The sequence below is a fragment of the Martes martes genome (genome assembly GCF_963455335.1).
Source record: "Martes martes genome assembly, chromosome: 7".
Classification (NCBI taxonomy): Eukaryota; Metazoa; Chordata; class Mammalia; order Carnivora; family Mustelidae; genus Martes; species Martes martes.
The window spans coordinates 138,145,069-138,217,157 of record NC_137894.1 but is presented as its reverse complement, the minus strand read 5'-3'; positions in this window follow the sequence as shown (position 1 = coordinate 138,217,157).

Below are 72,089 nucleotides of genomic sequence, written 5' to 3'. Positions count from 1 at the left end.
TTTTACCCATAAACCTAAACCTAATCTCAGTCAACCCCCCCAACCTTAGTTCTCACCTCACCATTCCAACCTCTAACCATAAATCTTACCTCACCTTACTCACTCCTAACCCTAAACTGAACCACCACCTTATAGTGTGAAAGGTGGATGGGTGAATGTATGGATGGAGGTACTGATAGATGAGTGGATATATGTATGGATGGATGTATAGACACTCGCGTAGCTGGATGGTTGGATGGCTGGATGGACAGATGGATGGCTGGATGGATGGACTAATAGATGAGTGCATATACATAGGTATGGATGGATCGATACTTACATGAGTGAGTGGATGGACAGGTGGATGGATGGACAGACTGAGTAATAGATGGGTGTATCTACACCCACCCATGTATAGATGAATGAATATTTACATGGATGGATGGATGCATGGACTGATAGATGGGTGAATGGGTGGATGCGGGATAAGACAGTGAACTGTATGTGTGTCTGTGCATAAGGGTGTGGGGTGTGGATGTATGATGAGTGATGAGGATGACAAAATGTCTTACTGGATGTGAGGAGACCTATAAGAAAAAATGTCATGTGAGAGGCTTACACCAGGGTGGTGGCAGAAGAAATGAGGATGCAAACAGAAATTCAAGGATTATTTTTTTGGAAGTCTGTGATGTCATCATTGAAGATGTTAACACTGATGTGGCCTCATGGATGTCAGTATATCTGTGTCACTCTGTGATTCATAGACTCTAAATGCATTTCCTTAACACCTGCTGCATGTCTCATGCAAAGTGGGGCACTTGGGTGCCTGTAAATGTTTGGGTGGCACAAGGGCTGGCTTCAGGGTGATAACACTGTGACTCAATCCAAAGAGAACTGAGGGTGTACTACTCTAGAAAGGTGCCGTTTTATCATGTAACTCATTAAGCCAGTGATTATGGTCTTCTTGGTACATCAGGATAATGACCTGTTTTTGTTTGTTTTGTTTGTTTGTCTGTTTTTTGTTTGTTTGTTGTTTGTTTTAAACAGACACATGCAGAACTTACAAATGGATGGTCTGAAGTGGGCCTGGGCATTGCCCAAGTGATTCTAATGTGTATCCAGGAAGGAGGACGACTTCATTCACGTATTAATTAATAAAATTCAACCAGAAAAACTCTTGCTTATCTTTCCAAGTGGATTTCACCTATTTGGTGACACTTTCTTTGCTTACAAAGCCAGCTAGCCACACTCCTCCTGACCCCCGTAACACCTTGTTCATACCTTTATTGAACCACTTACGGAATCATGAAGTGTACTTGTGTCGGGGTCTGTCTCGCCTCGCCTCACAGCTGCCATAGCCAGAAATCAGGTGGCTGCAGAGGACAGAAGCATGAGGAATCTCAGGGAATCCTGTTACCAGAAATATGGCATAGCATCCTAGGAATTAAAAGATTCCTCTGTCCTTGGAGGTACACAACATCTCATCTCTTCATGCTGCTATTTTGTTCTGTCTGCAAGCCCTCTCGGGGCACATGACTAATAAGACTGTTAAACAGTGGCTTCCCTCCCCCCAAGTTGTTGTGGCTCCACCTCTCTGTCTCCAGAAAAGAGCATCTGATTGGCTGGTTGTCCATTCCTGACTCAAGCAGCTGAGAGCGGGGAGGTAAAGTCATGAACTGCTTAAACTCACTCTTCCCTAGAAAGCTGCAAGGGGACTCTCTCCAAAGGAGGGCTTATGGTCAGGGAGAAAGGGACCCATACCCAATCCCATGCATGGCTCTAAAAGTCACCATACATCTCCTAGTCAACCCAGAGCTGAGTTCAGGGCCTGGCACCTCACAGGTGCTCAGGAAAGGTCCTGCTTAATGAATAAATAGAACAAAATGGAGTTGAGGGTCTGACTGATGAGGAATGATTTTCTCCCAAGGTCCAGAAATGTATGGAGAAGATTTCACAGATATGAGTCACCCGAAGTGGATACAAGGGAAAGACCTCATAGGAATCCCCCTTTGCTCTATGCCCTATATGCCTCCTAGATGAGCCATTTTTGCTGCCTCATGGTTTCTAATTGTGTACTGTAGAGGGTACTACAGTGGGTTGAATGGTGCCCCCCCAAAGATATATCCACCTGGAACCTGTGAATGTGACCTTGTTTTGAAGTAGGTCCTTTGGAAATGTAATTAAAAATTCTTTTTTTTTTTTTTTAAGATTCATCTATACAATATAATGATCCCACAATTTTATGCATTACTAAGTGCTCAGCACATCAAATGCACTCCTTAATCCCCTTCACCTATTTCACCCATCACCTTCCCACCTCACCTTTGGCAACCATCAGTTTGTTCTCCATAGTTAAGAGACTGGTTTTGTGTTTCTCTCTCTCTCTCTCTCTTTTTTTTTTTTTTTTCCTTGTCTATTGTGTTTCTTAAATTCCACAGATGGGATCATCCTGAACTTAGGGTGGGTCTTTAATCAAACGTCAGGTGTCCTTATAAGACAAGGACAGAAAGGCAGAGGGAGATTTGAGACAGACACAGAGAGAGAGAACAAAATTGGAGTGATGTTCCCCCAAGCCAAGGACTGCATGTGATACCAGAATGTGGAAGACACAAGGAAGCATTCTTCCCTAGAGCTTTCAGAATGAGTGTGGCCCTGCTTAAACCTCGATTTTGGACTCAGGGTCCTAAAAACCATTAGAGAATGAATATTTCTTGCTTTAAGCTGCCCAGTTTGTGGTCATTTGTTAGGGCAGCTCCAGGAAATTAGGATGGGGATGCAGAGGAATCTATTCCTCTAGGAACTTGGGTCTATTTTTCCATCACATTTGAGTTTCAGTTTACTGATAACGGCTTATCTTGAACAAAGACAGCATAGGGTAGGACTTTTCCTTGAATGTAGGATTCATACCGAGTTATTTTAGGAGACCAAAGAAGGGGTCTTATGTTTTGATTTTGGGTGGCCAAAAAATGTGTGCACTATCTCCTTTACGTTTCAAAAGCACTCACTAATCAGAGACTTGAAGGAAGGAGATACAGAGGCACCATAGTATGCCCTGACTTAAACCTCTCTTCTGAACATGACAAGATTTTATGGTTTTGTTTCCTGAGACTTATGGATCCGTTCAGCAAGTTCCCAAGAGCAGGCTGATTTTACATATGGTTTTGCCTCCTCCGAGCTTTCCTAGATGATCAAAATCCACACTATTTTAGTAGGAAATAAATAAATACATAAGGAGAGGATTATTTTTCTCAGGCAATCACCTTTTCTTCATTATAGCATTCCGGGTGCTGCTTCTACTGATGGATCTACATTTTTATCTCTCTCTTTCATTCCCACCATGAGGAAGCAGTGTAACTGCCCCCGTCCTCCCTGGGAGCCTCATTTTCCATCAAAGGAGAAATGACTGTGTCTTGAGTGTCTGTCTTCACCCTCCTACATCCCTGCCTTGACCATCCACACCTTGTCTTCCCTCATTTTTTTTTTTTTTTTGTTCACGTGAAAGAAGTTTCTCCATATCCCCAGCTATTCTGCTGGAAGGAAAACGAATAAACCCCCCTTTAAGTTTATCATCATATTGTCATTATTTGCCATGAGGATTGTTGCTCTGGAAGTTGTAGAGTTGGGTCTGGTCACTGGAAAAAGACTCTTTTCACACCTCGGTACAGCAAGCTAAGGGATTAAAATAGACCTGGGCTGATGATGTTGTCAGACATCCTGAAACTGCCTTATTTCTCCTGACCTTTCCCAGCTCCTGTCCTACTGCTGCCCTGGTGTTTGTCACTATTTGAGGAAGGAGGAAGCCCAGGCTATGAGAGGAGCATTAGAAAAAATGTTTGCCTCAGCTAACGGTGATGAAACAGACTCGCTATTAAGACGGAGTCATTTGGGGGGTGCCTGGGTGGCTCAGTGGGTTAAGCCGCTGCCTTCGGCTCAGGTCATGATCTCAGGATCCTGTGATCGAGTCCCGCATCAGACTCTCTGCTCAGCAGAGAGCCTGCTCCCCTCTCCCTCTCTCTGCCTGCCTCTCTGCCTACTTGTGATCTCTGTCTGTCAAATAAATAAATAAATAAAATCTTTAAAAAAAAAAAAGACGGAGTCATTTGGGTCGCCTGTGAGCATGGAAGCAGGATCCTCATCAGAACTTCTCTCCAAATAGCCCATTCCTTCCCTGCTGGTCATTAAAAATAATTGCAATTTTTAAATATTCAAATGGACCCATGATATAATGGAACACCCATAATTTCTCTTGACCAGTGAGTTTGGGCAGAGGTTTCAGACACTACTTCCAGGCTGGCATGTATGATTGGAGAGATGGTCCCTTCGCTTATGTGGTGGGGCCTGGAGAACTCCATGTGGTGGCCACTCAGCCTTTCTAGATTGGTAGGGAGAACCACTCCAACACGAAGGAGTCCCAGGCACATAGGGTGACGTCTTTGCTGCCTTAAGTCATTGAATGTCAGGGACTATTTGTTACTGTGGCATAACCTGACTTAGCACCTGGACAGAGCATCATAAAAGGAGTGAGGAAGAGAAAGGACCATTTTCTGGATTGGACTCCACCTCTTTGTGACTATGAATTCATATAGACATGCTGATTCGTGCATTCGTACATGTAACCCAAGTTACAACTCAAGTGAAGACAGTAACTTCTGATCCCTTCAAACTGAGAATAATAAACATTACACAGCTTTAAATAACATGCAAACTCTTAATGGTTATTATGGTTAGACTAATTTGTGACCTTAGTTATCTAATGGTTTTGTAAATACTCTTCTACTATATATGTTAGATTATCATCTCTCTCCTACTTATTATCTTTTCAATTATAATGTATTTCTGGTGAAATAAAAAAAAAACAGGATAAGCAATAGCTGATTAAAACAGACTACACTGAGGTATGAATGAATAAAATTGCTTTTCAGCTTTTCTTAAAGAATAACAGCAAAAGTCGTGACTATCTTCCTTCCTTCCTTCCCTGCAGAGAGAATCAAGAGTCCAAAAATGTTACTTTTTATTGTTAATGCTTATTAGAGCAATCCGTGAACAAAGTTTAATGAGTCAAATGGTGTATAGTCCTTTACTCAGGTCATATCAGTTTCCAAATCCCCTCCTCAGACCCATCACTAAGATCTCATTTACGTATTTACTTCTTCATTATATTTTTAAATGACGTGCCCGTGCTGCACCTTCTTGTTTTCCTTTCTAAGTATTATTTATGGCCTTTCTTCCATGGAAAATGGCATGCTAAAAGGTTGAGTACCTTTCTGTGAATGCCTGGGACCCCCTGGAAACAGGTTGAATCACGCGCCCAGTGATGCATTTCCCAGACAAGTTAGCTCCATGCCAGGCGTGGGGTCACAAGGGGTGACAAGAAACTAGGGAAGCGCTCTGTCCCAAATAGCAAGGCCTCAGATCTGCTGGTGGCTGGTGGGAAGGCATCACAGAGAGGAGACGTGATATAACAGATAAGTAGTTCTGCCATTTGACAGCAAGTATGGAATTGGATTGAAGAGATGATGAGATAATGATAGATGAGATAATGATAAATGAGATAAACCCATTTTTTGAAGGAGGCTTGGGCTTCTTACACTCACCCCTCATTGTTCCTTTTTTCTGCCTTATTTGTAAACCAAATGACACTGGTTTCTGAGTCCATAGGAGAAAGGATGCTGCCATGGCCTTATGGCAAAGACTGGGTCCAGTCCAGGTGGTCACGATAAAGAGACCATCTATTATTTTATGTTTCTGTCTCCTCAGTTGGCTTTATCTTGATGAGAGTGAGGTAGAAGATCCACTATCTGTGTTCAAGGACTTGTTTTAAGGGACCAAGAACATTGCCAACAGGTGGAATCTGTTTTGTTGGAATCCCTCAGTTTTGTTCCCTCCTGGAGTAAAACAGATGAATCCGTGGCCTGATAAATACTCTGTGGTCAAGTGCACTCTTGGAGATCGAGAAGCAATAAGGAGGGTGAGGAGAAAGTCAGAGAAGAGAAACCGCTCTGCAGTTGACACATCATTTTCTCATATTACATTTCATATTTGTAACACACCTATGAGGTAGCTATAGCAAGCATAATAACTTACCCAGTCCAGGTGAAGAAACAGTCTAAGGAACTTTCCAGAGGATTCTTGGAATAATGACAGGTGCACCGACTTAGAAGTCATACCAGGTGTCTGTCTGTCTGTCTCTCTTTCTTTCTTTCTTTTTTTTTTTTCTTTCTTACTTTCTTTCTTTTTAAGGATTTTATTTATTCATTTGAAAGGGAGAGAGAGTGACAGAGAGAAAGACTGAGAGAGAGAGAGTGTGTGTGTGTCTGTGTCTGTGTACCCATGAGCAGGGGGAGGGAGAAGTAGACTCCCTCCTGAGCAGGGAGCCCAATGTGAGGCTCGATCCCAGAACCCTGGGATCATGACCTGAGCTGAAGGCAAACGGTTAACCAACTGACTACCCAGGCACACCCCCGGTCTTTGTTTATATTTCAGCTCTCCTAGTCACTAGATAAGGCAATAAATATTAAACAACCTGAACGATAAATAGACCTTAAGTATTATTATGCTTACACTGGTCTTAGATCTTAGTTATCTGATGTCTTAGGCAAACTACTTAGCTTGTCAGAGCATCCATTTCCTTAAGTATGAATTGGAGGTAATAATAGTTGCTTCAAGCTATTTGTTGAACATTTGGGACAATGCTCTCTAATGCACATCGTTCACATGAGCCTGAGCTGTTGAAGTGTTTTGTGCATATTGGCTGATTTACAGCAAGCTTGTGACATAGGTTCTATAATGACTGCATTCTCCATCTTGCAGGTGGGCAGGTAGCCTCCCTATGAGGCAGAGTGATGTGCCTAAGATCACAAGTGCATCAGGCAGAGGAGCTGAGGTCCAGCCCTCAACATTGTGATGCCCAAGCCTAAAACTATAACCCTTATGTAGTACCATTTCACACCTCCGAAATGTGTATAGGGCTGCATAGATTCTAGATTCTCAGTACATGCTGGTGGCTTTGAGAAACATCCCCCAGGATCAAAAAGGTGCTAAAAATCTCTAGTCAATTAATCTCTGGGTATTTCTTCTAATGCATCAGCCTTCTCATACCTTCACTTTCGTCTTTGCTCAGCTGAAATTATTTCAGGAATATTTTTGTCAACACCCCGAAATCCCTAAACCTCTGCTTTTCACATCTATTTGAGTAAAAACCAAATCCCAGATGAACTCAGTAATTCACTTGTCTTCACTCAAGAAGCACATGCTACCAGAGATCACCTAGTAAGGCAGAATGCATTGATGTTTACCTTCCAAAGCAGGATCACCACTACCACAAAGTTGTCCTATGTTTTCTTGGCCCATCAAGATCCTGTTTTCACAGCAAATATTTCAAACCCTTACTACTTCTCTCACATCCCTGTAAACACCTCCAGAACACATAGAAGAGGACAAAAACTCCAAGTTCTGAGATAAAAAGGAAAGAGTGGGGTAAGAACTCCCGCAACTAACTCTAAATACTTAACCTTCAACATACCTGCATCCTGTCCTTCTCTTCTGGTAACATCAAGGAAATAACCTCCTTTCATTTGAGGTTATTTCCATCCCCTCATCCTGAGGCTGCCTTCCCTGTTTCAGGAATTATAAAATCTCAATCATTCCTTGTCTGTCTCTCTGGACATTTCACTAGATTCTTCACATCGATACTTGTTCATTTAATCATGATCTTCCCATTTGCAGAGAAAAAAAAATGCTTTATTTCTCTCAATCTTCCCCTAATTAACACCTTATCTAACTTCTCCTTTTTGTTGACACTTTAAGAAAAGAGCCTCTTTCCTCTGTACTCTGGACCCTCACTTCTTCCATAACATCTGTCTGTCCTCTGCCCACATCTGGTCTCTAGATATGTTTTTTTCTTAGGTTATAAGGCATTCAGTCCTCTACAGAGTCTTTCCTACACTTCCAGGACAAAAGGACTTCCAGGTTTTTCCCCTCTGTCTCTGGGTTCCTTCTTCCCAGCCACTACTATCTTTGAATGTTGGAGTTCATTCATCCTAGACCCCGTATTTTTATTCTATACATCTTCTCAAGACAAGAACAACAGAATCTGTGGCTACAGCAATCATTGCTAGGGTAAGGACTCCCAAACTGATGGACAGAACAAAGCTTCTTGCTCTGAGTTGCTCCTACTCATCACCTCCATGTTGAATGCTGAAAATTATATTAAACTCAAAATGTCCAAGACCAAATTCTTGAGCGTCCCTGTCTTTTTTTTTTTTTTAATTCAAATTCTATTAGTCAACATATAGTATGCCATTAGTTTTTGGTGTAGTGTTCAATGATTCAATACTTGCGTGCTCACCACACATGTGCTCTCTTTAAGGCCCATCACCCAGGTACCTCATCCCCTACTCTCCTCCCTTCTCTAACCCTCAGTTTGGTTCCTGGAGTCGAGTCTCTCATGGTTTGGCTTCTTCTCTGATTTCTTCCCAATCAGTTTTCCCTCCCTTCTCCTATGATCTTCTATGTTATTTTTTATATTCCATATATGAGTGAAATAATATGATAATTGTCTTTTTCTGATTGACTTATTTCACTTAGCATAATACCGTCTAGTTCCACCCATGTCGATGTAAATTGTAGGTATTCATCTTTTCTGGTGACTGAGTAATATTCCTTTGTATACATGAACCATATCTTCTTTATCCATTCATCTGTTGAAGGACATCTCAGCTCCTTCCACAGTTTGGCTATTATGGACATTGCTGCTATGAACAATGGGGTTCAGGTGTTCCTTCTTTTCACTACATCTGTATCTTTGGGATACAATTGTGCAATTGTACAAAAGTGCAATTGTACAATAGTCCAATTGCTGGGTCATAGGGTAGTTCTATTTTTAACATCATGAGGAAACTCCATATCATTTTCCAGAGTGGCAGAACCAGCTTGCATTCCCACTAAAAGTGTAAGAGGGTTCCCCTTTCTCCACATCCTTGCCAGCATGTGTTGTTCCCTGTCTTGTTAATTTTAGGCATTCTAACTGGGGTAAGATGGTATCTCATTGTGCTTTTTATTTGTATTTTCCTGATGGCAAGTGATGTGGAGCCTTTTTTCATGTTTCTCTTGGCCATCTGTATGTCTTCTTCAGAGAAGTGTCTGTACATGTCTTCTACCCATTTCTTGATCTTCCCTGTCTTAATAAATGGCATCAGCCATCAATAACACAACATGGCCCCCTTAGAATCAATGGGACTCCTGCCAGAGCCACATCCCCATGATCAAACCATGGCCAACACAATATAATTTTATCCTCTAAAGATCCATCTGCTCTCTTCACTTCTATCAATATCCATCACCACCATGTTAGTTTAAGAGTCCATCATTTCCTGCCCAGACACTACAGTGACCTCTGATTCCAAATCCAGACTGGGCCCCTTTCAAGCCGTCACTGAAGCCCTTGGACTTTCAATACACAAACCTGGTTTTATTTCTCCCACATTAAAACCTCCCAATATATCACCCATTCTCCAGGGATAGTGATCACAGTCTTTAATAAGCTTCCAGGGTCAGGCATGGTCTGGAGCAGGTGTCTCCCTACCTCATTTCATGTCATGCCTGGCCCCACCAGCTGTGCTCTGCACAAACTACTTGTTCTTGTTGTCTATTGCTATAAAACAAATTAAGTCCACATTTAGAAGAGTCAACAGCCAGCATTTTCATAGATCAGGAATTCTAGGCATGGAGAATCCAGAAAGAGATCCGTGGGCATATCTGAGAGTAGGGACTAGGGCAAGAAGAGTTAGGACTGCAGGCTCCACTTCTCAAGATGACATCTTCCTTGCAAACCTATGGCTTGGGCCAGGGTGGCTGAGAACAGGCTCAGCTGAGGCCATCAACCCCAGCACCAGCCCATAACAACTGCTTGGGATCCATGACCGGTATCTGAAAGGGAGTAAGCAGAGTCCCCCAGAGCTAACATTCCCTGACAAGCTTCCAGAAACCATGGCCTTGCACAGTCTAGCCTCAGAAATCACAGGGCATCCTGTCTAGCACATTCTGTTCACCCAGGAGGCCACAAACATCTACTCATTTCACAGAACATAGACCTCACCCTTTGATGAAAGACATGTCAGATAATTCAGGGACCATGCGTGAAAAGTGCTGCACTTTTTCTGCCATTTCTCAAAAGCATCACTTCAGGCTTGTGCCACCCTCTGCCCTTTCCTTCCCCACAACCTGATTAGTCCTACCCATCCTACAGATTCTAGCTACTTCTCTGCTTCTCTCTAAGACTGCAAGCTTGAACTGATTCCCTCTCTATCCCTGCTTCCCCCCACACACTTCTTTGTCACGCTTAACTCTATCGTCATTCTAACTTCAAGTTGCTGATTGATGACTGCCTCCTTATTACATAACGAACTCCCCAAAAGCAAGACCTTAGAGTAAGTGAAGGAATGAAACGGGAGGAGAGAGAACTGGAGCATGTTCTCTCCAACTACACATACAGAGCTCTTTGTCCACATTTTGCTCCCACTCTGTGAAAGGAAGAACATTCTGGCAGATGAGGCAGGAAAGACCTGTCTTTAGAGAAATGTGTTGGGAGGTCCTCCAAAAGGGAGAGATACATGAGAAGAACTCTCTTTCCCTGTTTTCTTGATCATCCTAAATGAATGAACAAACACTTTATAGCCTCCTCTGGCAACCTCTGGCCTCTGCACATGGCAGAACATGAATGTATGATTGCAATGTTTGCCCAGGACCGCTCAGGTGTAGGCAGGAGGGCACAGGCTGGGAGCAACAAGAAGCAGAAGTTGCAGCTACACCTGGATATTCAGCTCCTTTGAGCCCTGGAGGCACTTGAATACTTTCCAGAAGGGGAACACCTGGGTCCCCCATGACCTGGATGGCTGCCATGCACCTTCGCTTCCTGCTGAAACATTGGGCAGAGCAGTCCGCAGCGTGAACACACAGACCCCATATCCAAGGTGGGGGCCAGTGAGGATGGCTGGGGGTGGGCATCTCAGGAGGTAGGCCACTTCCCAAACCCATGCGCTGTCATTTTTCCTGCTTCTTACTGAGGTGATTTTCCTGAGGCTGCTGTTCATTACATAAGAGCGACTCAAACTTCTAAGTCCCAGTAGCAGGGTCTGGGTGATTTGTGTAGCGAAATGTTCAGACAACAAACTATACTGAACTGAGAGACGCAAGGAAACAAGGGCTTTTTTTTTTCTACTCTGATTCAATCATTTACCAAGTCGAAAAGCACAATATTGAAAGAATGTAGGAAAAAGGCTCAGCTTTATTTTGGATCGATCTATCTATCTATCTATCTATATACACACACAAATGCACATAAATACGGCCACACGTGTGTACAGTATATGCCTTCCTATATGTAAATGTATGCACACATAAAATCAAGTCCCCAGCAACCCAGTCATGTTTTGAATTCACTTTTTAAAATAATTTTTTTCCCTTGCCTTTTTTTTTTTTTTTCTTTCGATTAAGCTCCATAGGGGCCAACTGATTCAGGAAAGCTAGCTATACCATGTGTAGTTCTTAGAATCAACATCACAATCATCGTTATGAAAGGTAATGGTAACGATTCCCTGAGGCTCAGACTACTTCACAAAATGCTTGGATGCCCCGTGCAGGGCAGGATGTTACCAGTTTGCGTCTGCAGCCCAGCATCCAGACTCTGGGGTGGAGATGAGGTTGCTGTGGTCGTAGGCTCATCATTTCTTTTACTAGAAAATAGCCTCCATTGATTTACCTAAAAACAGAACAAACAAAACCATTGTTATGAACTGCTAGCCTGGGCTGCCTTTCCTGAAACAAGGGGTAGAACATGAGTATCCTGAAATGAATTAAATGTATCTTCAAGTCCAGCTGTTGTGGGGGAAGGATGATTCTATATGCATGTCTGAACCTATTCCCCCTAGGGACTTGGAGCCGTACTTTTATTTAAGAAATATGACTACTACCCCTTTAAATAAGAATAAAAACTTTTACTTCGTTCTTTCAACTCTACCTCCAGGCTCACCGGGACTGTGGATCTTTGTCTCCAATCAGTGCCTATTCTACTCTGTGTAAGAATCACCGATGTTGATAGAAATAGCCATGGGGTGTGCTAAGAACCCATTTCGTGTGTCAGAGGAGCTGGATCTCGGCTAGATGAAATGTCAGAGGAAGGCAGATATCTCTATGTGAAAGGACCTTGAGAAAACCCCGACCTCGCCAAAGATGACCTTTTTCCAGCAAGAAACATTAAAATTACAACCATATTCATGTTTCAGTTTCAAAAACAATATGTATCTCTCCTCCACACTCTCTGACTTGGCACCCTACATATCTTAAATAAAGATATACCAGGGTCCTATTTCCACGCGGCAGTGTGGACTTGATTTATTTCTGTCTGAACACACCCGCGGAATGAAGCTGCTCTTTTTAATTCCTCAAGAGGCCCATCGGAGGTCCATTTTATTGCTATTTTAGCTGAATGTTTTACTACTGTATCTGTATTTAATATTTCCAGTGTGGCCTCATTTTTGGAATTTTCCCCCCAAATCCCACAGGCATCCTTGTTTTAAGGAAAATACATGCCTTATCAATGTGTTCATCAAACTGAAAATTCTGGGCCTTAAAATGCAGCTGTAGAGAAAGGTCCACATCTGCTTGCCTTTGAGTCTTCAGGTGCCAAAGTGCAAAATGACAGATCAGGGGTGGAAACGTATTTTATATCAGTGGCTGGAGGAACATGGCTGGCCCGAGAGCCACATTGAGAAACGGGCTTCAAAAGCACTTGCATTATTCCGTGTCACTACTAGTCCTTTGTTTTTGCCTATCTGCTTGACAGGGCCTTGCCTTGCAAATTAAATCCAATTTTTGATCAGCATGAATTCCAAGGGAACACGGAAAGCCTTTCTCCTCGATACCTAACTGCCAAAGTAAAACATAGGATTTCAAAGCACCTGTCATTGTCAGAATGGGAGAATGACTTCAGAACCTTCCAAGCTTCGTGTGTGTGTTTTTCCCCCATTAATGGTGTTTAAGGTGCTGTGACACACATGCACCCCATTTGCAACATAAATGGGAAATCACTTGAGTTAGGATCCTTTCTGAAACAGTGTGTTGGGACATCTGGGTGGCTCAGTGGGTTAAAGCCTCTGCCTTCGGCTCAGGTCATGATCCCAGGGTCCTGGGATCGAGCCCTGCATTGGGCTCTGCTCAGCGGGGAGCCTGCTTCCTCCTCTCTCTCTCTCTCTCTCTCTCTCTCTCTCTGCCTACTTGTGATCTCTGTCTGTCAAATAAATAAATAAAATTAAAAAAAAAAAACAAAGAAAGAAACAGTGTGCTGACTGCAGCTACAATCTACTCTGGGCACAAGACAAGGGCAAACACAGGTGCAAGCAACACACAGAGGAGTGGGCCAGGGAAAGGATGTTGCCACATATTAGCTGGATCACCTTGGCTATTCACCAACTCCTCACCTTTAAGTTACAACAACAGTGTCTATGTCACACATGTGTTGTGAAGAATGAAGGGAATGAGGTGGGAGAAACATTTGGGAAAATGCCTGGTGGAGAGTTTCAGGTAGGACTTTGGGTCAGAGTATCATAAAACACACAGCACAAAGGTGAGAGAGGGTTGTTCGCTCTTCTACCAGGTTAGAATAAAATTCCAGGGAAGAATTCTGATTGGCCTGGTGTCTATCATGTGACCACTTTGTATTACAATCCACTATTTAGGGAACTTCAATAGAAAGCTGTAGTTTGAAGGAGCATATCTGAGAAGGAAAGTCTATCCTGAGTTGACAAATTATTAAATATTTACTTTAATTCATTATTGGTGCCATGGAGATTTCAGCATCCCACTCTCTGCCCAAATACCTCCAGAAAGGCCTCATACTTCCTCACAAATCAAACCTGAACTATGCTGATGATATTCAAAGCAGTCTTTCCTCTGAGGAGATTTTTATCTGTCAACCTTATTATCACTCTTTCCTTAAAATATATTTCACAAATGAGTCAGGATCATCTGTGCGCATATCTTCCATACTCTTGAGGATGACAAATTTTTCCACTTGCAACCTGCTTTTGGAATTTCTGATATGATTGTACGTGCATTATCCCATTCGATGTGTGGGACATAGGTAAGCAACCTGGGGACATAGATAAGGATCATAACCTATGGTTTATCTACTTGGTTAAGGCAAGACTTTTCACAGAGTTTCTAAAGAATAGAGTCAGGACTTGAACTCAAGCCATCAGTCTCAAAATCAAATTCTCTTTTAGAAGCTATGCCATCCATGCATGAACATTTTATCCCTAGTCTTAAAATTACTGCTTTGTTGCTGATGAGTCATGGTCTATAAATTTAAAGGTGGGTGCTAGAATGCTGAGACCATACCCCCTCTATGAAGGTTATAAGCACCCTCCATTCACAACAGCATTCCTCTTAGGACCCTTATATTTCTCAACAAAAAGCTGCTGAATGGGCTTTTAAAACTAAATGCTCTTTCCTTAATTGAGAATCTGTACACTTTCTGGGAATTCAGTGAAGGCACCCTCAGACTGTCTTGCTTCTCCATTCTTGTCAAAAGCCTGTCCAAGATTTATGAAAGCTCTTTGGCCATAACTCTGTTACCTCCTTATAGCCTGGCTAGCCTTGGAGGGCTGCATGCTGACCCACATGTTCTACTCTTTCCCAGAGCTTCCTATCTTTGACAAGGTTTTAATTTCATGTCATCATCTTCAGTTTAATCCTAGCAAAAATGATCATAAGCATTTAGGATGTTGGTGTTTGATAAATATTTGCCAAGTGATTGTGTATGTGACTGAATTTGCCAAAATAATTTTGAAATATCTTGCTGTAAAGATGAACTTGTCAGTTCTTCCTTGTATTTCTATCATTTTGCTGTAATATTTTGAAAATATGCTAAATGTTGACATCATGTTGAGAATAGTTATAGCTTCCAGATGAACTGACAGTTATTGTCATTTTATGGACAATCTCTATACATAATAATATTTTTGTCTTAAATTCTACTTGTCTAATTTCAATATGGTTAGAATTTGCTTTATGTTTTCCTACCTTTCTTTTGTTGCCTTTCCATGTTGTCATGAGCTAAGTATAATTTTGTAAATACCATATACCTTTTTTTTTTTAACCTGGTCATACATTTAATAATTTTTAACTAATGACATTTAGTCCATTTATATTTATTGTGATTATTCATATCACTAAACCTCTTCCTAGCATTTCGGATTGCATCTCTCATTTAACACCCTTAATAATAATGCCATTTCTTTGATTCTTTATTCACTTTTCTAGAATTTTACTTTTGGAGTAAAATGAAGCAGGCAGGGGAATTGATTGTGGAATTTTGTTGTTAATTTAATTGTGTTTTTTCTCTATTGCTTTAGAACGTATACATATTGCTTCTTTATTTTCAGTGGTCACACTTGAAATTTTTGTCTTATATATTTAACAAGGTTTAAAGCTAATAATTTTTTAAATCTTTTTTCCACAAAAGAAATGTAAGAATCTTAGATTTTTTTTTCTTTCTAAAATTTTTATTTATTTAAGTAATACATCCAGTGTGAGCCTCAAACTCAGGACCCCAAGATCAAGAGTCCCATCCTCTTCTGACTGAGCCAGACAGGTGTCTCAGATATTTTTTTCCTTCTAAAACATTATCTGTCTGAGGAATGTCTTTTTAAAAATTCCTTTAGAGCAGTCTATTGGTCATAATTTTCTCATTTTGAGCTATCATAAAAGATCTTTATCTTACTTTTAATGATAGTTTTGCAGTGTATGCAATTCCTTGTTGAAAGTTAAAATCTTTCAAAATGTGAAAGATGTTATTCTGTCTTCTTGCTTCTGCTATTTCAACTAAAAATCTGTTAGCTTGTTGATCTTTTTCTCTCCAGCTACTGTTGTATTCTTATTGAAGTTCTTCAGTTTTACAACAATGTGTCTAAGTGTGAAATTCCTTGTTTTGTTTAATTTGGATTGATACACACTGTACTTTATTTTCTATATTCTATATTTTTGTATTCTATAACAACTTTCCTCATTTCTCTCCTAAACTGTTGGGTATTTCTTCTAATTAGTATTTCTTCCTGATTCCCAATTTTTAGTTATTTTAATTTTATTTAAGGTTTAGTCCATTCATTGGATTTTGAAACTTAATAATTTTATTTCTAAAAGGACTATCTCGGTTTTTTTTTTCTTCAAATTTGTATAAACACAATTATGTTTTGTTCTTTTCTAATTTTGTTTTATTTCCTTAAATACTTCAAATGTACTTACTTTGTATCATATGTATAACTGTGTGTGTATGTCTGTGTGTGCATCTATGGGTACCTCTGTGTGTGTTCGTGTGTGTGTGTGTAGGAGTTACATTTGGCACATGATCTACAGAGGGGAGTTTCATTTGCTTTTTTTGAGGGCAAAGGGGCCTGCAGATATGACACTATTTCTGGATCCTTACAAGGTTCCTATGCTAAAGTCTAGATCTCAGGTTGAGGTCCTCCATTGTATTAGGGTCTAAGCTTAGTTTTTTTGTTGTTGTTGTTGTTGTTGTTGTTTTGTTTTTGTTTCTGTTTTCGTTTTTTTACACAGACTTATTTATTGCTCACCCCTCATTCTCTAGTTTTAGCTTAGGCATTTTTTTTTTTTTTTTGTCTACTTATTTTTATTTCTTGAAGGTCTCCTTTACATTCTCTTAAGCCATTAAAAAACACATTAAAATTATTTTCATTTATATTTGTGTTGTTAATTTCTCTTTAATCCAAATCTGGTTGTATTTCAGCCAAGATATTCTTCTGATGACCTTGCCTGCCATACAATCAGAAACCCATTTCTGGAATTATTTTGGAGAGGAATTGTCTAATTGATCATTCAGTGTCCCTGAACTTCCAAATAATGATAATAAAGAATAGTAATAATAACAAGCAGTGTATGCTGAAAATTTTCATGGCACAAGAGACCATGCTACCCATGTATAAATAATGTCTTCTCAACATAGTGAAAAAGCTGTGTTTCTGAGAATAAAACAGAATGGTGTTTACTTATCAAAAACCTAATTGAGGGATGCCTGGGTGGCTCAGTTGGTTAAGTGTCTGCCTTTGGCTCTCGTTTTGATCCCAGGGTCCTAGGATCGAGTCCCACATTGGGCTCCTTGCTCCGTGAGAAGCCTTTTTCTCCCTCTGCCTGCTGATCCCCCTGCTTGTACTCTCTATGTCTCTGACAAATTAGTAAATCAAACCTTAAAAAACAAAAACAAAAACAAAACTAGTTTCTAGTGGTCAGGGGTTGAAAGGAGCTGGAATTATATTCTGCATATTTAACACTATGCCATTACATATGTATATCAATTTGAAAAATTGATATTTGATGTATATATATCAATTTGAAAAATATAAAATTATATAATTTTCATGGAAAACTGCTTTTTGAATTCACAGCTAGAACATATATTAATTTACCTGAAGAGACTGGCCTAACCCCTCTTTCCAACAATGAGCATTGCAGGACTGAGCGTACCTCCACTTTGCTCAGGAATCTGGAAAAGCTCTGGAATGAACCAGAAGTTCAGCTTCATCAACTTAGGGAGACACCCTTATTTGCATTCTCCTCCCTAATCATCACATTCTGGTTAGTATGTCTATTTTATTGTTGTATCCATTGTATGATTTCTTATTGCAACCATTTCAAAAATGAACAAATAGTTAAAGAGATGCATGCTGAGCACACACATATGTGATTGCTTTATGGAAGAAGCTTAAGTCACTCATCTCGTGTTTTCAGAACACATAAAAGATTCTAGCAACTCAAAGGTCCACGTCATGTAATATTTTAGCTTTATTTTCAGAGGGGGATGCTCCTCTCCTGTACCAGGCAACAACAAGAAATGAATGACAGTGAATACAATTGGATTAATATTAGAAATGTTGCAGAAGGATTTCCCTCAGTTTGGTCTTCACTTAAAACGATCCTCTGGGTCCCTTTGATTCTATACATTGTAGAGTTGAGAAGACTGAGGCACGGAGGCTCTGTGGCTTGTTAATGCCACAAGACCAGTAATAGTCAGGGTTCTTTGGAGAAACAGAACCCATATGACATATACCCATTACACACACACACACACATGATTTACTATATTGGGTCACATGTGATTATGGGAACTGAGGAGACCTGGCAAGCTGGAGACCCAGGGAAGCCAAAGGTCTTGTTCTGAGAACCAGCAGGCCAGTGATGTAAGTCCCAGTCAAGGGCAAGAGAAGACTGATGCCCCAGCTGAAGTGTCAGGCAGAGAGCAAATCCCCATTCCTCTGTCTTTTGTTCTCTCTGGCCCTCAGCCTATTCGATGGTGCCCACCCTCCCTGGGAGAATAATCTGCTTTACTCAGTCCACCGATTCAAATGCTGATCTCTTCTGGAAACACAATCACAGGCACCCCCAGAAGTAATGTTTAATCCGGGCACCCCATGTTCCAGTCAAGGTGGCACATGAAATCAACCATGGTGGCCAGCAAGTGGGAGAGGCAGGGAGGACCACCTCATCGGACCAGACCATTTCTTTATCCCTTGTGCTGCCTGTGTTAAAACAAATACAGTTCAGTTCCTCTTTCCCAACCCTCTAGAGGAAAAATTGATAATAAATAAAAATAATAGCAAGACCTTTCATCCACTTTCCTCTGTCATATTGCTTTCTCCATCCTTCTGTTCCACTTAGAGAAAATTATCTATTACCCATTCTCTTTAAAGTTAAGTATTTCCTAACAGTCATTCTGTTTGTTCCTGGGGCTCCGAGAGTCAGTGAGAGGGTCGAGATACCGACCTGGAAGGCCCCAGAGTCCACCAGGGTTTCCCTCATGTCGGATGTCAAATCTCTCTTAATGTGTCTCCCCAGCAATCTGCTTATCCTCCATGAAAATGGGCCCCTGCCCTTGGAGGAGCCCTGTGTTTTCCGACCAAATAACTTAACATCTCTGCTCTGTGAGATACTATTCAAAGCATAATATTTTCATTCTGACCTGTCAAGTGAATCCTGCAAAAATACGATTTTATTAAAAGTGATTTGCCTTTTAGGATTTCTTGCCCTTCTTGGGTATAAATGTTGCAACTCTCCAAATTCATGTGGAACATTGGCTACTTCAGGCTAAAAAAGGTCCATTCTTCCTTGAAAGCTGGAATCCTGAGCAGGAAGGATACCTACATGATTATCTTGTTCCACATTTTGCTTTTACATGTGAGGGCACTGAGAAACAGATAACCAGTCACTTGCTCAAGAACACACTGGTCATTCTGACAGGAGTATTCAAGGGCTGGTTGTTTTGTGGTTCAATATTCCAATTAGCAAGTTCACATAGTCACGGTGGAATGCAAATCCTAGAAGGGCAGTGATAATGTCTTCATAATTCTATTCTCTATTGACTATTTTAATGATATACCCAGACACTCAAAACATAACTTCCACATCCAAAGATCATAGCATTTTCAGACATTCAGAAAACTTATGACAGAAAAAAAAAAAAGTATTTCAAAACTGATGGAATCTTACTTATCTGTTAGGAGCTAGACTGTGTGCTTTTCAGTGCATTATCTCATTAGTCCTCCTAACTATTTGGGAAGGTAGGTACAGCTACTGTTTTACAAACGGAGAAACTAATACTTAGAAAGATGACATGTTCTGCTCAGAATTACCAGACTGTCAGGGGTAGAAGGAAGCATTGCATCTTGGTTTCGCCATCTTGGAAGTCCCAGCTTCGAACCATCTTGTTTCTGCCTCTCAAGAGCTACGAGACCATTGGGGACCACCCTGGGGCACTGAGGACCTGCCATGCCAGACCTCAATGGTTCTATGATGGAGCAGATCCGTAAAGGCTGCCTCTGCTGGGAGGAAGTCCAGGAAGAGGGGAGGGAGGCCCTGCTGGGGGGCCGTTGATGCTGAGGAGCCTGGACTTGGTAACAGTCCCCACTGGGGTCAGAGAATCTGTAGAATGTTGTGGGGAACTGAGAACCTGGAAGCTGGGTGGTAAGGCTGACTGATAGTCATGCTCACAATTCTGTCACCTGAGGTGTAGTATAAGGGTTGATACGGGGTGAACAAAGCAGGGATATGGGCATTCAAGTTCTGGGGAGGAGAGGGGGTGACAAGGACAGATGAGGGCTGATGACCTGGCAGTCACGACACTGAATTAGGAAGGCAGGTGGTGCGGTGTGGTAAGAGAGCTGTGGGTTAAGAGTGCATTACTACAGCATTCCAACATCACTGTCCCATGCTCTTGCTGTGTGACCTTTGCTAAACCCTTAACCTTCCTGAGCATCAGATGTTTCATCTATAAAAGGAGGAGAAATAGAATTACCTCAACGAAATGTTTTAGATAAACTAAAACAAAAACAAAAACAAAAAAAAACATAATTTGCATAACTGCCCAGTACAGTATTTGTCATGCAGTAGGAGATTTTTATTATTTTATTCTTGTCCAGCTTTACTGAGACAGAGGTGACATACAACACTGTGTCAATTCAAGGTGCACAACAGGTTGACTTGACAGATCTATATATTGCAAAATGATGACCACCCTAGCATGAGAGAACACCTCCATCATGTCACATAATTACTTTTTCTTTTTGCAGAGAGAACATTTAAGATCTACTCTCTTAGAAATTTTCAAGTGTATAATACAGTGCTATTATCTATAATCACCATGTTGTACAGTAGATCTTCAGAACTGGTATGTGTTATAACTGGGAATTTGTGCCCTTTGATCAACATGTCTCCATTTCCCCACCCCCTAGTAACCACCATTTTGCTCTCTGTCTAGGAGTTCCACATTTTTCGACTTCACATATAAGTGATATCATATAGTACGTATCTTTCTCTGTCTGACTTATTTCACTTAGAATAACTAAAAATCTTTGCACAGCAGAAGAAATGATTAGCAAAATTAAAAGGCAACTTAAGAAATGGGAGAAAAGATGTACAAACACTGAATCTGATAAGGGGCTAATCTTCAAAAAACATAAAGGACTCCTACAACTCAGTATCACAAGCAACAACAGCAACAATGTGATTAAAAACGAACAGAAAACTAAGTAGACGTTTTTGGAAAGAAGACAAGCCATGACCAACGGATCCATGAAAAGGTGCCCCACATCACGCTCATCCTCAAGGAAATTCAAATCAAAACCACAATGGCTATCACCTCACACCTGCTGGAATGGCCATCATCAAAAAAATTAGAGACAAGTATTGGTGAGAATGTGGAGAAGAAGGAATTCTGATGCACTATTGGTGGGAACGCAAACTGATGCGGCCACTGTGGAAAACTGCATGGAGGATCCCCCCAAAAACAAAACAAAACAAAAAACAAACAAACAAAAAAAATCACTGCCATACGACCAGCAATCCCAACTCTGGGCATATTTCCAAAGTAAATGAAATCAGTATATTGAAAAGACAGTTGCATTCCCACGTTCATTGCAGCATTATTTGCAAGAGCCAAAATGCAGAAACAAGTAAGCTGTCTGTCTGTGGTTGAACGGATGAAGTGAACGTGGTGTGTATGTTCAGTGGACTATCATTTAGCTACGAGAAAGAAAAAAATCCTGCCATTTACAACAACAGGGATGAACCTTGAGGGCAGCGGGTCTGATTCTGTGAGTATGTATTATTGCTTCCAAGACTTTCTCTACGTTAATTTCCTGTGGATTCTATAACAAATGACTACAGACTTACTGTTATAAAACAACACAAATTTATTAAAATTGTAGAGGTCGGGGCACATGGGTGGCTCAGTGAGTTAATCTTAAACTTCATCATGTCTGCGAAGTCCCCTCTGCCGTGTAAAGTAACTTATCCACAGGTTCCTAGAGATTTGCAAGGGAGGGTCTCTTTTCTACTGGCTACATTGTGTAAGGATCTAATGATGCCAGAGATACCTATGGAACCTGCTCTCCAGACAGGGCTGGGCGGGAACCAGCTGCAGATGGAGGGGACCGGGTGTGGGTGGGGGTGGTGACTGTTACCGCAGTGCGTAGGCAGTCCTGACCAGCTCTTCCTTTCTACAGCCGAGATCACCAAGACCAGCAAGGGAAAGTCTCTCCTTCACAAGTATAGGGAGTGAGTTTGGGGTGACTTTCTTCATATTTAACACAAACGTGATAAAGCAGCAAATGCCCCTACTCCTTATTCATCGGTAAAGGTCACCTATGGCTCCTGCATACATTTCTCCTGATTTCTTCTTTTCAGAGCCTCAAGGCTCAATTGCACATTATCCTGTGACTGTGTTTATTTGTGTTTTATCTTAGCACTTGTCATTTTCTGAAATGATACAGTTTTTATTTGTTTGCATTCTAAATTGCCTGCATTTTTTCAAACATTGCCTAGTTCGACGACTACGTGTTGGATGGTTGGATGGATGGATGGCTGGATGGCTGGATGGATAGCCAGCTGGCTGGCTGGGTGGGTAGAGGGGTGGATAGAGGGGTGGGTGGATGGATGGGTAAATGGAGACTGCATGTGAGACAGAATGCTAGGCATTTCATGCACCTTACCTTGCGTACTCCTCAGGCCTCCGCAGGTAAGCGCTGTTATAGATGAGGAATGGAGATTTTAAGAGATGATGTGATGTGGCCAGGGTCATAATCAGGTGCAGAGTTGGGATTAGAACTCAGACCTTCTATTCCAGAGCTATGAAGAACTTCACCTCCTGAAAAGTGCTGGGCACATCCTGGGTTCAGAGCCAGCATTTCCACAGGCAATGAATGTGTACAGTTACCTTCTGAAAGGGAGTGTGCTTGAGACTTTCACTCTCCTGTCTGCTGTGCTTTCCTCACAGGCTTTCAATTTCAGTGTAATTCAACTTAGCAGCACAGAGTGGCTCCTGGGAAATTGGTTTATCTGTGTGGATGGGCCCCTGTAGCCCAGAGCTAACCTACTCACTGCCCCTGACCACTGAGGAGCAGATAAGTAGCCGAAGTGTGTGTGGATGAGTGTTGGAGGAGGTCGTGGTGAGTGTGCTGAGCGCAGCTGGAAAATAATCTGAAATTGTCATACAGGAAAAAAGGATGGAAAAATGTTCTGGATGTGAATTTGCTATCAACACTAACACATATTAAAAATCTCCCCTTACACTGAGCTGTAAATTTATACTTTACAGTAGCTTTTGAACTCATCTTACTAAATCACCCTGGAAAAACTTAGGCAATAGAAGTTAACAACCCCACTTCACAGAAAATAAAACCAAGTCTTGGGAAACCAGAGTAACATGCCTATGACCATGCATCTAGTAAATACTATTCTTTTTTAAAAATTGTTATTTTAGGGGCACCTGGGTGGCTCAGTGGGTTAAGCCTCTACCTTCAGCTCAGGTCATGATCCCAGGGTCCTGGGATCAAGCCCCGCATCGGGCTCTCTGCTCAGCAGGGAGCCTGCTTCCTCCTCTGTCTCTGCCTGCCTCTCTGCCTACTTGCGAGATCTGTCAAATAAATAAATAAAATCTTTAAAAAAAATTGTTATTTTAAATGCTGGTGTAGTTAACATAGAGTGTTGTATTCGTTTCAGGTATACAATATAGTGATTCAGCAATTCCATGATCAGCTCTCATCGGGATAAGTGATCACGATAAGTGCACTCTCAATCCCCATCGCCTATTTCACCCATCCCCTCACCCACCACCCCTCTAGCAACCATCTGTTTGTTCTCTATAGTTATGAGTCTGTTCTTTGTTTGTTTGTTTGTTTTGTTTTGTTTTAATTTAGATTAAATTACCCAACATAGAGTACATGATTGGGTTCAGATGTAGAGTTCAATAATTCATCGGTTGCATATAACACCCAGTGCTTATCCCATCACATGCCCTCCGTAATGCCTTAAAGCCCATTTGGGTTTGTTTTGTTTTGTTTTGTTTTTTTTGGTTTGTCTCTCCTTTTTATCCCTCTATGATGTTTTGTTTCTTAAATTCCACATGTGAGTGAAATCATATGGTATTTGTCTTTTTCTAACTGAATATTTCACTCAGTATTACACTCTCTAGATCCACCTCTGTTGTTGCAAATGGCAAGACTCATTCTTTTTTTTTAATGGCTGAATAATATTCCATTGTACAATTTTACTACATCTTTTTTGCCCATTCATCAGTTAATGGACACTTGGGTTGCTTCCATAATCTGGCTATTGTGAGCAATGCTGCTGTAAACAAAGGGGAACATATATCCCTTCAAATTGGTGTTTTTGTATTCTTCAGTTAGATACCCAGGAGAGTGATTACTGGATCATACGGTAATTCTATTTTTAACTTCTTGAGGAATCTCCATACAATTCTCCAGAGTGGCTACCCCAGTTTGCATTCCCACTAAGAGTGCAAGAGTGTTCCTTTTTCTCCACATCTTTGCCAACATGTGTTGTCTCTTGTGTTACTGATTTTAGCCATTCTGACAGGCGCAAGGTGACTAATTTGAATCCTGTTATAACTTGTCACCAAGTATGTCACATCATATGACATAGTATATTACCCCATGTCATGGGCTGAATGGAGACCCCCATAAACATATTTCTATGACCTAATACCCAGAACCCTTAAATATTACCTTATATGGCAAAGTTAGGATTTGAGTGAAGGAGGGTCTCCTGGATTACCCAGGTGGGCCCTAAATGCCATCACATACATCCTTATACAAGAGAGGCAGAAGGGAGTTTGAGACAGAAGAGGAGGAGACCACATGATGGGGGCAGAGATGGGAGAGATGTGGCCACAAGCCAAGGAAAGCCTTGAGCCACAGAAGCTGGTAGAGGCCAGGAAGGAATTTTTCCCTGGAGCCTTTGGAGGGAGCACTGTCCTACTGTACCTTGACTGCAGATTTCTGGCCTCCAGAACTGTGAGGAAATATTTTCTGTTGGTTTAAACCCCCAACTGGTAGTAATTTGTTACAGCCATCTCAGGATACTAACACGCCCCAAGATAGCTTTAGTTTTAGCTAAACTGATAACTTAGAATATGTCTTGGCTTTCTCAATTAAAAATGATACATTTTAACAAAGACATGTGCAAATATTTACTAAACATTAAAAAAAGACTGTCACACATTAAAAAAGTTACAGAAAATGCATATATAACTATGTATTTGTAAGACGTATGCTTTTCACTAGTGTGGATTGCCAGTAACAAGACCTTTCTGACATGCTAACAGAGTAAATGGCTTCTGTAAAACTCACCTCCAAAGCTTACTTTCAGACAGGTTATCTCAATTTGTTTGGGTTCAGACTTGCTTTTTAGTAAGGGGGATTTTGCTAATTACTGAGAGTACCACGTTATTCCCTGAGGACTTTGAGGGTCCTTTTATGGAGAAACAATTCCCCAAAAACCCAGAATAAAAGCCATAGCTACTCATCACCCCAAACTGAAACACATGTAAGGATTTACGCTCCAGGTGGGGAGCACTAGACCCGTTCCATCTTCCCAGAATTTAACCCACCATCAAACTTAATATGGTAAGTGTCACAGTGGTGGCAGAGTCTGGGAAGAAATCAGGCAGGTGCAGACATGGGAGTGACAGCTCTCTGAAGTCCTGCGCAGGGGAAGTGCCTAAACACAGAGAACTCAAAGCCAACCTTCCAGCTTCGTTATTCAGTTCACCCATAGAACAGTTTGCAACCCAGTGGACTGGACACAAATAATGATTCCTCTGGGACACCCGGGCAGCTCAGTCAGTCCAGGGTCTGACTCTAGATTTTAGCTCAACTCATGATCATGAGGTGTTGAGATCGAGTCCCGCATAGGGTTGCGTATTCATTGTGGCGTCCGCTTGTCCCTCTCCTTCGGCTCCTCCTTGCTCTCTTGCTCTCTCTCTAAAATAAATAAATAAAATCTTTAAAATAATAATAACAATAATGACTCCTCCAAATAAATAAAACCCAGACCACTTCGGAAGACCTTGTCAAAAAGAAACTTTGACATGCTCCTCAACATTTGCCAAGTGCTCGGAGCCCCCGGGAACTTAAAGAAGGATGACCTCAGTGACATAGAGGTGACAGTGGTGGTGACGGTATGACTATGATGAAGGTGTTGAAGGCAGCAATATAAAGATGATGGGGGGTGATTTTCATGCAGTCTGCAACAACTATCACTCCAGGGACTTTGCAGTTCTGAAATCCTCCTCGTGGGCTGCTTGGCAGCTCAGTCCCTTGAGCGTCTGACTCTTAATTTCAGCTCAGGTCTCAGGGTCATGAGATCAAGTCCCACATCAAGTTCCATGCTCAGCAGGAAGTCTGGTCCAGATTTTCTTTCTCTGCCCCTCCCCTGCTTTCTCACACAAGTAAATAAACAAATATTTAAAAATAAATAGATAAATAAAATCCTACTCTTTGTGATGACAGGATTCTAGGAGGTCTTGGGTTCACTTGAGACAAGCCTCTGCTGAACTATGTCCAAATTTCAAATCAATGATTTCATCCAAGGAGCGCTTACCAAGTGCCAGCAATATCCATGCTGTTGTCCTAAGCTTTGCACAGCAAATTTTAATAAAATACTGTCTCAAGGAATTCTAGGAGCCTAGGGGTGAAGATTCAGGAGTAACATGGGGTTGTGCCAGACTTTAGGAAGTGCTGCGGGGTGACCTGATAAAGGGACAGAAAGTAGTATGGAAGCATGAAGGGAAACATAACTGAGCCTGGATATTGAAGGAATCCAGCCTGGAGGAGGTGCCGTATGCCCTCTGCTCCAGGCAGCTGGAAAGAGTTGCCCTGGCCCTAGAGAAGCACAGAGTGGGACATGGAATGGAGGATGAAAATGCCCCTGCCTGTCCCTGTGGGTAGCAGAGCCGGAATGGGATGGGGTGTGTGTGTGTGTGTGCATGCACCTGCCAAGTGCCAGGTCCGGTACTGAGCCTGATGCATAGAGAATCTCCTTTAACCCTTGGGACAGTCTTACAAAATTGTGATTATTATTATCCCCATTTTACAGATAAGAAAACTGAGGCACAGAGAGATGAACACCTCGCTCCAGATTCCACAGTAACCCAGCCAGATTTCGTTCTAGACACCAAGTCTGAAGCTCCAGAGCTCTTTACCCCTGTTCAATGCTCAATGATGCCTTTGTGGTTGCATGAGTGTGCAGACCAAGGGGTCTGGGCCCCCGGGGGCCTTGGATGTATAGATGCATCTGTGTTAAATTGGGCTTGTCTCCATCCCAGAGGGAAAATTCACTCTGCATGTTTGTTAGCTTTTTCCTTTTAATACTATGGTGTCCTCTGCTGTTTAAGAACATTCATTTTGTAAACACTGTCTGGATTCAGGAGCACAAGGTGGCATGCTAGGGGTGCTGGGGGTGGGTTCTGGAGTCAACAGATGGAGCCTGGAAGCCACCACCACCCTTCCTAGCTTGCAAACTTAAGCTCCTCTCTGCATTCACGCTCTTGCATTCTCCTTCATGAAGTACCTACTTCACAAGGGTTAGCACATGGGAAATTCCTGGAATGTTCCCCACAGCACAGTAGGTGTTTGATAAATAACGCTTGTTAGTATTACTATGCAAATGTCTCCCTGATGGGGATGTAATTAAGCCCTTTGCTCTTTCCCTCCAGTGGCTTTTCTTCTTAGCACCTTCAAACTTTCTTAGCGCTTTAAAGTAGTAAAGGCTCTTTGCTGCCCTCCAATCCTAATCCTGAGAGATGGACCACTTCTAAGAAGCCCGGTCCACCTCTCACTTTGTGCTGTGGTTCTAGAAACAGATCCTTCATTCTTGCTACCCATTGAGCTTATTTGGGGGCATGAGGGACTCAGGTAGATGGACACACGTTTCTTGGACTCTGTCCACCCGGGTCTTCCTGCTGGAGAAGCAGCTTTTTGACCCACCACTAGAGCCTTCCAGCCCTTCCTGCCTTGGGAGGACTATGTGCTCCTTCTAGACAGCTCTGTCTGTTCCCTTTCCTCCTCCTGGTCTTTGCATGGTGTCCTCTCTCAACGAAGCCCCTCCCTGAGAAAACCCTGTCCCCCGTCTGGTACTCTCCACCCCTACCTTGCTTTATTTTTCTCCAAGGGACTATCACCATCCAAAATGCAAAGTATTGTACTTTTATTATTTATTTTTGTTAGCTGACTTCATTGATGTATGTATGTATGTATTGATGTATGTATCAGAGGACATCCAGTCTATGGCCATACCACCCTGAATGCACCTGATCTCCTCAGAGGGCATCCATTGCCCTGGTCCCAGAACCTCCAACTGTAGCTTGGGAGGCACTAACATAAGAATCCTTGAAAGAAGACCCCTTTCTGGCAAGTATTCTTACCACGGAGACCAAACACACAGGCGATTTCAATAACCAGTAACCTGGTTGTCTCTGAGGAGCAGAACACTGACCTGACTCACTTAGTACGGAAGCCATACTTCAGAGCACAGCAATGCCTAAAACCGCATATGCTTGAATCTCTCTCTCTCTCTCTCATTTTTAAGATTTTATTTATTTTTCAGAGAGATCACACACAACCAGGGGGAGCATCAAGGAGGAGAAGCCGGCTCCCTGCTGAGCAAGGAGCCTGATGCAGGACTTGATCCCAGGACCATGAGATCATGACCTGAGCTGAAGGCAAATGCTTCACCTACTGAACCACCCAGACGTCCCATGAACATCTCTCTTCTTTGCATTAAAACCACCCTGCCCTAAGTACTGTGCCCTCTGAGGGAGCAAACAACTTGCCCGGCATCCTCATGGGCAGTCAGTGGAGTTTGGCTTATCTCTTAAGCTAAAATGGCTCCAAAGTCTGTGTTTCACACATTGCAGAAGGAAGGTTCAACTTTATCAAACATCAGAATCTGATAATCTGATGTGATGTGAGGCATCAGAGTTTCCCAGACCCTGTGGGCTGTGGGGCTTCTGACTCTAGAGGTCTGAGATGAGGCACAGGAATGTTTTTCCACAAGCATCTCCCAATGGTTCTGATGCATTTGGCCCATGGACTTGAGTTTGAGAAACCCTGCTGCTTGCCCGTTGAGAGAGCTGAAGAGAGATTAACCAGGGTCTCCATTCAAGGACAAGGACTCGGGTGGCAGGTAGGGGGTTGTGGGGTTCTGTATGTGTGTGAGAGAGCGGAGCAAACAGGGAAGGCAGAATGGGTTGGGGGGAGACTTTCTTATGTTATTCCTCCCAGCATCCCAGATATTTATAGCTTCAATGATGCCCCAAAGAGACCGCTTGACTCTAAACTCATAAAATGTCTACTTGGGAGTCAGACTGTAATTTACTTTTCTAAAGATGCCTCAATTATATCCAAGGAAAAGCCTGGTTACATTTTTAAAACTCAGGAGCAGCAGCTTTTAAATTTATTCAGACTAATGAGCACGTATAAATTTGGCGAAGGCTAATTCACAGGAGTCGGTTGTGGCGGCATGAGAGACAAGAGTGTCACTGCTGGGGAACAAAGTGAATGGGTGATATGAGTGACAGTAAAGATTTCTTTTAACATCACTAAAAGGCGGCTGAAGTGACAGGTAAGAGGACAGACGCGAGATTCTGCAGCACTCCGAGAATTTGTGTACTATCAAGAAGGGACACGTTGACTTAATACCAACTTAATAAATTCAGCAGAAAGTCAGAGCAGGGGGAGGGGAGTGGGGGTGGAGGGTGGCTCTGTTGCCCAAAGGGCACCCACTTTGCTTCCTTGGGGGGCAGGGGACTCTGATCACACAGCCATTTAACCGGGGGGCCTCTGCACCCCTTCTTGCAAATTTCACAGGAATCAGGCACATGGTTTTAATCTGTTTCCACAGATCTTCCAAATGAACTTAGCATCCTCTGGAGACAGCTTTTACTTAGGATCGGCTTGGAGGGAATGAAATCCTAAATCAAAACCCATCAGTGTACATCTGGAGTTCGAGAGAGTCACTCCCCAATCAAACCTACAGGCTTCTGAAGTTGGAAGGCTCCCGCTCCGGGAGAAAGCTGTGGGAGGCAAAACTTTGAAAGTTTCATAAGCATGACTTTGTGACCTGCACTTGTGCTTTCTCTGCGGTGGCTGGGGGGACGTGTGTCCTGAATGGAAAGCAAATGTCAACACAGTTCCAGTTTCCTCACTGGGATTTCTTTCAGCCAGAGGTGGGCACCAGCCTGCACCTGTGTGCATGTGGTACCCAGGCCCACCTGAGCGGACCGCATCCTTGCTTTACTTCTCCAGGTTTCCCTCTCCATCTGCCCACACACCTCCCGGAGTCACCGTTTATTATAGGCTGAATTGCATCCCTCCAAAATCCATAGGCTGAAGCCCTAACCTTCACTATGACTTTTTGGAGTTATAGCTTGAAGGAGGTAATTAAGGTAAAAGGAGGTCACAGGGTGGAGCCCTGAACTGATAGGACTGATGTCCTTCTGGGTAGAGAAAGAGACACCAGAACCCTCTCTCTGCATGAGGACAGAGGAAACACCACATGAGGACACATGTGGCTATCTCTGATCTAGGAAGAGAACTGCCACCAGAAGCCAACTCTGCCGCCACCTTGATCTTGGACTTCCAGCCACCAGGACTGCGAGGAAACATGTATCTTCTGCTTAGGCCACCCAGCCTGTGGTATTTTGTCACAGCAGTCCAAGCTGACTGAAGCACTATTCTCAGAAAGAGCCTTATGCTTTGAGCCTTGTGTCTGCTGTGCCCTCTCTTAGAAATGCCTTCTTTGGGATGCCTGGGTGCCTCAATTGGTTAAGCGTCTTCTTTCCACTCAGGTCATGATCCCCAGGTCCTGGGATCGAGTCCCTCATCAGTGAGAGCCTACTTCTCCTGCTACCAGCCACTCCCCCTGCTTGTGTTCTCTTTCACTCTCACTGTGGCAAATAAACGTGTGACATCTTTAAAAAAAAAATGCCTTCCTCATGTCACTCACTTGGTGATCAAACAGTCCTCACTCAGGTACCTGGAAGGTCCCTCTGGACTTGCCTAGCATGGAAGGAGTGTCCCTGCTTATGACTTACTGAGCATCTCATTCCTCTTCTTTTGTACCATGGAGCCCCCTGCCTAGAAAATATGGCTTTATCTGACTTGTCCCTCAGTGAATTTCTAAATACCTGGAGGCCACATAGTCCGTCTTACATCTTGGTGTACAAAGAACCTAGTTTAGTATCTATCTCAAATTTTCTTCACTGCTTATAAATTGACTAATGGAAAGATTACATTGATAAATAAATAACTGGATGGACAGATGGATAGTTGGCTGAATGGATGGGTGGGTAGATGTATGTATGTATGTATGTATGTATGTATGCATGCATGCATGGTTGGGTGGTTGGATGGATGGTTGGATGGATGGATAGTTGTGTAAATGACTGGTTAGATGGGTGGATGGAAGGGCAGATGGATGCATGGATGGATGGACAGATGGATGGGTGGACAGATGGATGGATGCATGCATGGTTGGGTCATTGGATGGATGGTTGGATGGATGGATTGTTGTGTAGATGACTGGTTAGATGGATAAATGGATAGATGAAAGCATATTATTACCTTTCCTAGTCTGGAGATTTCAGCAGTGCAGGAGATAAGGAACGGGTTGAGGTTTGGGCATCAGAGGGTACTTTCTAAATGCAAACTATTCTCATCAAACCTTCATAACTATAGTTTCCTTACTTGTTCCCTTGCTGCTCGTGTTACTGGTTGCTGAATCCTTACAGTACTGACTGAATTTTTATAAATCTTGGTCTAATAGCTGGCTAGACTCATTCTTTATATTGTATGTCGTCACATCTCATTGCTGGGCTGATTTCATTTCAAAGTGGGGGTCTTCAGAATAATGTAGTATAAAAATAATTGTGGACTGGGCATTTTGACAAACTACCATTTCATTTAATCTTTACAAATAAATCCCTGAAAGTTGATATCATTAACCTCATATTAGGGCTGCAAACCATGAAGCTCAACCAACTGAAGGCAAAGACAAGATTCAAACTGCATCTTTGCATCCTCAGCCCCAAATCACAAGATGAATGAGCTGCCCCGCTGCCCAGTGTCTTCTTGAAAGATGGACACCCAGTGCTATCTGGAATTGTACCTGCATTTTCTGCAAGAAGAATTAGGCTGGGAGACATATTTCTCTTTGAAATAATTTTACTAGGGGAAATTTCCCACTGTGCTGAAAGCTGACCTCTTGGACAAACACACTGTCATAAAAACGTGCTATTTGCTACGAGTGCATTGGGAGTTTTAAATCATCAAACTAAAGTACCCCAGGCTCTGACAGTAAAATTTTCATTCAAAGAAGGACTCAGCTTCACAACATAATAAATTATATATGACTGGGACATATAAAACATTTAAAGATATACAGAATTTCTCTGCATTTGTGTTCAGTGGAAGAGTTCAGCTCTCGAAGTACTTTTTTATGTCAGTCCTGCCTATTCATAAGAAGAAAAGACACCCCCTTGCCTCCCTGCTAAAATGAGAAGCAACAAAACAAGTTGCCTATCTTCCACATCCTGAAGTTCAGATTTTATGTTTTCTATCCTTTTTTTTTTTTTTTTTTCCCTTTCCCCAAGTATATGTTGGGCTGAAGCAATGCCACCACGGATACCAAGGAGTTAGACAGACTGTAAGCAGTGACTTTGGTGACCTCTTAGCCATAATAATTAAACATAAACAACAGAGACACATGCCAGACAGAACTGGGGGAGCTATCGAAGACACATCAAGGGAAAGATCTGCAGAAATCAGTTAAGAGTGGAGCATATACAAACAAAAGCTCCAATTACTAGAACCACTTTTTAAAAGGTGCTTAGTTCAGAGAGACACATATTGAAATAATGGAAGCAAGCCATTCCTAGATACAAGGTTACAAGTACAGTCCTGGTCCATCCTAGAAGCTTACTACATGATACATTTCTCTGCCTTCCTGGACTGAAAGATGATCCCAGCATGATGCTAACACACAGGTGTGTATTAGTCAGCAATTGGTGCATTAGTGCTATATAACAAACTACCCCAAAATTCAGTGGCTTACAATAACCATCTCACTTATGGGTCCCCAGGTCATCGGAACTAGGCTGGCCTTGACTGAGTGGCTCTAATTCTGGACACTGGTCAACTGAACTTGTATCCAGACTGAGAAACAGAGTCCAGCTGTGCCATGTGCTTCTTCCTCCTCTTTGGACTGGAGCTACTTTGGGCGTACTCTGCTCATTGTTAATGGCAGGAATCCACGACCCTCAACAAAAACAGACAATGTCTCTTGAGGTCCTAGCTCAGAGCTGGCTCACTCTCTTTCTGCCCATTCTGTTGGCCCAGACAAATCCCGTGGTCAAACTAGACACCTGTGGGGCACGGAAACACCACTTGGTAGGTGACACCCCCAAGGACATGAATATATAATTCAAACACAGGAAGTTCATGAAGAATTGCAAATAATAATTTTATCGACCTCTCCTGGGTTTTATCTCTACCTTGGTCTTAACTTGCTGTGGAACTTGAAAGTGAATCATTTCTCTCTCCCAGTCCAGCTGCAGTCTCAGTGTGGTCGCAGAGAAGAGCCCGGGCCTCACCCTGGAATTTGCGGGATGTGAAAGTTCTTGTGCCCCACCCAGACCTACTGAATCAGAAACCAAGCTTCAGGTAGTTAGACTTACCTAAGCACACAGAGTGCTAAGTGATGAGCTGACCCTGTCCCTCTCACCGGATCTCATTGTCAACCAAGAATAGACTGGGGGGGGGGGGGGAGCAAGTATGTGGAATTGGCTAGAAAAAAACAACAACTTTTTTTTCAAGTGAAAATGAGAGTTAAAAGCACTTCCCAAGTATGCAGACAAATTCATTCATGTGCCTTTCACCTCTTGCCAAGCCCACATTCCACTGAAGGTATGTAGTTAATCACCATTTGTGCAGAAACTTGATCCAAACCCTCAGGTCGCTTTACTGCGATTTAGTCTATTTTTGTTTTCTGAAATCTCATCCGCTTCACCGGTGACTTCCAGGCCTGCCCAGCCCTGGGTGTGGACGGAAGGTCTCCTGGCAGGGAAAAGACCCTGTGTTCATACGGAACACAAGGCTGGGGGGCCTCCCGCTGCCTCAGCACACAGGGGTGAGAGCCGCTGGGAACACGGAGGAGCACCAACAATGTGTGGGACACAGGTGGCCATGTAAGCTGCATGGAAGTATTCATGTGACTTCTGGGAGCCCCATGCCTGGGGCTCAGCTCACAGCACCAGGGCCAGCTTGGGGTGCTGGGGCTGAGAGTCAAGAGGGGTTCTGATACAGACCTTACCCCTTCTGAAGTACGTGATGCTACGTAATGTCCCTAGGCTTCCAGGAGCTCATTTACCAGTGTGGACAATCAAATTATATCATATGTTAATATAAAAATACGATACAGCACTAATACAATATAACATATATATCATTACATGTTTAGTATGTGTTAATATAACAATATATCAGTTTAATATAACAGAATTATGCCATCTTATGCTATATATTGATTAATATGTCAATAAATGTGGACACATGTATTGTGCATGATACCTATAAAATAATGTAGTATTGTGTAGTATTACATAATTACATAGAAAAATTATAATATATAATGACAAATGTGATACATGTTGTATAATATCATCATATTATGTTGTTATTATTGCTATGAATGCTGGGAACTTGATTTGTCCTAGAGCTAGAGTTAGTATCCATGTTTCTTCAAGTCCAGAATATGTGAGCACCAATCTTAAGCAATACTGGCTTCTATAAAATAAAAGACTTTGAAGAAGACATGCCTCCAAGGCCCCTGATACTGTGGGAAGCAGAGCCCAAGATACAAAGATACTGGAGGCTGGAGGCTCTGGAGTTAGGCAAAACCAAACTGGAATCAGCTTTGTCACTTTGCTTGGGCCAGATCCCTCCTGCAAGCCTCAGTAGCCTGGTCTAGAAGCAGTGGTCATTTTAACAGGTAGTAGCAGCCATAGTTGTTGTCAGTCGACTGGCATGCACTGGGAACTTATTAGGTATCAGACTGATGGAAGCCTGTCTTCCAGGCATGGACAAGGGTCTGGGGTGAGACGTGTCAGCTTCCAATTCACCGGTCGGGGACCTTTAGGCAAGTCTCATGAACAGCTGGAGACTTTTCTAATCTGTTTAGAGAGGATATTTGTTTGACAGTGCGGTCCAGAGGGCTGTTGTAAGAAAGTTACAAAGCACTTGACTCTCAATCCATCACCTGTAAATGGCCATCTGTTTGCAAGTGACCTTGCCCTCCTTCTAGAGCTAGGACAAGGTACTCTGGTTGTGGCAAAGAAATGAGGACTCAGCTTTGCTTTGATCACAAACATGAAGACCCACCTTTCTCTCCATTTTACAGATTGCCCAAGCTTACCTATGCAGACCTGGAAAGATTAGGTGTTTGCTGAAGCTACCCGGAAGGTACCCTTGTCATCCAGAAAGGACAGATAGTGCAGTGGGGGAAGACTGAGGTCAACCTTTGTACACTGTCACCAACTCCCATCCCTCAGCATCTTCAGGGGCCCCCTCATCCCTGCTTACATGGCTCCCCCACTTGAATGCCCACCCAGCGAACTCCACCCAGTGTGACCCTGTGAATCTGGAACGTTGGGAACCCAGTGCAGTCTCCTCTTTGTCCAGTCATTCCACAAACATTTCCTGTGAACTCATTGTCTCTCCACTGGCCGTGTCTTGGTCCCCAAACAGAACAGCAGCTCGATTTTAGCACTGCCCGTGGCACTTGTCACATCCACACTTACAAGACTGTTTACGGCCTTCATTTCTGCACGGCTGGCAGTGGAGCGCTGGCTGAAGAAGCATTGCCAGACTGGAAAGAATTTCTGCTGTCAATGGGCTTGAGGTTTATTCTGTGCACATGGAATTCAAGGAAAATATAATAGCCAGGAGCTACATGTGGTTACTTAAATTCAAATTAGTTAAAATGAAATGAAATTTAAAATACAGATGCTCAGTCTCAGTAGCTACATTTCAAGTGCTCAGTAGCCATATGGGGCTGGTGGTTATTGTATCCCATGGTGCAGACAGAAGATTTATCTTTTTGCAGAATGTTCCTTTGGACAACCCTGCTCACCATACTCACCATACTCTGTCCCCCTTGAGTCTCTGTTATTCCCTCTCACTATGTCCATTCCCTTTAAAACTCTAACGATTATTTGTAAATAAAAAAATAATAACGATTATTTGTAAACTAATCTGTTTAATGGAAATTTCCCCCAATTAGACTGGGAGCTCCCCAAGACTAAGGATTATGTTTATCTCTATGCCTTCCTTGAACCCCCACACTTAGAAGGGGACTGTCACACAGGGTGCACGGAGGATATACTGGTAAAATGAATGAATGAAAAGATGTGGTTCCATAGCCCATTGACCTGACTTCAAAGTCTACATAGGAGTGGGCATGTCATTTGGTGGGATGAATCCTCTAGCTCATGATAGCTCTCCACAAGGACAGCCAGCACTACCATCATTTCAGCCTCATTCATCACTTGCTAATGCTCTCTTAATCCCTCCTGCTCTGCCCACTTGGATCTAGCCAGGTCTTGCTTACCTCCTCCTTGCCTTTGTTCACTTATGGCCTCAAGACCCCAGGATGTCCTTCTCCATCCAAGTCTACATGATGACATTTGGCCCATACATCAGGGACCAAGAAAAATGCCACCTTCTCCAGGAAATCTTGTTGAATAGAATGCCTCCTTCTTGTTTCCTTACCTTCTTCCTTCGATGGGGAGTTAGGAATGGTTTCCTTTAGTTTTCAATGTCCTTGGCTTTTAAATCCCCAAACTCTCGGGAATCTTCTCTCCCGTTACCTTGTCCATGGCTGCTTTTGTGTACTTTAGTTCATGTTTTTTATCCACTTTTTGGGAGCAGGGTATGAGAAAAGTACTTGACACACAGTAGATATTTAGAAAAAATTAGAATGAACATAAGTTAAAAAAAAATCACCTTTTAAGGCTATGATTTTTCCATGTATAAATGATCATTGCCACCAAAGAGCTTAACTCTCCTATGACTTATTTCATAACTGCTTTTTTTATTTTTCAAAAATTCACATTAAACTATAAAACATAAATCTTTGTAGCTTGTGTAATTTGCAATACCAAATACTAAAATTAAAAGTTTATTACATCCAATGGTTCAAGGACCTAGAGCTAAAAGAAGCAAATTTCTAAATTGAAATGTCTCTTGAGAACAAATGGAGGCACATTCATTTTGATTTTGCAACAAAGTAAATGAACCAAAATAGGAAAAATGTGAACTATTAGTGTAACTTATTTGTATCTTAGATCAATATTAATTTTAGACATGAAATGCATATATTTTAGATCAGTATTTAAATAAAGAAGCCACAGGTAAAGGACCTCCCCTCCTTTGAGACCACGTTCCAGAGAACCATGACAATATTTCTCTGTGTTTAAGGCTTGAAAGATCTTTGCGTACCCAGTGTCACACACGATCCTCATGGCAACTCTCTTATTTGGGACCATTATCCTGTTGAATGTTGGTTCCCTATATATCACCAACACAACCTGTTATAAGAAGATGCTAAGTTCATTGCTTACTCGAGTCCTGGGGAACCTGGGAAGGGTGCAGGCAGTGTCTCCAAGGTGGGAGGCCTGGTGCAGCTTACTGAGGACTGGCTTGAACACAGTCTTCCAATGTCGGGGTGGGGTGTGGTTGGGGTAGGGTATGGATCACAAGACAGCAGTGCAGAAGGGATGGAAAAAGCAAAGTGAGAATCTCTGAATCAAGAGACTAAAAGCACACGAGGACACAAAGTATGGCTGTTTGACATTGCAGAAGAACTGATGGTTATTTGAGGAAGTCTCCACAGTGAACAATCAAAGAACCAAGCCATTTCCCAAAGACTGTCTGGCAGAGTAAAGTCATGTTAACCAAGCCAAGGGGTGAGTAAATCGTGCCAATGTGCACGGTAAGCTCAGTAAGGGCAGAGAGTTCCCGACCTCAGCAGTGATCTCCGTACCTGTGTGAACAGATTCACACTGACTGGAGGAGAAACCCAGCTTCTGGAAACGGGATACCGTTTCCCTCTTCCATATGGGTACACATGTTTAAAAGCAGTGCCTGCCTTGTTCTTGAACTCTAGGGCATGAATTAAGGACCCCTCCCTGTCTGCAGGGAGCCCACCCCCAAAAGGAAAGGAGGGCTGTTGAGAGCTGTCTCGCCCTGTCTTTAACACTCTATGCAAAATAAGACCTTAATATGAGTGCTTTTTGAAAAACTCCAGTTGCTTTCTGATCTATTAAAGTGTTACATAAGTAGAGATATAAATACACATTGATCAATATTTTATTCAATTGTCTTTCCCCCTTTGAACCACCTTCCAGGTGGGTGGCTATTGAGAGCATTCGTAATTGTAAATGCTGGTTGGCGACTAGTGCTTAGTAACTTTAATTTTATTCCGTGAGTATTGAAGGCATGTGGAAAGGTGCTATTCTCTTTCAGGGAGGTAATCTGTGGGATGAATGCTAGATTGTGCACGAGGGCCAACGTAACCCGTCAATAATATAGCACGTTAACACTGCCGGTTCCTTGCAACCAGGCTGCCAGAGCTGGGGAGTCAAGACCCTGGTAGAAAGATCTCCATCATGTTCACATTCACACTTGGAAACTGCTTTCTCACTTCTCTGGCACAACCGAAACATTATGTTCCATATCCATCACCACCACAACACAGCACACAACACACAACTCCGCCTTCTCTTGCTCTGCAGCCTTGTGTTTTTTACACTGTACATTCTTCTTGTTTGCAAGTTTTATTAAACTCTCTTCTCCTTCCCTTGCAAAGAATAAGACATTTGAGAGAGACTGCTAATAGTAAAACTCTTCCAAGCGTTTCATACAAAGAGTGAGAAACAGAACTCTAAATACAAAAGTCAGAGAAGGATAGCCATGCAATCCCCCGCTGGGTGACGTCCGTCCGGAGTGGTGGCTGCCCCAGCAGGGAGCCCGTGGGGGGCAGGGGTCCCATCCAGCCTCATGAGCTCCAAGTGCCATAATGAAGACGAGGTCGCTGTTTAACCAGCACTTCCCTACGCCGTGCTGTCCTGAGACTCTGGAGACGAATCACAGACCCACGAGTAAAGAACAGGGGTAGGAAGCCATGTTCCCCTGTCTACGCCAGAATGCTAAGGATTCATCGGTATGTACATCCATCAGGATACAGCTATACTCACCACATGTTCTGGATAAATCTGGATTTGGAGAAATTCTCTGGAATCTGCTTCATCATATTCTCCTCTATTTACTTGGTATCTTCAGAACACAGTTTTGTCTCTATCGCATGTGCATCCATATCTGTATCCGTGTGTATGGCCATGGTTATTTATTTAATGTAGAGGTTGAGTCAGTGCTGAAAACCAGTCTGGTGGATAAGACTACGAGTCAGATTCAGAAGATGTGAGTTTAAGCCCCAGCTCTGCCACCGAGTAGCTGAGTGAGGGCAGGCGGCTAGGGGCTCTCTGTGGGTCTCGGCAACTCATCTGCAGAATGGGTCTAATTGCTCTGCCTGAGAGGGTGGGATACACATTGTGTCCGGTGTGGTCATGTGCACTAAGACTTTGTAAATGGTAAAATCAAGAAGGCAGCATCAGCAATATATACCTATAGTGAATGCATCTGAATGAGGGGGTTATGTCTGACTTTAATTTTTGTCTTTACAGGTCTTTGGTTTTCTCCTTAAGGGACATGCTTTTTTTTTTTTTTTTTTTTTTTTAGCCCAGGAACAAGAACAAATGCCTTAATAAAGAAGAGTGCGTGTGTGTGTGTGTGTGTGTGTGTGCGCGCATGTAAAGGAAAATTTAGTAATGGTACAATCATTCAAACTAGTTTATTTTCCCTAAACCAAGTTTTTTAAAAGATTTTATTTATTATTTGAGAGATAAAAAGAGAGTGCACATGAGCATGGGAGGGTTAAAGGGCTCCCCAATGAGGGTCTCCATCCCAGGACCCCAGGATCATGACCTGAGCCAAAGGCAGACGCTTCACCAACTGAACCACCCAGGCACCAGCTAAATGGCTAAATCTAGTCTTTTTTTTTTTTAAGATTTTTTTTTATTTATTCATTTGACAGACAGAGATCACAAGTAGGCAGAGAGGCAGGCAGAGTGAGAGGAAGGGAAGCAGGCTCCCTGTTGAGCAGAGAACCAGACATGGGGCTCGAATCTCAGGACCCTGAGATCATGACCTGAGCCGAAGCCAGAGGCTTTAACCCACTGAGCCACCCAGACACCCCTAAATCTAGTCTTTTATGCTCATCCCTAGCCAACATCATATTGTGTATTGTAATCTACATATTTAATAGCTCTGACATTTTCCTGTGGGAATGAGTGCTCATGAGGGTGGGAAGTTTGTCTCAATAACACTGCCTTCACAGTCAGGGCTGTACGGATACATGTGGGGCAGAAGCAAGAGTACAGAGGGAGACCAAGCATGGCCGACTTGACCTTGCAAGAAGAGCACATGGGGTACGGAACAACTGATCCTTTCCCACTGGTAGCACCATCCTCCCAGAGGGATGCAGTCATGGAAAGGGGCCAGCAGAAGCCAGAAGTAGGCCTGGGGCTGTGGGCAAGGGGCCCCAGGATCTTGGGTTCGGCAAATGGGTTCTTGATGCCCTGGTCCCGTAGGCTGCAAGAAGCCCTCGTCTTGAGGGGATGGTGGATGCTGCAGGAGGGCTTGGGAGGACCCTCTGAAGGGTGGGGCCCAACACTGAGCCCCCACATGTTTGGGTCTAGGGGTGATATTATTCTGGTACCTACTGCCCAAGATGCCCCCAAGAAACTCTGGTTAAACAAGAGTGTGAATGAAGTGGGTCACCATGTGGTATTCATGGTTCTAAGAGTGACTTGAGATGAGATGAGAACGCCAAATCGGGGATGGTCTGAGACTCGGCTACACGACGTTTTGAGTGGCCCTGTTGGCTTTAGAAACCAAATCCCGTCTCCTTACGCATGCCTTTCCATTTGTGTGAATTCTCCATTCCGTTCCACTTGTTTTAATCCACTCACTCCTTCAAACAAATAGGAACCAGGGTATGGGGTCACCTTTGACAATCGTTCAATGACAAAAGGTGTGTGTGTTCCCACCAGATGTTTAATCATACAGGAGTTGACTCAGTGGGGTGACAGGCAGAAATCTCAGTGTTGGAGAATTTGGTAGCGTTAAGGAGAAAAATAAAACCAAGACCTGTCGGAGTGCTCCTTCTCCAGCTGAGTAAGTTATGAGGGGCGAGCGGGTCCTGGAAAGAACCAGTTTATCACGCTCAGCATCCCAGGACCAGTATTTATCACCTGACTCGCTGCAGCCTTGTAGAGTGAAAGCAGAAGCCATAAAGTGCACACAGAGGAGGGCGCAAACTGTTGCATTCTCTGAATTCATTGAAGATGACGTGAAAAAGTTGTTTGGATGCTTTATTATGTGTGGAAGGGTCATAAAAACCAGGCTGAGCCACCGGGAGGAAAGTACGCCCAGAAATAAGGGTGTGCGTGCAGGAGATGACGCTGCAATTGAACTTGAAACCCTCTCTTCCTAGACGGGTTAAAAATCACGCTCGAACTGGTAGAATGAATAAGCAGGCTCAGTGCATCAGAATCCTGCGGCTGGGAGCACACAGCCCTCCAAAATAAGGTCTGGAGTGTTTGCTATCTCTCAGTTATGAAATGACAGCTCGTCAACTAAAATATCACTTAAATGCCAGGTAACAAACAGTTATTAAGTGCCACCTGTATACCAAGCTCTCTACTAGGAGAGGAGGATAAAAAAAAAAAAAAAAAAAAAAAGGCACGGTCTCTATTCTGGAAGAGCCATCAAATGCAGATGATTGACTAGTAACCGGGGTAGCAGACAAGTAGAGAGGACAGTCCCCTGACCTGGTCTTTTTAGTGTGCAGTGGGGTTCCCCACTTACAGCTGATCATAAACTCTGGACACATTTTTTTTTCCTTATGATCATTATTATGGTCATGCATGTCATGGTAGAAAATTTTCAAAGTTTAAAAAAAATGAGTAGAAGAAGAAAACATTAAGACTGTGTCATGTAGGAGCACTTGGCTGGCTCAGTGGAGCTTGCAACTCTTGATCTGGGGGATTGTGAGTTTGAGCACCACATTGCTGATAGAGTTTACTTAAAAATAAAATGAAACAGGGGCTCCTGGGTGGCTCAGTTGGTTAAGCAACTGCCTTCAGCTCGAGTCATGATCCAGGGTTCTGGGATTGAGCCCCGCATTGGGCTCCCTGCTCAGTGGAGAGCCTGCTTCTCCCTCTACCTCTGCTGTTCTGCCTGCTTGTGGTCTCTCGCTTTCTCTGTCAAATAAATTAATAAAATCTTTAAAAACAAAATAAATAAAACAAAACAAAAAGAGTGTGTCAATTATACACAGATAAAAAATTAAATAAAAATAAATTTTCTCTTGTAAAGGTAAAAAAAGAACAAAGAACCTTACCTCTCAGAAATAACATGTTACCTTGTATTATATTCCCTTGCTGTCTTTTACCTATGCATATCACTCCACATTATTGGTGTTCCTCACTGTCTTAGCTACACATAAGTGTTTCACATGTTATTTTAAATGGTCGGTAATCTTAGTTTTATGATTTTAAAACTTTCTTGGATATTTGGGACATTGCACCTTGAAACGAGGGGGCTGGCTTTTGCAAAACTCTGGTGACTGGCTACCACACCCCTGACCAATCCATTCAGGGTCTCCAGATAGAACACAGTCCTCGGGATTTTTTTAAGTTCCTATATGTCTCTGACATGCAAACAGTATTGAGAAACTATTGATAAATTCATTATGTTTCTTTCATTATTAAACAACTGAAGTGTCCTCCAAGTAGTTTTTAAATTATATTTTCATCAATAATACACCATCCTGTAAAGAACATCTTGGTGTAAAGCATGCCAGCATTTTGCATTGTCTCCTCAGCACAGAATCTGAACAATGGGATTAGCACAGGCAGAAGCCACCCTGCTCTTCAGACCCCACGATGTGTTCTTATTTCCCCCAAGGAACCAGTGCAGAGGTGGTGGACCAGTTTAACAGAGGAGCACAGCCTCAGGGAGTTTAAGGAATGGGGTCATTTTGGCTCCTAGGAGAATGGCCTTTCTACTATATCTGTATTAACTTCCTAGAGAGTCTTTCTATACTTGGTGTTTGTTTTATTCTTGGTGCAATTCTGAGTTTCTTGGGCCAGCAACCTCCAGGAAGAACATGTGGGTTTAGGAATCTGTTGCTGAATCCGATGAACTGAATGCGCCCAGAGAACAGAAGATTATGCTATGACTTTGTTGTCACAGGCAGCGATTAAACTAGTGGATGAGGACCCCTGTAATCTAGTTCTTGTCAACAGGAAAAAAAAAAAAAGAGATTAGGATAAAATCCCACATCCCAATCATCACTTGATTATTACATCCACACTGTAGATGAAGAAACTGCAGTTAGGGAAGTAAAGTCGTTTTTCCTTCTGGGTTTAGAAGGCAAGATCTGACTATGTCACCAGTGATTGCTCTGTGCTTACAGAGAAAGTTCTGCGGTCGGAAGATTTCCAGACCCACCCTCTCTCCTTCCTTGTCCCGGCTCACAGGTGCCCAGCCCACAGGTCAGGCTGAAGACCTCCATCCCAATCCTGCTGCTCCCCACTTTGTCACTCACAGGTATGCCCCCCCCCCCATAAACCTCTTACACTTCAGGCTCAGTTTCGGTGTCCTCTTCCTGGAGGACCTCCAAACTACTGCAAGGTGTGGCCCAGTAAAGTGGTACAGAGACACCCCAAACCTGCGGTATGCAAAAAACCGTACACACTCATGGGGAAAAGCAGCTCCTGGGGATCACCGGAGTCCATCTCCCACCAAATCTACATCAGTGGCAACCCACGGATGGTTTAAAATCGGCCCTGGTGGAAGTGTTTGCACAACAGAGATCAACAAATTCCGCAAATCAAAACTGTGTTGTTCCCCAAGAGCCGGAGTCGTCCCATGCCACCTAGCACACTACCTTCCCCAGAGTTGCAACATCTAGGATTCTTGGAAATTCTGGTCCACAAGTGATATTTCCCTCCTGCAAGTAGGGAGCAACAGACAGCAGCTGCAGCCCTTCCTCCCGTTGTTAATCGCCCATCGATTTTTCTCTTGATGTCGGATGAATACCCTGTTGCTTCATATCCCAAGAGTTCATCATGTAAACACTTGTCTCCACCTGCTTGCTGGTAGAGTTTCTGTGTTCCAGTGTTTCTCGCCATCCCTGCATGTTTAAAATTCTCTAGTAGCCAACAGCACTCTATAATTTTATAATCAATAAGAAATTGTACCAGCAAGAAGACAATTACAATAAGTCAAATTCAAAATGATACGCTCTGGATATAATTCCACACTCCTCCCCCACTTTTTTTTTTTTTCAACGTGAGCATCTGAAAAGCCTTGAAGAGACCGTTGAATGCATCATGGATAGAAATGCTTGCAAATCCATAATTTAGTTATATCTTGGTGTGAGACTGGCCAAAATGAATAAATAAATAAAAATAAAGGCACACAAAGACTGGTGTCAGTAAAGAACATCCCCTCTTTATGTGGGAAGAGGAATAACAATTTCCTGAGGGCTATTGATATAAACATTAAAAAAATCATATAGAGGATTTTAACCTACATTTTATTAGTGGAATGTGAGCATCAGTTTTCCCAACTACAAAGTGAATCTCTTAATACCAACATCAAAGTGTTCTTTGTGGACTCAGTAACATTCTATGAGTGTGTATGCGTGTGCATGTGTCTGTATGTGTCTGCACGTCTATCATGTGTGCATGTGGTGCATGTGCGCCTGTTTGCATGTGTGTGCGGTTATGTGGGTGCCAGTGTGTGAGATGTGTATATACTACTAAGGTATCTAGTAACTGTTCAATAAAAGAGAACTTATCTCCCACCTCCTTTTTTAGTTATTCGAGTATATGGAGAATAAGGCACCCACATTTTCTGGCTGAGTGTATGCATTATTAAAGAAGAGTGATTGCTTTCTGCTGTTTCTGTAAGTGAACACTAATGCATTAAAAGTAGAAAATAAATAAAACAGGCAGACAAAAAGACAGGGCGGAATTCATAGTGAAACTATCTCTATTAAACCTTGCAGAACTGGAGCGTGGCCATGCAGAAGAAAGAGGGAGCTGAGGAGGTATTTGGAGGGTTGGGAAGCAATTCCACTGGGAGGTGCAGAATGACTCACTGTCCGGGAAGCCTTGCGGGACTGCCGTGCAAGTGTGCCATCACAGAGAATTTTTTTTTTTATAAACAATAAAGGTTTTCCAAATATGCACTCTCACTCTGTGCTGCAAAATCCACATGAGCTAGGCACAGACACTGAAGAAGATACGGGAGGCATGAGGCTTTCCAGGTTTCGTTTCTTCCACCTCAGCTGAGGAAGCACAGGGGAGTGAGGTTGGGAGGTTGGTTGACAAATTGCCTTGGGTTTATTTTTCATCATTTGTATTATATTACATAAGATTGGAACACAACTCAGTGGTCGAACAGCGTAATCGTCTGCACATTTAATACGATTTCTGCGACGCACAAAATAGTACCAGATAAACCATTCATATCTTAATGATAGGTAAATACTCCTTTAGTGTTACAGATGAGTATGTGACAGACATTCTCTATTCGTGAAAACACCTTTATTTCTGTACCTATTACAGCAGAGATATTGCTACATCAGTAGCTGAATTCCTGTGCTGATAGACAGGGAATAAACAATTCGCATCCATGCACGCACACCAGCAAGATAACGGTCATACCGTCATACAATAAGAGCTCCCTGCTAGAAGCCAGAGAATTTCTTTCTCTATTTTTTGACTCTAGGAAAAAAAAAAAATGTTATATAATAGAAAGACAGACAGGCTTTGGGCACTTTTGAGACCGGTGTTCAAATTCCAGGTGCTCTCCTGACTGGCTGTGTGACTAAATGTTTTGCAAACGCTACCTTGCTCACAAATCTCCCAGGGATCCTGTTAACATTCAGATTCTGATTCTCCATCTGGGGCTCAGCATTTCCTACAGACGCCCAGCTGGTGACCCTTGAACACCACTCTGAATAATGAGGACTTAGATCGGAGGTTTTCTTCTCTGAGTCTTAGTCTCTTCATCTGCACTGTGTGGGTGCTGAGGTTTAATGATGCTGTGAGCATTCTACCCAGCAATGCTTGTTGAAGCCCCAGCCGTGTGTGTGTGCACTGTGTTCCATAGGCAGACACCTGCTCACAGGGCTGGCCACACAAGGTCACACCCGTTCGATGTCCTGTCTCCACCACCTTCTTCTAGCCACAATGCCTTGTGTAGTCCATCATCTTCTTCAAAATAATAACAAATTGTGAGGGAAATAAAAGAAGAAAATCTGTTTGCCACTGAAAGTTTCCACAGCTCAGTGGAGCTCTGCGTGCGTTGGATACTAACTTCATTTCCCAGGGTCTGGCAGAGGCCATAATCCATGAAAATGGAACACGAGTCCCTGCATGATGTACTTTGCAGTAAGCCACTAAGATTCACTTGCAGCTCTGCATGAGACCCTTGAGTTCTCTTTGATAAGTTGCCCGACCTGAGCAAGCTGAAAATGTGTCCATTATTGTGGGGGCAGCTGGGAGGCTGTGGTGTTACAGGTGGAGAGGGTGGTGGGTCAGGGACCCCGGGGTGCAGAGTGTGCCTCCCAACCTCTTCTGTTCCAAGAAGGGAGCTCCAGTTGGCTTCACAAGGTACCCAGGACCCTGGCAAGGCAGGGGGAGAGGCAAGTTGGGTTGCTTTCTTTCAAATGCATGCCAGGGGCCTGATCGGTGTGTTAGGAAGGGTTTTAGCACCTGTGGAAATGGGGGAGCCAGCACCAGCCAACTCTGCCCCTCCCCTGCGGAGGGAAGAGCACCCCGGGGTTCAAATTAGAAAGCTGGAGAAGAAAGATGTGCCGTGCCGGCGAGTCCATGGGGCGCTAGACCTCTCAGTCCTGGCTTGAGAGAGAATAAAGTGTTTTCTGCTTTTCTGGAGGGCAATTTGGCATTCCTGTTCAAAACCTTTAAAATTGTGCGTACCCTTGGACCCTGCAGACCTGCATCTGGAATATTATCCCAAGGAAACTACATAAATGTGTGGAATATTTAGTTTTAGGGCACCATGCCTAGAACCAGGACAATAGATCTTTTCCCCATTTTTTTTTTATTTTTGTTTGTTATGTTTTGTTTTGTTTTGCTTTTTAATCTTGAAGGGTAGTGGTAGCCAAAAACAAACAAACAAACAAACAAAAACCTACAAAGACAGAGCAAAAAAAGTTATCTCTTCACAGCTACAGGCAGCTTTCCCTCCCTGAGAGCTGGAGACCAGAGGTGGCCTTTGGTGGAGGCAGTTCTAGTACTTAAAAGCAGTCCCCTACATGGTGAAGAATATTAAGCAAATGGCCTCCCCAGTATTCCCAGGCAAATCTGAGAATGCAGGTGTGTTAGACTCTGAAGTTAAGTGCCCTGCTTTGTTATGTAAATTGCCAAGTGCCCTTTTTTAGCCAGAAGTGCATTTCTGCAGGCTCTGGTGCTCCTTTATATATAGCCCCATTTTGGTTCTAGGTAGGGATTCCAGCCTGCGGCAGTTTGCTTGGAAAGTGTGTCCGTAAAGCCACATGATATTCAGATGGTGATAGGCAGGCAGAGGCTAGGGTTATGGCCTGAGGACCTGCCCTCAGTTCGTTTATGTTCTAGTGGGCTGAGACAGATAATAAACAAGCACGTCCCTGAGAGTGAGTAAATAGATGATGTATACATAGTAATTTCTCTAAAGAGGAAACATACAAGAAATATTAGAAAGTATCGGAATAAGGTGCTTAGTTAGCTAGGATGGTCTCAGGCGCCCAGCAGAAGAGGTGACAGGTGAATGAGGGAGAAGGACAATTGTAGCTTCACTGCAGAAACTCAGAGGGGGTGTGGTGTGAACGCCCATAAAGAAAGGGCAGGTAGCTGGGGGGTGGGGTGGGGAAGGGGAGAATTAAGTTTGGATGTATATCTGATGGCAAATTTCTGGGCTTATGAGAATGATCTAGTAGAGAAAAAGATGGTGCTGAATAGAATGAGGGAAACTGGAAGAAACAGTCCTTGAGAATGCAGGAGGACATGGGGAAGGGAGCCAAGAAGAGGAGTTTGCTTTAGGGATGAGATGGTTGCTCCTTCCATTAAATAAGGAGGCAGGGACTGTGGAAGCAGACACGGGCAGGCCAGTGTCACTGGAGAAATTAAGATGGAGAGTTTCTATCTGATACCATCCGTCTTTGAAATGTAAGGTGGGGTCATCAGTAGAGAATATGGTTAGGGTGGAGTGGTGTTGAAGAAAGAGAAGCCGTTAAGCCATCATCTCTAGAGCTGGAAAGGTAAATTTGCTTAGAGAATGTAAGATTGTCTAGTTGGATTAATGTCTATTTCAGATGTGTGGCCACTCACTGAAAGGCATCCACTCAGCCCTGGTTTGTAATATTCTCCAGCCACAATCAGCATCTTAGGAGAAGATGCAAAGTGGACTGAGGGTACAATCAGGTGTGATGATTAATTTTGTGTCAACCTGACTATGCCACAGTACCCAGATGTTTGATCAAACATGATTCTAGATGTTTCTCTAAAGGTATTTTTTTTTTTAAATGAGATTACATTTGAATCAGTAGACCTTCAGTAAAGCAGATAATCGTCCATAATGTGGGTGGGCCTTGCAAAATCAGTTGAAGAGCTTAAGAGAAAAAAACAAAAACAAAACTGACCTCCCTGAAAGAAAAGGAATTCTGCCAACAAGTCATCTTTGGACTCCAAATGCCACTCTTCCCTGGGTTTCCAGTTTTCTGTTCTACCATGGAGATTTTGAACTTGACAGCTTCCAAGGTCACATGAACCAAGTTTTTAAAATAATTCTATCTATACACACATCATATTGGTTCTATTTCTCTGGAAAACCCTGACTAAGACACCAGGTTTGGGGGGATAGGTGGGGTTCCTAGGAAAAGTTGATTAGTAGAGAATGTTCAAAGAAATTAAGTCTGTTTTCTAGGGATAGTGATGGTCATGGTCAGGGAAAGTGTACACAGTAGGAGGCTGTATCCATCAGAAGGGTCTAGGTTACCCTGAAAAAAGGAATAAGCCCCAAATCTCAATTGCCAATTACAGCAAAACTGTATTTCTCATGCAGGATGGATATGACCTCTGTTCATTGTGGTCCCTCAAAGAGCTGGGCTGATGAAGGCTCCATCTTGGCATTGGCTCCCACAGTCACAGCAACAAGGAGATGGTCAGGGAGTCACAGTGGCAACTGAAATTCACATGTCACTTCTGCTCAGATTTCATTTATCAAAGCAAATCACAAGGCTTACCCCAATTTTGAGAGGTGGTGAAGGAGCAGTTCTAACATGTCTGGGAAAGGAGAAGACTCAGAAGTTTGTGAAAGAGTTTTAATGACTTCCAAGGATGACAGATGCTGACAAAGTGGTAGGATCAATGGGCTGGAGGTCAATGAGACTGCAGAAATTCTGGACTGAGAGGATTAGAGGGATCCAGAAGTTTGGAGGTTATAGTCAGAATGTGTCATCTCCAATGACTGTCTGAAGCTTGGTCTCAGAGATGATGGAGTCATTGGAGATGATAGTTTGAAGATAGGATCATGCACGTGGATACCTGAGATAGGATGAAGAGTGAGACCCTTGAAGCAGTCTTTCTCAGACTTTGGTGAGCATCCAAACTGCATGTTCATATACAGATTATGGGCCCCATCCCACAAGAGCTTCTGGTTCAGTAGGCTTAAGGTAGAGCCTGAAGAGTGGCATCTCTGACAGGTTCCCAGGTAATGCTCGTGACCTTCACCTTAAAGCTATGGATATGCAAGGAATAAGAGGCATTGGTAGTAGATAGGTCAGTACCATGGATGGTGAAGTTGCTCAGAACGATGACTGGAGCCAGTGGCTAAAAAGAGTTAATGAACACTTGGGGCAATAGTTTGTTGATAAATGGCAGCACCAAAGGTGATAATAGAAACAAACTGAGGGTTTGGGCGGGGAGGGACGGGAAGGGTTGGGTGAGCCTGATGGTGGATATTAAGGAGGACACATATTGCATGGAGCACTGGGTGTGATGCATGAACAATGAATCTTGGAACACTGAAAAAATAAAGTTAAATTAAAAAAAAAGAAAAGAAAAGAAAAGAAAATCTGATAGTATATATGTACTTCAAAGATTTTTACTATGAAAAGAAGAAAACAAGATGATTTGGAAGTGGCATTAGGAAACGAAGAACACACTTATCCAGCCTACAGATTTTAAAATAGACATGATTATGTAGAAGAAAAAGAGTGCCCACTTGATAATGTTCTAATGGAAATGGTATCTTTAAAAAAAAAAAAAGAAAGAAAGAAAGAAAAAAAGAAAAGGGTTAAGAAAGAACCAGGTAAGGGAAACTGCTTATGCACATAACTTTGTCATCTGAAAATGAGACAACGTTACTTCTTCCTTTCTAACCTTTGTTTCTTTTTAAAGTATTTTTCTGTCATGTTGCTCTAGCTGGAGACTCTGGAATGATGTTCGATAGTGTTACAAGTAAACATCCTTGCCTGATCCAAAGTTTAAGCCAAGCTCATCTTTTAGCATAAAAACATAGTATTAGCTGTGGATTTTCATGAAGCCCTTCTACGATTGATAAAGTTATCTTCTGTTCTTACTTTGCTGAGTAATTTATAATGATTAAGTATTAAATTTTGGTAAGTACATTTTCTTCATCTGTTGAATTGGATGATTTTTTTTTCTTTTTTTATCTGTTAAGATGGTGAAATATATTGATTTTTTAAAATGTCAAGCTAACTAGGTGTTAATGCTGTATCTTAGCATTTATGGGGTATACATACTTGGTTATGATATCTTAACACCCTCATGCATTTCTGGTTTGATTTGCAAAATTTCTGTTAATAACGTTTTCATATATGATGATGAGGGATATTGGACTTCAATTTTGCTTTTCTTGTGTTAGATTTGGTTTCATAATAATGCCAAATTCCCAAAATGAATTAAAAAATATTGCTTTTTCCTATATTTTCTTTTTCTTTAAAGACTTATTTATTTATTTGATGGAGGGGCACAGTGGGAAGGGGCAGAGGAAGAGAGAGTGTGTGCTGATAATGGTGCCCAGTGATTTCACAACCGTGACATCATGATCTGAGTCAAAATCAAGAGTCAGACATTTAACCAACTGAGACACCCAGGCATCCCCTCCTGTATTTTCTGAAAGAGTTTTCACAAGATGGGTATTATTATTATTTCAAAAATTTGATAGAATTCACCAATAATGCCATCTGGACCTAGAGCTTTCTTTGAAAGCTGTTAAGTAAAAACTAATTTTTCATAATAAATAAAGATCTGGTCATAATTCCTATCTGTGATATGTGCTGGTTTTGTTAATTTGTGTCCATTTAAGTTTTCAGTTTCATTAACATGGCAATGTATTTCTTATATTCTTTCATTCACCTTTCAGTCTTCTCAGGTGATGTCTCTTTAATCTAAGTTTATTTGTAGCATGCCCTCTCCCCTCTTTATTCTTGATATGACCAAGTTATGTTTTCTATCTTCCTTTGTTTGTCAATTTAATGAGAGGTTTTACATTTTACTTTTCCTTTCAAGGAATCAACTTCTGGTTTGACAGATTTTCTTTATTTTTTGGCCTCTTTATCACTGGTTTTTGCTTTTATCTTTACGTCTGTTGTTCTCCTGACCTTAGGTTTAATTTCCTCTTTTTTCTAATTTCATAAAGTGCAGACATAGACCAATGATCTTAAATATTTATCCTCTTTTACTTTCATCACATATAATTCCACATTTCTCTCTGCATCGTGCTTCAGCTGCATCTTGAACTGTGTCATTAACATTATTTCATCTCTTCCTCTATTCAAAATATCTTTTAGTATCTTTCCTGATTTTTTTTCCCTTGATATATAGTTTATAAAAAATATGTGGGTTAACTTGGAAATTCTCAGGTATATTTTTTTTGTTATTGTTTTCTAATTTCTGTTTCTAAAATTATGGAGGCTTGATGTCTAACCCAGAATATAGTCTTCAGTGGTAAGGACTGTGTTGTGTACTCTAAATGTTCTGTGGGTCAATTTGGTTTATAACATCATTCAAATCTTCTGTAGTCTTACTGACATTGCCTGAAATATTTTTATTTTTCTTTCATATCTGAGGCATCTTTTAGTGGGGTGTATAATTCTATGTTGTTTATGGATTAAACTATTTTTTCACTACTTTGGAGGTATGATACAATTGTCTTCTGACTGCATTGTTTCAGATCAAAAGTCAGCTGTCAGTTTTAGAAATGTTTCCTATGTACCATATTGCCTTTTCTCTGGACGCTTTCACAGTTTTTGTTTCATCTTTGATTTTTGTAATTTTATTATAGTGGGCCTAGGTGTAGATTTCTTTATTATTATTCTCACTTGGTTTTTCTAAGATTCTTGGACCTATGAATTTATATATATTTTTCAAATTTGAAAAAAAAAAATCAGCTATATTCTTTCCAAACAAAACAAAACAAATGTGCCCCAATTCTTCATTGCAGGGGATAGTCTTATACAGTGTACCATGTTTATCACCACACACTAGAGGGTAACACTTGTCGTGATTGTCAAAATGTCTTCAGGGGCACCTGGGTGGCTTAGCTGGTTAAGCAGACAACTCCTGATTTTGGCGCAGGTCATGATCTCAGGATTGTGAGATCAAGGCCCACCTCAGGCTCTGTGCTCATCAGGGACCCTGCTTGAGATTCTCTCTCTCTCCCTCTCCCTCTGCCCCTTACCCTGCTTGTGCTCATTCTCTCCCTGTCTCTTTAAAATAAATAAATAAATCTTAAAAAAAAAAAAAAAGTCTTCAGAGTTTGTTAAATGTCCTCCAAGAACCACCGGTCTAAAGGAGTTCTTTTTCCAGGGTTGGAGTATCTCTACACCTAAGGCATGGTCTTCTGGAATCCCAACGGGATATTCAGGTGTTGAATGAACATTTTCCACTCTGGCAAGCCAGGCCTCCACAACTCTCAGTTCTGTGCAAAGTCGATAATGCCTTTTCTGCTTATAAATCCTCATTTTTCTTGTAACTACACAGCATCTTCTCTTGGATGTGTGCAGTCTAGTTTGTCCCTAGACTCCAGGGTACCCCCTGCATATTTATTAATTATTATTAATAATAATTATCTTATTCTCTGTTAAGCTGCTTCTCCTTAGTTATTTTGTACCTCAAATTCTAGCCCTGAATTTGGTATTAGTTTCCTTAGCTCACAAAACCACTGTGCCTTGTTTTTTTCAGGCCCCCCCCCCCACTAGTGTCCAAAGATGACTTCAAGGAGAAATTTAGGGCAGTAATGGATCTAATTTCACATACTTCCTTTCACCCAGAAACCGTAGCCCTATACTGTCTGTTGTTCAATGTCGGAAAACAATTCAGTTTGTTCAGTTTTATGGTTTCTGTGGCATGATGGGCTAGTCTGGTACCAGTCAACTTTTGTAACAATGAGTACTGTGTTGTGACTTGAATATAAGTCTATAAGACACAGGAATACACACACGCACACATGCACACACTTTAGGGTGGAAGTGGATTTTGTTCTGAAATATGAGACTTTCCCACTGGCAATCACACTATGAAGACTGATCTTAGGATAAGAAATGAGGTCAAGGTGGGGAGACTTAGCTGACGTGAAGGAGGATAGAAGAGCTCATGTTATGCCCTGAAATAGAGAAAGTCTTAACACTCTCTGTTTTAGTACTGGCCATAAGTTAGACTTGCTTTTATATGTTCTTTCTTTCATCCACTAAATTTCTACGAAGTTGCCAGAGGTATATACCATAAGGAATAGCTCTCGCTATTGCATACTTGAACATGAATATTTAGGTATATCTGTTCATGCCCTTTATTTTAAGAGAGCATATTATAAGTAATTAGTTAAACAGGAACTGAAGAACTAAAAAAGAGGGACTACTAAGGCAACACAAGGATTGTAACTATAGGGAGCAGCTACTATTCCAAGATCCAAGAAAACAAAAGGAAAAAAATTAAATTTTAGAGTCTCAGGACTGGGAGAGGAATGTCAGGATGGTCCTGGCACTTCTGGGCTCAGAGGAGAATCCAGGGGCCCCCAATTCTGGTCAAAGGCACTTCCTGGCTGGTGCTGGTGTCACTGAGGAGGACTGAGGCAACAGATTTAGAAGTTCTGGGAGGAAAACGAGTCTGGGTGTAGGAACCATCTTCTGCTGCAGGGCTGAGGAGCCATTGCAGAGGTGGTGCATGACAGCAACAGCAAGGAGAAAGAGAGGGAGCAGGTTTTCTGTCCCTCGTCTTCCCTCTAAGCTCTGTCAGCATCCGTTCTCAGCAGAATCTGGTGGGGAGCTGGCTGGCAAAGGAGAAATGTACTTGGAAGGGTCTGAGCTCTGGCATAGTGAGGAGGAGTACACAGAGCAGGTTTGGAGGTGGTGGGGATCACCAAGCCAGCATGACCGTAGATGACACTGGTCCCAGGAGACCCTCATTGTTGAGGGACTCAGTCTGCAAACATAGAAGGATGGATTCATGAGGAGGCTAAATGACACAAACACAGTCTGTGCTCTGTAGACATACAGCACAGGAACCTGGAGACTCAATGATCAAAAAGTACAGCTGCTTTGAGGGAACACCTGGATCCTCCATCCACAGGTTGGGGCTGACAGATGCCAGTTTGGATGTTAATGACCTAGGATGCCATTTTTGGATTCACAAACTTTTGAAGCATGGCTATGCCAATTAATGTTGAATAACTAATAATGTTGAATAAAGGACAGGTTTCATAGCTAGTAATAACACATTGTCTAAAATTAATTGTGGTATCCTGATACAATGAAGGACTGAGCAGCCATTAAAGATAATACCATGAAGGGCACCTGAGTGGCTCAGTGGGTTAAAGCCTCTGCCTTTGGCTCAGGTCATGATCCCAGGATCCTGAGATTGAGCCCCACATCGGGCTTTCTGCTCAGCAGGGAGCCTGCTTCCCTTCCTCTCTCTCTACCTGCCTCTCTGCCTACTTGTGACCTCTGTCCATCAAATAAATAAATAAAATCTTCAAAAAAATAAAATAAAAAAATAGTAATACCATGAAAGAACATTCAGTGATGCAGGAACATGTTTCTATTAGATTTAGAGAAAAATATCATGAGCCTCATTGTTGAATTTTCTTTACATAATTATTTGTCTTTATATTATTTTGTAAATTCTTACACAAAAGTTTCTATAGCAAAACTTTATGGTGTATCTGTGAGGATTCAGCCAGATGTGGTTTTCATTCTTTTTGTGTTCATATTTTTTAGTATGCCCTGAATTTTCTAAAAAGAAAATATTCATTTTTTTTATTTTCTGAAAGATTTGCTTTTTTAAAGTGAGAAAGAATAATGTGCTAAAATGATCAGAATCTCATTTTCTCAAATCCTTCTAAACTGATTAAGCATCTTTAGATATTTTCACACCCTGTCACCTTTGAAACAGGGAATACCGTGTTAGAACATTTCTTAAATTCCTGGAGATCTCCTCTATGACCGGTCTTTCATAGACTGCAAGTTCTTGGAATAGTACCAAGAAATACTCCCTTTTCTCCTGGTGGGAAAGATATATATATATATATATATATATATATATATATATATTTTTTTTTTTTTTTTTCGAAAGAGATGGGGACAGAGGGAGAGAATCTTAAGCAGGTTTCATGCCCAGTGGGGGAGAATGAAGGAGAGCTTGACCAGAGCCAAAATAAAGAGTCAGACACTTAAGAAACTGAGCTTCCGAGGTGCCCCTGGGAAGGGTCATTTAATGCTATTCCACCAGGATTGGGTCTGTCAGTGCCTGCCTCTCAAGTGCCTTTCTTTAGCTTTTTCTTCTGGAAAACTCTTTCTTAGCATTAAAAGTCTGGTTCCAACATTCTGTCTTTATAAAGCCCTCCTAGATTCCAGATGATGGACTTACTTCTTTTGTCATCTATGAGTTTAAGGCTTTGCCTTCTGACTACTACTGAATTACTTTACAAATTATATTTTATTTTTAATTTTTTAGATTTTATTTAAATTCAGGTTAGTTTACATATATTGTATTATTAGTTTTAAGGGTAGGATTTAGTGATTCATCACTGGCAAAAAACACCCAGTGCTCATTACATCAAGTGCTCTCCTTAATGCCCATCACCCAGTTACCCCATCCCCCTACCCATCTCCCCTCCAACAACCTTCAGTTTGTTCCCTATAGTTAAGAGTCTCTTATGGTTTTCTCCCTCTCTGTTTTCAACTTATTTTATTTTTCCTTCCCTTCTCCTATGATCATTTTTTTTCTTAAATTCCATATATGAGTGAAATCATGATATTTATCATTCTCTGAAATATTACTCAGCCATCAAAAAGAATGTCGTCTTGCCATTTGTAATGACATGGATAGAACTAGAGTGTATTATGGTAAGCAAAACAAGTTATATTTTCATTATGAGAGTTATGTAAAGTTTGTGTGAGACTATCTTTCTTCATAGGGTCAGAGAAAGTGTTTTCTGCATCTTCTTAAAATTCTTTTTAAAAATTTTTGTTTTCTGCATCTTTGATGTCCAAAACTATTCTTGGAACCTAGAAGAAGCTCATCACATGTTTGTGGAACTGATTAATAAAAAAAATTACCAAGCAATACTGATATATGCTTATATATTTTATATATATATATATATATATATATAAAATATATTATAAGGGGGCCCACATAATTACTGCCCCTTGGTGTACACACTTCACAGTCCCCTCCCCTTCAGTTTGAACAGGACTTATGATGATGAGCTATCACCCCCATGATGATTATATGGCAGCAGGGATCATGCAGGTGTACTTAAGTCCCTAATCACTGAATTTGAGTGAAGAGAAAAGCAGATTGTCTTGGGTGGGCCTGATCTATTCAGGTGAGCTTGTCAAAGACACTGAGGCCTTCTTGAAGGAAGAGGTTTACAGTGTGAGAAGGCCTGTGGAGGAGGCCATGTGGTGAGGACCCGAGGGCAGCTTCTAGCAGCTGAGGGCTGGACAGCTGTTAGCAAGATGATGAGGACTCAGTCCCACAGCCACAAGGATACAAGTTCTGTCAATAACCTGAAGGGATGTGGGAGAAGAGCCTTCCGGAGCTGAGCCGCCAGAGGGGCATACACCAGCTAACACCTTAATTTCAGCTCCATGAGACCCTGATCCAGGGACCCAGCCAAGATGTGCTGGACTGTTGGCCCACAGAAACTCTGAGGTCATAAATATGTGTTGTGTAGGCTACTCAGTGTGTGATCTGTTCCATGGAGCATGAGTCATGGTTCTCCAGGGAAACAGGACAATTATAACTGGTTGATTGATTTTATATATATATATATATATATATATATATATATATATAATTTATTTATATAAGTAAATTATATATATAATTTACTTATATAAGTAAATTATATATATATTTATTTATCTATATAATCATAAATTATATATGTATAATTTTATATGTAAATAATATATATAACTGGTGGATTGATTATATATACATATATATATACACACACACTCAATATACCATATATATATACACACACACACACTCAATATACCAGTTATATATATATATATATATATATATATATGATTTTATTTATTTATTTATTTAGAGAGAGCAAGAGCACAAGTGCGGGGAGGAGCAGAGGGAGAAAGACAAGTAGATTCCATGCTGAGTGTGGAGCCCAACATGAGGCTCAATCCCAGGACCCTGAGATAATGACCAGAGCCTGAAACCAAGAGTCAGATGCTCAACCTACTGAACCACTCAGGTGCCCCGATACACACATACACACACACACACACACACACACACTACATACATAGTATGTATATTTTATATTTATATATAAATATAAATACATATATAAATACATATATATTTTATATATAAATATAAATACATATATATGTGTATTTTTAAAGAAATAGATGCAGATTTATTTTAAGAATTTGGCTCATGGGACTGTATGGGTCTGCTAGTCCAAATCCATAGAACAGGCCAGAATGGCAAATCAGGAGGAATTAATGCTGCAGTCTTGAAGCTAAGTTTCTTCTTCTCCAGGAATCCTTAGTTTTAGTGATTAAGGCCTTTCAACTGCTTGGATAAGGCCCACCCCCCCATAATCAAGGGTAATCTCCTTTACTTAAAGTTAGCTGATTGTAAATGTTCACTGCATCTACAAAGGCCTTCACAGCAACACCTAGATTCATGTTTGATTAAATAACGGGGTGCTGGAGCCTAGCCAAGCTGACACATAAACTAACCATCATCACACACAGTGATAGAAAACTAATACAAATTCAGTGATGTTGAAAGGACAACATTAGAGTCATATAAATAAAACTTAGTGCAGAGCATGGCCTAGAGCACACTTGATAAATGTCTGCTTTTTTATTGTGACCATCTTTCTGGACATTTAAATTTTTAAATAATACATATTCCCCACATGTATAAGGCAACATGAAAAAACGGAAAATCACTGGACGTGGAAGAGGGAAAGTTAGAAACATCAGTTTCAGAATTTGCCAGCTCTTTTATTTTGGGCAAGTCCCTTAACTTCCTTTGTTTCCTGACTCATACAGCAGTCTTACCTTACAGCAAGATGAGGTTCATTGATTTGAAAGTGATTTCTAATTGCACAGACCTCCTCAAAAGTGATCCAGATGGGCTTAAAATAAAAGATAGTTTAAGACCGTGGAAACAGAACCAGAAATTTAAAATCCACTTAGAAGGATAGAAGAGAATACGTATTTTGAGGGCTGATGAAATTGTTGTGGTTAAGCAGTGCATTTATCCTGGAGATTTTCAGCAGCAAAGGTAAAAAGAGAGGATGCCTGGGTGGCTCAGATGGTTAAGCGTCTGCCTTCTGCTTAGGTTATGATCCCGGTGTCCTGGGATCGAGTCCCATATCCGACTCCCTGCTCAGCAGGGAGCTTCCTTCTTGCTCTGCTTCTGCCTCTCTCTCTCTGTCCCTCATGAATAAATAAATAAAACCTTTTAAAAAATGTAAAAAGAGAAAGATGTTGAAACAAATTTATTTATTATTCCAACAACAACTGCATCTTGTCACATAATGGAGAACACACATTCCTAGGTGAGAGAAATGTTTGTTGGAGATATTTGATTATGTCATGACTCCTAAAAGGGACAAATGATGGATATGCTCCAATAGTATGGATATGAGGGGCACCTGGGTGGCTTAGTGGGTTGAAGCCTCTGCCTTCGGCTCAGGTCATGATCCCAGGGTGCTGGAATCAAGCCCCGCATAGGGCTCTCTGCTCAGCCGGGATCCTGCTTCCTCCTCTCTCTCTGCCTGCCTCTCTGCCTACTTGTGATCTCTGTCTGTCAAATAAATAAATAAAATCTTTTTAAAAAATAGTATGGATATGAGTCAGACTGACCAGAGTTCAAATTCCTGACCTGCCAGTTTCTAGGTATGACTCCAAACAAGGGCAGGGTACTTACTGACTCTGAACCTTCTTTCCCTCATCCCAAAATTGGGAAGATGTGCATCTTCTTTGTTGAGTGGTTGTGATGTTTATAATGAAGTTGGCGCATCTCAAGGGCTTAGCACAGTGTGGGGTGGAAAGGATGGATGTCTGCTAGTTAATTCGAATTTTGGCTATCATTGTTTGGCAGACAAAAAGTTCTTCCTATGGTCTTTGGTCTTACAAACTCATGGTAGAAGTTGCCCCAACTCTAGTATGAGTACACAAGCATTTGTTCCATCCACACATATCTTCTGTGTACACTGTTCTCAGGACCAATTTAGAGTCTTACATTTATTATCCATAAAAGTGCAACACTGAGGGAGGTAATGATGTATACCTTGCCACGAAGTGGAGTATACCTAGGGAATACAACATGTGGGAATCGAGTGTGAAACTTCTGGAGTTCTCCAGACCTCAGTGAAACCCCAACCTTCAGACTATGGATCCTTCCCGTCCTACTTACTGCTTCAAGATTATCTCGACCTGGGAAAATGGATGGTCCTTTCCAGAACAGTGTTCATATATATGGACCTCACATCTCAACGAACATGTGTCTGACAGGAAATTGATGTTAGGGCACGCTGCACTTCAGCAACCGTAATAGGGCAAAATTAACCTCTACTCAAGTAAACCCTTCCCAAATGCAGTGCCGGATACTAATAAGCTGAGGGCTTATCTTTGTGAGACTTGAATAAGCTATAAAATGGAAGCTCTTTTTCCAAATAAGAGACTGCCATACCCCAGTAAGTGCGATTATCCGAAGAGAAGGTTGTTTTACTTATTTATTTTTTTCCTTAGGATATCAGACCTGCTAGTCTACATTTCCACGGGTTCATAGTCTTTCAATTAGATACTCAGTTGAATATAAATCACTTTGCTAGTGATCCTCGTGGAGGAATGTTTGGGGGAAAAAAACGAAGAAAAAAGCTTTGCAAACAAGAGGTCTCATCATCTCAATATTACACTTTGTCATTAACGACGCTGACTGTTTCATTTATTATTCAGCCCAACTTAAGAGTAATTTGTGCTGAGAGCAGGAGCAAAAGGGGGAAAAATGAAAGCTGGAGAGAGTGTTTATATTAGAAATAATTTTAAAATAGTGTCTCTAATGCATAGTGAGAATGAATGTTTTTTTCACCATTTAAATTCAATTATATGCACAGTAGTTTTGCCTTTCTCTTAAGTAGCAGAATTGTCCTATAAAGCCTTGAATGTGGTGATTGTTTGAGTAGATGTACCTTTCCTTCCTTTTTTTTTTTTTTTCCCACTGCGTCCTCTATATACTTTTATTTATACATTAATTATCCTTCAGTGGAAAGTTTTTTAAGGTGAAGGAGGTTCTTTTCTAAGAGCTACTTCAAAATGTGAAGATAAGAGACGTTACCATTCCTGGCTGCGTTTGTTCATTCTGCCCACAACCATGTATTATGTCTCTAATAGGTCGCAAGCACCATTTAGGCACAGAAATTACCAGGAAGTAAGGAAGAATCCCTGCCCATGTAGGAAGGATTCCCAAAGGGAGCTTGCCCTGAAGCAAGCAATTACAGAGGCAATAAGAAATGGCAGGGGCTTGGAGAGGGGGCACCATAGAGACAGTTTCTGATCCAAGACGTTGGTGGACAATAATGTCTAGGAAGACTATCTGGGTGTTGTGTGTTGGGGACCCATAAGAAGATCAAGTTTGCTAAAGAGTAAAATGTGAAGAAGAAGAAAAAGAAGGAGGAGGAGCACAAGGACGAGGAGGAGAAGGAGATGAAAAAGGAAGATGGAAGGAAAGATGGACAGCCGAATGGGCTCCATATCATGAGGGATCTCTCATGACTTCAAAGGATGTTTAGCAGATGAGCACGTGCAAATGGGTGAAATCAGAACAATTTAGTTAGTAAGTGCCAATATGAATTTCTGGTTGATCACTCTGTGGGAAAGCAGAGTGACAGGTACACAGGAACTCTCTGCACTATTTTTTCAGTCTCTTGTGATTCTAAGATTATTGCATAGTAAACATATTTAAAATATTGAAAAATTGTGTGTAATTGTGACAAAGGATGCTAAGACATGAGGGTAATGGGTAGTCAACACACACTCCAGTGCAGGGATGTGTCGCCTAAGAAGTGGGACTCAGAAGCAACTTCAAGGTGTTTAAACACACTCACCTGTACAATGTGGGAAATTAAGTAGAATCCCAGGCAGACGGATGGGTCACATGATACATTAGCAATGGAGCTGAACTGACATAGACTTGATTGTTGGCTTGCTGTTCGTTTCATTTTCTGCATGTGTTTAGTTGGAGATGCTGATCACCCGCTCCTTACCCTGCTCCTTGTTATGCCCCGAAGTAGCTTGGGGAATTCTGTGGACTCAGTGGCCCAACACGAACTCCACTTCCATTACCTGTGGGACTCAGCATCAAGTATGCTTCATGTTCTCCACCTACAGGACCAAGGAACTTATGGTACCTGTGGCATAGGCTTGTAGCAAGAGCTAAACTGGTACATGAGCGGAAAGTTCTCAGCATCTGTTGTGACAGGAGGGTGTTGAATAAATATTACCTATTTTTACTGTTTGAGCTGTCTGCATCTCTGGGTATGTTATTTAACCTTCATGAACTTGCAAGTCCACATGTGTAAAATGGGGATAATTATACATACTTAGCAAGGCCAGTGAGAAGACAGAGTAAGATGATACGTTTGTAGGTCTTGAACAGAGGACACATTAACATCTAGTGGTTCCTCTTCTTCCTGTCTCTTGACTATCCTTCCTGCCTGGCCAGTCTCCTTGTGCCCAAATTCACCAAGTGCACATGGCCAAGGTCCCAACCTCCATGGATAGCCTGCTATCCATGCTCCAGGCTCCTGCCTGGTCTCTCATCTTGGAATATATTCTTTTTTTTTTTTAATAGGTATTTATTATGGACAAAATGAAAAAAAGAAGTGTAAATAAAAGAAAAAAAAATATGGCCCTTGAATTTTATGTCTAGAGTCATGTGCTATGAATGTTTTAGCACAATTTCTTCCAGGTTCATTCTACATATTTTTACACAGATGAATTTATTCAGAGAGAGAACAGTTTTGTAACATCTCATTTATTGAGGAGGAAAATAATGAGCTAAAGAGCCTTTCCTTTTGTCATACATTTTATTTCAACAACTTACAATGGCTGCATAATAGTCCCTTGTGGGAGTCACATATGTATGTATGTATTCAATGATCCTTATTTGGAAGAATCTTTACATACATATATTCTTCATATATATATATGACCAAACTGAATTAATGGCATCGTGGTGAACACTTCATACATATAACTAGGGTTTGCTAATGGACTTGCTTAATGTTGAATTCTTGTCTCTCTCCTGAAGTTTCTGAATATCATATGCTCCCCCCCCCCCCCGGATTTCACCTTGCTAATTTTTCTGAAATTGATCAGTGCTGGGTAGCTGTGTCTTGTCTGGCGCATGACCTAGCTCCTCATCTATTTGGGCACCAAGTCCTTCCTCCCAAGGACTGGCTTTCTCACTCCACAGCGTGGTCTGATTTGGGCTCCTGTTCCATCTTGGCTTGCTGCACGCTATCAGAGTTACTATTATATTCTCTGTTTTTCAAAACCAGGAAAAAACAAACAAAAATCCACAACCAACTCTTTCTGTGTTATCAGGAAGTCTTTTGAAGACATTTTGGCCCTCCTGTTTTCTTTATTTCAATTTTGAATAGAAATATCAGATACTCCAAGAGGCCTAAAGTGGAACGGAGGGAACATGATTTGGTTCTCAGTGGGCTGGCCATGGTGCCGATATGCCCAATTATAATTCTAGTTCCAACAGGCATGAACTTTGAGCTATGGCAGAGCTGAGCTCCAGTCTCAACTCTTCCCCTTCCTAAATGTGTGAGTTCTTGAACCCTTGTGACCTTCATTCAGTTCCCTGCCTGAAACTCGTCAGCATGACAGTACTGACCAGAAGAGTCAATATGGGGTTTTCTGATCACTGTGCTTGTGCTGGTGACTGGCCACTCTGGGGGCAAATCCACCCTCCAGGGAAACTGGTACATAAGCAAGTGTTGCTAGAAAATCATGACACTATTGCTCGCTATCGGCGTGGGCTTAGACAAGATAGGGACCCCCAATAAGCCTCAGTTTCTCCCTGAAAAAGCTAGAAAAACGTATTTATTTTGTAGGACTGTTCTATCAAAAGGAATAATGCATTTAAAGTGCCTGGCATATGCCAGGAACTCAATAAATATTCATTTCTTCTCACTCTCCTCCATCCTAATGCCATCTTGGATTTCACCACGAGGCATTTGACCAGGCAAAGAAGGTCACATTGGAGACTCGGGCAGTGTGGAGCCACACTCCTCCAGACTTTTCAGAGAATGATTGAAAGTTAAACTGGGCCAGGAGTCTGGTGACGTTTGGGTGAGAGACAGAGTTAAATTAAGGTTTAATCTTAGCCCCTTCCATGTGTTAACCAGGCTGTGCAGAGCGAAGAGCTTGAAAGAAATTCAATGCTGAATTTTCTCACTAATCTGATGAGAAGAGAGAGACACAGAAAGAAAGAAAACGAGAGAGAGGGAGAATCAGAGTTCAGATGGCTAATTTTCTAGCCAGCAGCTACTGGAATGTTTCCATTAGGAGATATGAAAAGAGACAAAGAGAAATAATAATGGAAGATGGGCTTTGTTGGCCAGAAAAAGTTCTCATTCTGGAGGGGTGGAGGGCAGTGGGCAGGAGCACGGATGGAAGCAGGTACTCGGGGGACATATTTCATTTTAATGTAGTCACTTCGGAACCTCTCCATCTGCACATTCAATTAGCATTGGAGGGAAAAATAAAAGTCCCTCACATGTCAGCCCACTTCCCAAGCTCCAGGGACAGAGCTGGATAAATGCAGTGACCTTACATCACTCCCCTCAGAGAGCACTCTCCATCTCTGTATTGGCCTCCAACTTAAAATGGATATATTAGTTCTTGTCCTTTCCTATTTCATTCAGGAAAGAAAACGTTTAAGTGTTGTTTTAAATGAAAGCCCTGGAGTCATTGTCTTTTTCGTAGTTTCTCCCTTGTCCCCCAGAGTCCTAATATTCATCCCCTATGTCTGTTCCTTTTCTCCCTTCCTTGTTCAAGTGCCTTTTGTCGATTCAATGAAATATGGCCGATGTCCGCATCCATCCACTGTCTCCCAGTCACGTAGATGGGAAGTGGCGAGGTGAGCTTTGGATGAAGCTTCCAAGGCTATGGCTACTGGCCATGAAGCTTCCTCCAGCCTTGTCTCCCTCCATATTTTTCTCACATGATTCCAGTTCTCCAGTTTAACTTGTTTGGCCTTGTGCTCTCCTGAATCATTTCTTTAGCTCCTAAGTTCCTGAGATGCCCTCTACCCTTGATTTTCAACGTTCTACTAAGCCTTCAACATCTTGATCAGATTGTATTCCTCAGGCCTCCTTTCCCCAGCTCTGTTGACATATCTGTTCAAGGACCTCACTTCTGCACAAACTTGAGGGAGTCTGAATTCAGAAGTATCCATCCATCCATCCATTGTTTGTTCTATTTGTGAACAAATTTCCAAAATGACCAACCTTCTGTATTCCCGTATGTTCTTCCAAAACCTTGTTCCTCTCTACCACAAGGTGGTCTTTGGCTCCTCTTTTGGAAAGTGGGTAGAATTGGTGACTGCTGCCTTGACTAATAGGAAGTGGACGGGCTATAGCATGAATCTGCACTAGGTGAATAAAGGCAACATAGTCCTCGCCTGGTTCTTTCTTAAGCTATCACCCTTACAACCTCCATGTTGGGAGAAAGGCTGGGCCACATGAAAAGGCAGGATGTAGGTGTCCTCATTATTAACAGCCTATAGCCAATATCAAGCACCCCAGGTGTGAATAAATAAGCTTTCAGATGGTTCCAGCCATTGAGCCCCTCTTCACTCAGGTATTCCAGCTGAGGCCTCAGACATCTCAGAGTGGATACGACAACCCCCCATTTCTTCATTTGTATGGCTTACCCACGGAATTGGTAAGCCTAATACTGGTCACAAAAACAACAACAAAATAGAACACTCTTCATCCACCCATCCATTCATCCAGCCATCCATCCACTCATCCATTGACCTAAGATACATCCAGTGATACCGCCCTGTATGTCACAGACACAGACATGAGGACGCAGAGGTGAAGATGTGACAGTGCCTGCCCCAGGAGCTCATAACCATGCCAATCATTCTATTGATCTATGAGCACTGAATGACCATTATGCACCCTTCCTAATATCCCATTTCAGACAGTTAGAGTCAATTATGCATGTGTTTCTGCTTTGCCACTCCAATTAAGCTCCTTCAGAATAAGGGACCAACTCCATATTTCCCATGATACATAGCACAGTTTCATAAACTTAATAGATGTTTGATATAGATTTGTTAATTAAAAAATTCAGTTCATCTACTCACATTAAGTTTTCCAGGTCCCAAGCAAATAAACTAACTACATTTTTTAAAAAGACCTGAATGAATGAAACCATTCTGTGAATAGGAGAAGAGGAATAGAGACATCAACAGGTTTTTTTTTTTTTAATTATTATTCTTACTAAGCGACAAAAAACTGCTGTTTTATTTAATCCCCATAACTATCCCATAAAAAACATGATAATCCTCATATTACAGATTTGCACTTTAATGCAGACTGATTCAGTTGTATGGCTACTGACTGTGGCCCTCGGAGACTCGCCAACGAAGGAAAACCTTCTTAGCAGCTGTGGTGGTGGCTCCCATTTGAAGACATGACACAGGTGTCACTTTCTTACAGGACCTTTGAACAAGCTTCCTCGAAAAGGATGATTTTCCCTGTGCTGCTCTGTATCTTCTGTGCCTCCAGCAAGTGGCAATTTCTCTGCTTATGTCCATTTTGGATGCCTCTTCTTCTTTCAGGTTACTGATTATGGCTCAGGAAGAAATGCTACTGATTTCTTCTCCCATTTCTACGTGGGGAAAACAAGGCACGGGACTTTGGGGAAAACACTTGACACTCCTCGTGAAGCCTTAAACATTAAAGAAGAAAACACTTTTTTACGTTCATCCCAAGAACTCTCCTTCAATTTTTGCTCTTACACGTTTTGTGAACAAGAGTGTTGTGAAACATTGCTAGGCCGATTTCAGTGAGCACGGGTAGGGAGCTGAGGAGTTTGGCGGCATGTCCTTGCTGCTTGGCTCTGTGAGGACGCTCCCATGAGGAAGCATTCATAATGTGAATATGCCATATCACTCTGAGTGACCTTGACATCCAGAGCCTCCAGTTCCACAAATAACCCATCTGTGTTGAGGCTGCGGGTGGTAGTGTCCAGAAAGATGATGTAACTGTTTATTAAAAGAAACGGTGGTGTTGGGAGTTATTCTTTGGAGAGTGGGACTTCTCACAAGAAAATCCAAGAACCCCAGAAGCTTCTGGATAGCATATGTGGTTCTATGAGCAAAGAAATACTCTTTCTTCTAACCAAGTCCTTCTCTGCTGCCTCTGGAGAACTGTGTAATTGCAATCAGAACTCTGGATGTGATGATAGGGACGCCATTAGCCCACACTAGTTTTAAAATGTGGAAACTGAAGGCTGATGGGTGGCGGGAGAGGGGTGTGTCACTCCGCCAGGGTCACTGGTGGTTCAGGAAAGTTGTGGTCAGTTTTGATCTAGGGACCCAGTACATAGCGTCCAGACTCTAGTGCCACACACCTTGACCTAGTCCACTTACCCCTCCCATGTCCTAGCCTGTCCTCTAACTTCCCAGCTCCTGACTTCCTTATGAGTCTTTTGGTCCTGTCCCCATTCCTTCTGTAAGGAAGTTTGGTCACTGTCTCTCTTTTAAGCAGTGTCTTTCCCTGAAAGAGGGTCAGGTATTAAACACATAGTCATGGCAGTTAAAAATCCTGTAGGGAATGGGGAAGAATCACTCAAATTCAGATATGTAGTCCATTTTGGCTAAAGCAACGTGATGTGTTGAAACTGGCTGGAATCAGCTTCATGAAGCCAACGTGGAAGCCACACGGGCTATAAATGAGGCTTGACGTCTTGTTTGACAGGTTAGTCTAGATGACCTTGGGCAGATCTTCACCTCCTCGAACCTTCTTCCCTTTGCAAGTCAGTCCAGAGTCGCTATAACACAAAGCCCCTCTTCCCAAGATAGAGCTGTCCTTTCCTCCTTGGTGCATTCGCATTGCTCTCTTGCCATAAAAATAGAAAGAAGAGGAAATAGTACCTATTCTAAGCACAGCAATGACAACAGGAAACCATTGCTATGTGTTCACACAGGGGAGAGGGAAAGGCGAGGTGCATTTTCTCATCTCACGGCAACAGCTATCCTAGAGATGGAAACTCTTCTTTATCCCATCTTACAGATGAGGAAACTGAGGCACAGAGAAGTTAAGTAGCCTTTACAAAGTCCAAACACTGGTCTAGCGAAGGCTCAGGTAACCATGTGTCTTATTCTAGAGCGCCATCTCTTGCCACCAGACGTCTGTCTCTACAGGCCCGTTGCCCCTCTGTGAAGGTGTCAGGCACTCTTCTCTGACTTTAGTTGTTTAAGATTCTTCTCTCTGGCATGACTGTGAGCTTCTGAAGGACTTCAGCCGCAATAAGGACCCGAGTAACATCTTATGAATGGGGTAGTGGTGGCTTTGAAAACTTTGAAACTTAGAACTGTATGTTGGCATCATCGTGTGTCACTGTACTGTTGAGGGAACACATGCAGAGCCTCGAGGGAGGGGGACACGTGGCAGAATCATTTCCTTATTTTTGTTGCTTTCGTTCTGTTTGTTTCATAATCTGCGACTAGCCCTTTAAGTTATCCCTGTGCCATCTCTAAGTTTTGCTGCATTAAGGGCTTTTCCTAAAATGGGACACTTCATTCTGATTGCTTCCAATTACATCCTCACTTGATGTGAATCAAATCAAGACTCTGCTGCCTAACACCCCCATGATCTCATCTCAGTAAAAACCCACCAAATCGTGACTAAGTATAACAATGAAGGAGGAGAGATCCTCCCGTGTCCACTTCCGTGCAGGGAGGCAGTGCCCATGGGGTGCTCCAGAATCATGCCTGTGATTATCAGGGGTGCCCAGAGAGTTGGCAGGAGGGAAAGGTTACTGGGAATTGGGGTTGCCCTCGAGATACCCGCACATGGTGAGGAAGAGGGGGACCTCTGGTTTAGGTAATCTAACCCATTGTCAATAACCAAGGACACTTGAGACCATTGCCTACAGTTGTCCTCCGTGGTATTTCTTACACTAGTAATTGCACGTGATGTTTGGGAATGAAAGTAGTCCATGATCAAATAATTATGGGAAACATACAGGAAGTGTCACAGTGTGCATCTGCGTATGAAATCTCTGAGGTGCACAGACAAGAAGTCTCCACTGTGATCTAGTCTACTCAGTCATTATGGCAGGAGCGATGGGTTGTCATTGAACACACATTCTCTCCAACGGACTTGGAAAAGAACTCTGATGCGATCCACACTGGCAATGCCCTTGACTAAAATACTGCCCTTTCAGCATCTCTTGCAGCTGGATACAGTTGTGTGACTACATTCTGGCCTGCGAGATGAAAACAGAAGTGTCATAAAGGACTTCAGGAAAGACTATTTCAAAGAAGTGATTTATCTACAAGAACCACCATGCATATCCACCATACTTCCTACTTCCTCATTCCTATTATTTGGAATGCAGCTGGCCATGGCTGGAAAAGTATTAACTATTTTAAACTACTGAATGATGTTGAATTGGGAGTTACTGTAAAAAATGGTGGGAAGAAAGATAGAAGGATCTGGGCTCCCCATCATATGCACCATGGCTGCTCACCTCTGGATGACTTTGGCTTAAAAGAAAAATCAACTCCCATCTTGTTGAAGCTACTGTTATTTCGGATCTCTTTTATTAGTACTGAAACAAATTCAGATTAAACTAGTCATGGAAACCCCTTACTGCATGAATTATTATTAATGTCCCTCAGAAGACATTTTGGAAGACACGGATCCAACTCAACCCTCAGTATGTACACCTGCAGAAGGAAACCCACGCCAGAGAAGAGACAGACACTTGCCCGATGTGATGCTGGTAAGTTTAGCTGTGGATCTGGACACTGGCCCAAGTAACCTGATAATTGGCCCCTAGCTCTTAAATCTCTCATGCATATTTTCCAGACCAATTTGAAAATCATTTTAGATCCACAGTATAAATCACTAAAGGCACGAATTTACAGATCTCTAGGTGCCTCTGGTAGAAACTCAGGGCGCCTCAGAGAGAGAAAGAGTAAGTCATTTCAGGCAGCCTTGTCTTGGAATGTTCACTACTGGACGTTTGGGGAGACTTGAAATCCCCTTGTCACTTAGGCATGAGGGGGAATCTTTCTAAGAGAAGGAAAGGGGGTAGCCAGCAAGAATGATACTTTTGTCTTCTCTGCCTTCAGCTCCAAATGAACCAAGAAGGGCTTCTAATTTGCCGTCCAAGAATGCCGCACTGAATGGTTTGGGTGGTCTATCAACTCGTCTCACAGCTCCCAGGCTGATTCCTCCCAGGCTTGAGGAACCGGCAAGTTGCTACAGAGGTAAAAATGTGGACCCTGTTTGATGGGGCTATCAAATAGATAAATCTACTTTGTCAAACCTGCGGGGACAAGCTCCCCCTGTCCCTGTCTCTGTGGACTCAGGGAGTATGCACGCATCCACATACACAAACACCACTGGCATGCACACACACACACACATATGCACTACATCCTCCCACATTCATACACAACCCCACCCACCATATACACATACATGCCATACACACACATCACACACACACACACACGCGCACGTGTGCATCACACACGCCACACACATACACATGGCATGTGGATACAGACACATATCACACGCGAGCCACACACATACACACCCATGCACACACCACATCATACATACACTGTGAACTTGGCTCAGCTGAAATGGAAACAGGAAAGGAGGAAGCTGTATCGTTAATTACTCCCCCATTGTTAGGAGAAATTTTGAATTATGATATTGTTACCTGAGGGCTCGCTGACAGACTTCTTCAGTTCTCCTCCACTTTGGCATAATTCCAAGACTTCTTTCCCCCTTCTTACTTGTGGACTCTGGAATGCAGACAGCAGAATTTTCCATCAGGAAACGAATGTGTCTAAACCCCAATGATCATGCTGTGTCACAAGAAGGGGCCGGAGCCACCGGGTTATTCTACCTCCAAGCAATAAAATATGGGATCCTTGCACTATTCATAGCTTGAACCTCCCCAGAATGTCCTAGGGATTTGGAGGTCTTTCCCCTACACATTTGCAGTCACACTCATTTTTAAGATGTTGCTAAAAAACCTGTGGTGGCATTTCCTATCTTATCTTCCGTAAATTCTCACATTTTCAGAGGCATATAGGAAGGTTTTACAGCCTTTTTTCTCTCTTCTTGCACAAGTCAAAGCTAACTACTGTAACAAACAACCCCCGGGTCTCAGAAGTTCAAAAAATACAAATTAGCATCTTGTCCCTCTTTATCATAGTCCAAAGAGGTCAGTGGGAGGGGACAGTTTGCTCTGGGTGAGGGCTTGGCAAACTACAACCCACGAACTCAGTCAGCCCGTCCCGTGTTTCCATAAAGTTTTCTTGGAACACAGCCATGTCCGTGCATTGGAGTGGTGTCTCCAAGTCTGCAGACCTTGCTCCAGACAGGCGCACGGGAACCCCATCTCCTTCTGTCCTACGATTCCACTCACCCCTTAGTTCTCGACATCGTCGCAGTATGCTGGCAAATGATGAGAGCGAACCTAGCTCATCTGTGGGAATATGTTTTTGTTCTGTTTTCTTCTACCTTTTTTAATGGGTTAGGCATGAAAATGATGTACAAGATTTCCACTCACATCCCATTGACCAGAATGCAGTCACGTGGCTACACTGATCTCTCAGGGAGGCTAACAGTGGAATCTGCCTTATGTACAGGAGGAAGAGCCAAGATCTGTGAGTCCCTCCTTTTTCTCTGGACTTCCACAGCTAACTCCTGGCCATCGTGATTCCCACAGCTTCCATCCGTGTGTTCCGTTTCCCATCCTTCCCCCATCACTCACCCCTGAGCAACTGCCCCAGTTGCGGTCCAGGTGCCTTTCCCATCTATTGTTGGAGCTACAGCCTCTCTCCATTTGTAACTCCAGGCAGCATCTTTTTCCTGCCAAGTCTACCCTGTAATCTCCTGCCCTTTTGCTGAAATACCTTCAGCGGCTCCTATGTGTCCATCATGTAATTGCCAGGAATGGCAATCAAGTCTGCCTGGGGTCTGACCAAGAGGCCTGATGTTAGCCTGACATTCACTCATGCCTGACCCCAGAGCTTTCTCTCCCACCATACTGACCATCTTCTTCTCATTACTCTGAGGCTTGTTATCTCTGCATGGAAAACACATCCTTCCTTCTGTCTGGAAAACATGCATCTGCCCAATCCCCAGACACCGGGTCTCTGTCCACGTATCAAAATAGGACCCAAATCCTATTTCAGT